The sequence below is a fragment of the Mus caroli genome, unplaced genomic scaffold, assembly GCF_978045245.1.
Source record: "Mus caroli unplaced genomic scaffold, Mus_caroli_1 scaffold_6, whole genome shotgun sequence".
NCBI classification, from domain to species: Eukaryota; Metazoa; Chordata; class Mammalia; order Rodentia; family Muridae; genus Mus; species Mus caroli.
This window is the reverse complement of record NW_028227261.1, coordinates 94,484,967-94,557,055: the sequence shown is the minus strand read 5'-3', so window position 1 is coordinate 94,557,055 and position 72,089 is coordinate 94,484,967. Positions and strand designations below refer to the sequence as shown.

The window sequence follows — 72,089 nt, the reverse complement described above, 5'->3', positions numbered from 1 at the left end:
ATTTTTAGGGTCACTTATATATACTATCATATCATCTGCAAATAGTGATATTTTGACTTCTTCCTTTCCAATTTGTATCCCCTTGATGTCCTTTTGCTGTTGAATTGCTCTGGCTAGAACTTCAAGTACTATATTGAATAGGTAGGGAGAAATTGGGCAGCCTTGTCTAGTCCCTGATTTTCTGGGGTTGCTTCGAGTTTCTCTCTATTTAGTTTGATGTTGGCTACTGGTTTTCTGTATATTGCTTTTATTATGTTTACGTATGGGCCTTGCATTCCTGATCTTTCCAAAACTTTTATCATGAAGTGGTATTGGATTTTGTCGAATGCTTTCTCAGCATATAACGAGATGTTCATGTGTTTTTTGTTTTTGAGTTTGTTTATATAGTAGATTATGTTGATGGATTTCCGTATATTAAACCATCCCTGCATTCCTAGGATGAAACCTACTTGGTCATGATGGATGATCGTTTTGATGTGTTCTTGGATTTGGTTTGCAAAGATTTTATTGAGTGTTTTTGCATCGATATTCATAAGGGAAATTGGTCTGAAGTTCTTTTCCTTTGTTGGATCTTTGTGTGGTTTAGGTATCAGAGTAATTGTGGCTTCATAGAATAAATTGGGTAGAGTAACTTCTGTTTCTATTTTGTGGAATAGTTTGAGAACAGTTGTAATTAGGTCTTCTTTGAAGGTCTGATAGAACTCTGCACTAAACCATTCTGGTCTCGGCTTTTTTTGGTTGGGAGACTATTGATGACTGATTCTATTTCTTTAGGGGTACTGGGACTGTCTAGATTGTTAATCTGATCCTGATTTAACTTTGGTACCTGGTATCTGTCTAGGAAGTTGTCCATTTCATCCAGGTTTTCTTCTTTTGTTGAGTATAGCCTTTTCTAGAAGGATCTGATGATGTTTTGGATTTCCTCACGTTCTGTTGTTATGTTTCCTTTTTCATTTTTGATTTTGTTAATTAGGATACTGTCCCTGTGCCCTCTAGTTAGTCTGGCTAAGGGTTTATCTATCTTGTTGATTTTCTTAAAGAACCAGCTCCTGGTTTGATTGATTCTTTGAATAGTTCTTTTTGTTTCCACTTGGTAGATTTTAGCCCTGAGTTTGATTATTTCCTGCTGTCTACTCCTCTTGGGTGAATTTGCTTCCTTTAGTTCTAGAGCTTCTAGGTGTGTTGTCAGGCTGTTAGTGTATGCTCTCTCTAGTTTCTTTTTGGAGGCGCTCAAGGTTATGAGTTTTCCTCTTAGGACTGCCTTCCTTGTGTCCCATAAGTTTGGGTATGTTGTGGCTTTATTTTCATTAAACTCTAAAAAGTCTTTAATTTCTTTCTTTATTTCATTCTTGACCAAGGAATCATTGAGTAGAGTGTTGTTCAGTTTCCACGTGAATGTTGGCTTTCCATTATTTATGTTGTTATTGAAGATTAGCCTTAGTCTGTGGTGATCAGATAGGATGAACGGGATAATTTCAATATTTTTGTATCTGTTGAGGCCTGTTTTGTGACCAATTATATGGTCAATTTTGGAGGAGGTACCATGTGGTGCTGAGAAGAAGGTATATCCTTTTGTTATAGGATAAAATGTTCTGTAGATATCAATTAAATCCATTTGTTTCATAACTTCTGTTAGTGTCCATGTTTCTCTGCTTAGTTTCTGTTTCCAGGATCTGTCCATTGGTGAGAGTGGGGTGTTGAAGTCTCCCACTACTGTTGTGTGAGGTGCAATGTGTGCTTTGAGCTTTACTAAAGTTTCTTTAATGAATGTGGCTACCCTTGTGTTTGTAGCATAGATATTCAGAATTGAGGGTTTATCTTGGTTGATTTTACCTTTGATGAGTATGAAGTGCCCCTTCTTGTCTTTTTTGATAACATTGGGTTGGAAATCAATTTTATTTGATATTAGAATAGCCATTTGGTCCAGCTTGTTTCTTGGGACCATTTGCTTGGAATATTGTTTTACAGCCTTTCACTCTGAGATAGTGTCTGCCCTTTTCCCGAGGTGGGTTTCCTGTTAGCAACAAAATGATGGGTCCTGTTTGTGTAGTTGCCGCAGACCCTCTGGGTCCCTTTGTCTGCTTAGATCGGGTGTCTAGTTGCAGATGGGCAAGGAGTCGGTGAATGACAGACAGAAGTAACACAAGAGGTTGTGTAGAATCTGAATGTAATTTTTCAAATTGAGCATCAAACTTTTTATACAGAAGAAAATAGGGAAGTTAGGTGACACATCAGCAAGGTACAAATGAGGTTACCGGATGCTTAATGACTCTTACAGTAAACAGAGGAATGTAAACACAAAGACTGGCAGGAACTGGGCAATAAAACAACTGAGACAAAGTCAGCTCTATCTCAGGTTAGCCATAGTCTTACAAGCCAGGTGTGAGATCTTTACACTCCTAGGGCAAGGGCTTTCACACTCAAGTCATGGTTCGAATTAGGAAGTTCCACTCTAGCTAACTATCTCATGAAAAATGCAGTACTCTAAAACCACACTCCGCTCTACTTCCTGAACCATTGCAAATTCCTGTGACTTGACTTTATTCTACATGATAGTGTAATACTAGAGGCAATTATGAATGTCGCTGAATAGGCAACATTCTTACTGAATTCCAAGCCCATGGTCAGCTCAAGGACTTTCTAGGACGTTGGAACACTGGCGAAGGCTTGGCTATGTCAGAATTCAGTCTTAAAAGTCACGTATATTAAAATAATACTAAAAGAGAGCATGTGGATCCATACACCAGACTAATGCGGGGATAGGGTATGAGTAAACGGGTTATGAGAATGCCAAAGTTTCAGGAGGTGAGTTTCCATGAAACTCTTTGCCTCATGAGTGCTCCCAGGTCTTTCGGCCTGCCAAGCAAACTTCACTGGAGTGTGAGTAGCATGTAGTCAGTCTATTAGTCTATGTCTTTTTATTGGGGAATTGAGTCCATTAATGTTAATAGAAATTGAAAAGTAATTGTTGCTTCCTGTTATTTTTGTTGTTAAAGTTGGGGTTCTGTTCTTGTGGCTGTCTTCTTTTAGGTTTGTTGAAGGATTACTTTCTTGCTTTTCCTAGGGTGTAGTTCCATCCTTGTGTTGGGGTTTTTCCTTTATTTATCCTTTGAAGGGCTGGATTCATGGAAAGATATTGTGTGAATTTAGTTTTATCATGGAATACTTTGGTTTCTCCATCTATGGTAATTGAGAGTTTTGCTGGGTATAGTAGCCTGGGCTGGCATTTGTGTTCTTTTACGGTCTGCATAGCATCTGTTCACGATCTTCTGGCTTTCATAGTCTCTGGTGAGAAGTGTGGTGTAATTCTAACAGGCCTGCCTTTATATGTTACTTGACTGTTTCCCCTTACTACTTTTAATATTCTATCTTTATTTAGTGCATTTGTTGGTCTGATTAATATGTGTCAGGAGGAATTTCTTTACCGGTTCAGTCTATTTGGAGTTCTGTAGGCTTCTTGTATGGTCATGGGCATCTCTTTCTTTAGGTTTGGGAAGTTTTCTTCTATAATTTTGTTGAAGATATTTGCTGGCCCTTTAAGTTGAAAATCTTCATTCTCATCTACTCCTATTATCTGTAGGTTTGGACTTCTCATTGTGTCTTGGATTTCCTGGATGTTTTGAGTTAGGACCTTTTTAATTTTCCATTTTCTTTGGTTGTTGTGCCCATATTCTCTATGAAATCTTCTGTACCTGAGATTCTTTCTTCCATCTCTTGTATTCTGTTGCTGATGCTCACATCAATGGTTTCAGATTTTTTTCCTAGGGTTTCTATCTCCAGTGTTGTCTCTCTTTGGGTTTTCTTTATTGTTTCTACTTCTCTTTTTAGGTCTTGGATGGCTTTGTTCAATTCCATTACCTGTTTGGTTGTATTTTCCTGTATTTCTTTAAGGACTTCTACCTTTTTAGCAGTGTTCTCCTGTATTTTCTTAAGTGAGTTATTAAAGTCCTTCTTGATGTCCTCTACCAGCATCATGAGATATGATTTTAAATCCGAGTCTTGCTTTTCGGGTGTTTTGGGGTATCCAGGACTGGCTGAGGTGGGAGTGCTGGGTTCTGATGATGATGAGTGGTCTTGGTTCCTGTTAGTAATATTCTTACCTTTGCCTTTCACCATCTGGTAATATCTGGAGTTAGTTGTTATAGTTGTTTCTGGTTGGTGCTTGTTCCTCCTGTGATTCTGTTAGCCTCTGTCAGTAGACCTGGGAGTCTAGCTCTCTCCTGAGTTTCAGTGGTCAGAGTACTCTCTGCAGGCAAGCTCTCCTATTGCAGGGAAGGTGCAGAGATATCTGACATTCAGACCTACCTCCTGGCTGAAGATGAAGGCCCGAAACAGGGCCTGTTCCAGAAGCTATGTAGCTTCTGCAGTGTGCACTCTCACTTGTGCAGACTGGTCTCTGAGGGACCGGGGACCCAAGATGGTTTCCTCACCTGCTCTGGCAGAGCACTCCCTGGAGGATACCTCTCCTCTGGCAGAGAAGTAGCCCAGATGTCTGGAGCCTGAAACGGGGTCTGTCCCAGAAACTGTGTTGCTTCTGCCTGTCCCAGAAGCTTTGTCACTTCTGTAGTCCTCACTTTCACCTGTGCAGACTAGTCTCTGAGGGACCCGGGACCCAAGATGGCTCCCCCACTTGCTCAGGCAGAGCCCTCCCAGACTTACACCTCTCCTCTGGCAGGAAAGGTGCCTGGAGGTCTGGGGACCGAAACGGGGGCTGTTCCAGAAGCTGTGTTGCTTCTGTAGTCTGCACTCTCACCTGTGTAGACTAGTCTCTCAAAATTGTTCCTTTTTTAGATACTGCTAATTCTCAAAATTTGCAACTGTTTATGCACATACAACTCAAGTTAAGAGAAAATACTGTTTCTTTAAAGGACTGTCCTTGGGGTGGACTCCAAGCTATACTGACTCTTGATGTCTGGCATTCCAATATGCTATTGAACACAGATAGTCTTTTCCTAAGAGGTCTTGATTCCTCTCTTCAATAGGTATCTGTCTTAAAAACATTTCAATATAATGATATTTAACTCAGGGGAACATGTAATCTGAGGTCAAGACCATGTGTACACACTAAAAATCCTCAGCAAGGTTAGCACCTTGGCAGTCACAGAGTTAGCATTCAGTCACTAAATGTTGAGTAAGGGAAAGCAGGATGACACAGGAGAGGGAGAGGCTGGAGAGATGACTTCTGGTTAAGAGCACTTGCCTGTTCTTTTAGAGGACCTGGGTTAAATACCCACCACTGACATAGTGGCTCACAGGAATCTATAATTGTAGTTCCAGGGGGTCTGACACCCTAGGTGTGCACTGCATGCATGTGGCACAGAGACATGCTCATAAGCAAAACACTCACACACATAAATAATCTATTAAAATAGGAAAGAATTAACCAGACCAACAGGAAGTGGGCAGAGGGCTATCTAGGGCGTGGAGAGTGTACACACACGCAAAGGTCATGGCAAATAGGAACATAAATAGTTCAGAGAGCCAAAGGAAACCTTGCAAGAACACATCAAGCACAGGAGTTATAAAGTGAGTGGAGGGTAGAAAGGGGTGTGTGTCAGTTTGCTGGGGCTGCCCTTAGGAAGTCATGCAGTATGGGTGACTTCAACAGCAAAAGTTGAACTTTCTCATTTCTAGCAGCTAAATAGAATTTTGAGAGCAAGGTGTTCAATTTGGCTTGCTTCTTCTGAGATCTTTTTCATTGGTTGAATCATAACGGAAGGCCCTTGGTCTTGTGAAGATAATATGACCCAGTTCAGGGGAATGCCCTGGCCAGCATGCAGAAGTGGGTGGGTTGGGGAGCAAGGCACGAAGAGGGTATAGGGGACTTTTGGGAAAGCATTTCAAATTTAAATGAAGAAAATATTTAATAAAAAAAAGCAGTAGGCTCTAATGTTCATGAGGGAATAGACTTGCTAGCAAGAGTAAGGGGAAACTATAGGGAGCTTCCTTCTTCCATATCTTTTATATAGGCTGCCAACATAAGGTGTGGCCCACTTTAAAGGTGTTTCTTCGATCCTCAACAAAATCTGGATTAAAAGTGGGTCTTTCCATCTTCAATTGACTTTTATTTCTCAAAGAGATCGATTTATTATCTTTTAAATGTGTACTGACCTGCTAAGGTTTTTGTCATTTCCAGATGTAGTTAACAACAAGAATAGTCATTACAAGCCCTCCCCATGTCATCTGACACAAAATCACATATCCCTTTGTTATGCTTATCGTCCAAATAGAAGAAATAGCCAGGTCATAATTATACCTGTATAACTATCCCATGGAGAATCTCAAAATCATTGTATATTTAGCAGAGTCATAATTGTGCACAACATGATATAAATATCCCTCCTACAACCATGAATGCATTATAAATTTTATAATGTCCACTCAAGGGACATTCCTTGATACCTCAAAATTTAAATATGACAATCACTGATATTCTTTTTATTGTTCTGATATTATATGACAATGAAAGAAAACATGAAAATCTGTACAAACTCATTCTCAACAAACTACAAGGTTGTGCATATCCAGTTGCCTTGAGCTATGTGCTGCCTACCCCCTACCACAGCTCCATTGTCCAGCCACTGCTCCACTGGCCTCCACCAGAAATGCTGTACCTGGAATATACAGGTAAGACCCTAATTCCTGCCCCCAAATCCCCTGCCCTCTATGTCACCTGGGGCACAACCAGCTGCTTTGAGACTTGTCCAGCTCAAGGCTTCCCATCAGAGGCCTACTGCACCAGGAATATCCAGGTTAGGCCCAATTTCCTGATACCTGTTAAACCTATAAAATCCAGGGACAACCAGGTGAGTATAAGAACATAACCAATAAGAGCCACTGAAATATGCCATCTTGAGAGCATAGCTATCTTAGTACAGCAACCCTGGTTATCCTAACACACCTAAAGAACAAGAAAATGACATTAAATACAATCTTGTAAAGATGATAGAGGCCTTTAAAGAAGAAATGAATAAATTCCTTAAAGAAATACAGGAAAATACAATCAAACAGGTAGAGGTCTTCATCACTCCACTCTCACCAATGGACAGGTCATTGAGATAGAAAGTAAGCAGAGAAATTGTGAAACTAACAAAAGTTATGAATCAAATGGACCTAACACAAATCTAGAGAAGATCTTACTCAAACACAAAAGAATATACCTTCTTCTTAGCATCTCATGGAATCTTTTCTAAAACTGACCACATAGTTGGTCACAAAGCAGTTGGTCTTGTTATCTCAACAGATAGAAGAACATTGAAATAACTCCTAGTACCCTATCAGACTATCATGCATTAAATCTAGAGTTCAACAATAGAAACAAAGTAAAGGCCACAAACTCATGGAAAGTGAACAATTCTCTACTCAATGATCCTTGAGTCAAGGAAGAAATAAAGAAAAGAATTCTCATACTACCAATTTAAAAGTACACCTGAAAGCTCCAGGGAAAAAGGAGAAGAAAGCTACCCAAGGGGAGTAGTTGGTAGGAGATTATCAAACAGGGCAGGAATCAATAAATTAGAAACAAAGAAAAGAATACAAAGAATCAAGGAAATCAAGAGCTGGTTCCTTGAAAAATTCAACAAAATAAACAAATCCTTAGCCTAACCACCTAAGAGGCAAAGAGACAGTATCTACTTAAACAAAATCAGAAATGAGAAGGGAGACATAACAATATACACTTTGGAAATGCAAAGAATCAATCATTTGGCCCAACCTACAAAGCCTGTACTCCATAAAATTGAAAAGTCTATCTGAAATGGATGACTTTCTAGATAGATACCACTTATCAAAGTTAAATCAAGATCAGGTAAAGTATTTAAATAACCCTATATTCCCTAAGGAAATAGAAGCAGTCATTAAAAGTCTCTCATCCCAAACAAAACAAGGCTCCAGAGCTCACCCTGTGCCACAGCTCTCCATACCCAAATTCTGCCACCAGAGAGCAGGTCTCCCAGGAGTGCTGACACACCTGTGAACACTGGTAAGACCACCAGTTTTGGTCAAATTCCTGGCCGAAGAAGGACCCACCCAGAACCATCAGGACAGAGGAACCAAGGAATGGTGGAGGACAGGGTCCTTCTGGTTTCTGTCTGCACCCCTAAGCTGACCCTGTACCACAGTTCTCCATATACCCAAATTCCTCCTGGAGAGAACTGGTCCCCCAGGAGTACTGACACACAGATTTGTAGTTGGGACAAGCAAGACCAGCTAACACCACAGATTACCAGATGTCTATTGGGCCTCCCCACTTTATAAGCACAGTCTCTTAGTAGACTCGAGGGCCTTGATCAGAGAAAAATTTATCTTGGCCTCATTCTTTTCTTGCTGTCTAGTCTTTTTCAGCCCCAGCCTGACTTTCAGGAGTACCTGGTTCATGTAAGCCACTGGCGGCTTAGAGTTACAGCTATAGGCAAGTTCAAGAATCTTAAAACAGAAACCAAAGCTACTTAGCAACATCAGAACCCAGCTCTCCCACCACAGCGAGTTCTAGATACACCAACACAACAAAAAAGTAAGATTAGGATTCATATAGGTTTTAGACTATGCTCTACTGTGCTTCACTAAGCTCAACTCTTTTATGTGCATTCTGGGGATCAAACTCAGGACCTCACACTGCACAGCAAGCTCTTGAGCAGTTGAGTTGTTGTCCCAGCTCTCGACCCTTTTTGATACAGCAGTTAGTCTAGCTGAATACTTTAATGTTTGAAATTGGGACCTTTCCTTCCTCCCTAAAAGTATGCTCCAAAGAGACTTGGAGAAATGACAACCCTCTTATTCTCTCTAATAGCTAAGTTTAAAATGTAAACACTTCCTTGGCTCTATTCCCTACCAAATACAGAGCCCCAAACCAACTATTGCATTTGTGGCTTAGGTTGTTGCTCCAAACAACCTAATATGGAGCATCCTCTCTTTGTCTTCAAATTTTAGTATCACCCCATGAAAGGCCACTAGGAGCATACATGAAGTAAAAAAAGGTTGGGTTTACTTGTACTACTGATGTTGTGAAGAAACACATGAGGGCTGCCTGGTGCATCTCAGAAAGAACCTGAGCTGGGGAGGTAGCTGACTTACTAAGGTGTTTTCCATGAAAGCCTGAGGACCTCTCTTTGGATCCCCAGCATCCACAGAAGATGCCTAGTGATGCAAGTCTTGTAATCCCAGCACTGGGGAAACAGGCAGGGAGATCCTGTGGTTTGCTTGCCAGTAGGTCTAGCCACATTCATAAGCTCTTGGTGAAGAGAAAGACTCTGTCTCAGAAAACTAGGGGGAGAATGAGAGAGGAAGACACTTGACATTATCATCTGGCTTCTACATATAAACATGCACAGGTGCATATGAACCTGCACACTCATGCACACACACACACACACACACACACACACACACACACACACACGACAATCTTTATAAAAGGAATGAAGAATGGAACCTGCTGTAGGATTTAGGGAGGTCTCAGGAAGCTCTAGGTTGGGTGCAATGGGGAAATGACTCCTCAATGATTAAATAGCCCAATAGATCCCATTTATAATAATTAGACACAAACATAAAGTTAACTCTGCAATTGGTAAAGAAGTAGCTGTCACTGATTTTAGCCAGAGGACAGACACCAATTTAGTTGGCAAAAATGATCTTGTGATGACAATCTCAGGATGATGGTGCCTAATGTTGATATTTTGTGAGGTGCTTCATTCCAGATAAGACATTCTGGCCAACCATGAGCATCAGGCCAGTTTGTTCAAGTGGGAACTGCTAGTTCTAGCAGTCAGGCAAGTCCTAAGGTGTCAGCAGCTGCTTTGATCTTTAGAATGGATATTCCTGTCCCTTCTGCACCCACAGGGAGTTGTGTTCTTTCTGTATGTCATGTAAGGTTGTACATCTGTCCTCAATATCACTCTGCTTCAGCCCTTGCTCCTCTGAGGATGCATGCTCATGTGGCATCCTTGGGCTTTTGTGACAGTTGTCCCCAACCCTCTATGCTCCTTTAGCTGTAATCTACTCCCAGATCACAAAGAATTGTACAGTTCTACTGCATTAACCCTCACTTCTTCCCTGTCTTCTTTCTTTACAAAGGGATTTCTCGGTCTGCGGTTTTGAATTTCTTCCTTGGCTTTCAATGTTTCTACTATTTACCATCTAATTTCCACAAAATTAGGTTGGATTAGGGTTAGAGTTAGGGGTAAGGGTTAGATTTAGGTTTAGGCTTAGGGTTAGTGTTAGAAGATTTTGTGTTGCCAAAAGAAATTTATGTCTGCAATTTACTAACTATGTGACCCTGAATCGGAACAAACAGGAAGTGGGGATCAGCCATAGAAAATAATAAATGAGGCAGAACCTGGATTCAGAGTCAAGGGTAAACTGAAAAGTATACTGTATTTCTCATTGTATCTTCTCTTCTTGCTAACTGTGGCTGAGGTCATGTCCCGGGAGTCATTGGAAAAGAGTCATTGGAAACATTTGAATGTTTATAGGAAAAGAGAAATTAATTCCATCCTCACTGAACCATATTAGATTATGATTGGGACTGTCTATATGTGCTTGCGTGTTTATATGTAAACACATATGTGTGGGTGTTCATATGTTTATGTGTACTGGTGCAGGTGTATATATTTACGTGTGTGTGTGTGTGTATGTGTGTGTGTGTGTGTGTGTGTGTAGGCCTGATATCAACCTTGCATGTTCTTTGCCAGAGTCTGTCCACTGTATTTGGAAACCAGGTGTGTTCTTTTCTTGAAACCCAGTAGGATAGGCTGGGCTGTCCGCTGACAAGCTGAGCCCTAGGGATCTGCCTGTCTCCATCTTCCCAGGGCTGCTATTAAAATCAGGAGACATTATGCTGTACTGTGCTCCACCAAGCTCAACTCCTTTATTGATCTGGGCATCAAACTCAGGACCTCACACTGCACAGCAAGCTCTTGACCAGTTGAGTTGTCATCCCAGCCCTGGGCCCTTTTTGATACAGCAGTCAGTCTAGCTGAGTACTTTGATATTTGAAACTGGGACCTTTCCTTCCTCCATAAAACTATTCTCCCAAGATACTTGGAGAGATAACAACCCTCTTATTCTTTCTTATTTCTTATTCTATCTTATAGCTCAGATTTAATGTAAACATTTCCTTGTTTCTCTCCCCAACTAAACCCACAGCTTCAAACCAAGTATTGCATTTATGATTTAGCTTGTTGGTCCCAAGTCATGGAGTAACCTTTTTTCATTTTCAAATTTTAGTATCACAACATGAAAGGCCACTAGGAGCATATTTGTAAGGAAACTAAGGTTGGGTTTACTAGTACTACTAATGTTGGAAAGAAACACCTGAGGGGGGCCTGGGACATCTCAAAAAGAACTTGAGCTGGGGAGGTAGCTGAGTTACTAAGGCATTTTCCATGAAAAACTGGGGATCTCTCATTGGATCCCCAGTATCCATAGAAGAAGCCAAATGATGCAAGTCCTGTAATCCCAGCACTGGGGAAGAGGGAGATCCTCGGGTTTGCTTGTCAGTAGGTCTAGCCACATTCATAAGCTCTTGGTGAAGAGAAAGACTCTGTCTCTGAAAACTAGGTGAAGAATGATAGAGGAATACACGACATCAACATCTGTCTTCTACATATATACTTGCACAGGTGCACATGCACCTTCACACACATGCATGCACAGACAAACACAAGACAATCCTTTTTTGTACTTTATTTTATATGTATTTTCTTTTTTGTTAATTAGATATTTTCTTTATTTACATTTCAAATGGTATCCCATTTCCTGGTTTCCCGTCTGAAAACCTTCTATCCCCTCCCCTCTCCTCTGCTCACCAACGCACACTCCTGTTTCTTGTTCTTGGCATTCCCCTACACTGGGGCACAGAGCCTTCCCAGGAACAAGGGCCTCTCCTCCCATTGGTGACCGATAAGACCATCCTCTGCTACAATGGGGGCTGGAGCTCCATGTGTACTCTTTGGTTGTTGGTTTAGTCCCTGGGAGCCCCGGGGATACAGGTTGATTCATATTGTTGTTCCTCCTGTGAGGTTGCAAACCCCTTCAGCTCCTTCACTCGTTTCTCTAACTCTTTGATTGGGAACCCTGTGCTCAGTCCAATGGTTACCTGAGAGCATATACTTCTGTATTTGTCAGGCACTGTTAGAGCCTCTGTCAGCAAGCACTTGTTGGCATCCACAGTATTGTCTGGTTTTGGTGACTGTATTTGTGATGGATGCTAGGAGGGGCAGTCTCTGAATGGCTTTTCCTTCAATCTCTGTTCTACACTTTGTCTCTGTAACTCCTCCTATGGGTATTTTGTTCCCCCTTCTAAGAAGGGCCAAAACATCCAAGCTTTTGTATTACTTCTTCTTGAGCTTCATGTGGTCTGTGAATTGTATCTTGGTTATTTTGACCTTCTGGGTAATATCCACTTATCAGTGAGTGCATACTATGTGTGTTCTTTTGTGATTGAATTATCTCTCTTAGGATGATATTTTCTAGTTCTAATCATCTTCCTAAGAATTTCATAAATTCATTGTTTTTAATAGCTGAGTAGTACTCCACTGTGTAAATGTACCATATTTTCTGTATCCATTCCTCAGTTGAGGGACATCTGGGTTGTTTTCAGCTTCTGGCTATTATAAATAAGGCTGTTATGAAAATAGTGGAATATGTGTCCTAGTTATATGTTGGAGCCTCTTTTGGGTATATGCCCAGTAGTGTTATATCTGAGTCCTCAGATAATACTATGTCCAGTTTTCTCAGAAACTTCCAGAGTGAGTTTCAGAGTGGTTGTACCAGTTTGAAATCCCACTAGCAATGGAGGAGTGTTCCTCTCTCTCTACATCCTCACCAGCATCTGCTGTCACCTGAATTTTGATCTTAGCTATTCTGTGTGGTGTGAGAATCTCAGGGTTGTTTTGATTGGCATTTCCCTGATGACTAAGGATGTTGAACTTTTCTTTAGGTGCTTCTCAGCCATTCAGTATTCCTCAGTTGAGAATTCTTTGTTTAGCTCTGTACCCTAGTTTTAATAGGGTTATTTGGTTCTCTGACATATAACTTCTTGAGCTCTGTCTATATATTGAAGCCCACTATCAGATGTAGAGTTGGTAAAGATTTTTTCCTAATCTATTGGTTGCTGTTTTGTCCTATTTACAGTGTCATTTGCCTTACAAAAGCTTTGCAATTGTATGAGGTCCCTTTCGTCAATTTCTGATCTTAAAGTATAAGCTATGGATGTTCTGTTCAAAAATTTTCCCATGTTCCCATGTGCTTGAGGATCTTCCCTACTTCTTTTCTATCAGTTTCAGTGTATCTAGTTTTATGTGGAGGTCCTTGATCCACTTGGACTTGAGCTTCGTAGAAGTAGATAAGAATACATTGATTTTCTTTCTTCTATATGCTAACTGCCAGTTGAGCCAGCACCATTTGTTGAAAATGCTGTCTTTTCCACTGATGGTCTAGCTCCTTTGTCAAAATCATGTGACCATAGGTGTTTGGGTTCATTTCTGGGTCTTCAATTCTATTCTTTTGATCTATCTTCCTGTCACTGTACCAATACCTTGCAGGTTTTTTTTTTTATTTTTTATTTTTTATTTTTTTATTTTTATCTCAATGGCTCTGTAGTGCAGCTTGAGGTCAGAGATGTTGATTCCCACATAAGTTCTCTTATTGTTGAGAATAGTTTTTGCCATCCTAGGTTTTTGTTATTATAGATGAATTTGCAAATTGCTTTTTCTAACTCTATGAAGAATTGAGTTGGAATTTTGATGGGTATGCATTGAATTTATAGATTGCTTTTGGCAAGATGTCCATTTTTACTATATTAATCCTGATCATGATCCAATTCATGATCATGGGAGAACTTTCCATCTTCTGAGATCTTTGATTTCTTTCTTCAGAGACTTGAAGTTCTTCTCATACAGATCTTTCACTTACTTAGTTAGAGTCACACCAAGTTATTTTATATTTTGTGACTATTATGAAAGTGTGTTGTTTCTCAACTTTCTTTCTCAGCCTGTTTATCCTTGGAATAGAGAAAGGCCACTGATTTGTTTGAGTTAATTTTATATCCAGCCACTTTGCTGAAGTTGTACATCAGGTTTAGAAGCTCTGTGGTGGAATTTTTGGGGTTAATTATTACACTCTCATATCATCTGCAAATAGTGATATTTTGACTTCTTCCTTTACAATTTGCATCACTTTGACCTCCTTTTGTTGTCTAATTGACCTGGCAAGGACTTCGAGTACTATATTGAATAGGTAAGGAGAGAGAGGGAAGCCTTGTCTCATCTCTGATTTCTGTAGGATTGCTTGAAGTCTCTCTCCATTTAGTTTAATGTTGTCTACCGGTTTGCTGTATATCCTTTTACTATGTTTAGGTATGGGCCTTGAATTCCTGATCTTTCCAAGACTTTTATCACGAAGGGGTGTTGGACTTTGTCAAATGCTTTCTCAACATCTATGTTTGATGATTTTGAATTGTTTTTGGATTAGTTTTTCAAGAATTTTATTGGGTAGTTTTTGTATCGATGTTCCTAAGGAACATTGGCCTGAATTTCTCTTTCTTTCTTTCTTTCTTTCTTTCTTTCTTTCTTTCTTTCTTTCTTTCTTTCTTTCTTTCTTTCTTTCTTCTTCCTTCCTTCCTTCCTTCCTTCCTTCCTTCCTTCCTTCCTTCCTTCCTTCCTTCCTTCCTTCCTTCTTTCTTTCTTTCTTTCTTTCTTTCTTTCTTTCTTTCTTTCTTTCTTTGTTCTTTGTGTGGTTTAAATATGAAAATAATTGTGGCTCTATGGAACAAATTGGGTAGTGTTCCTTCTGTTTCTATTTTTTGGACTACTTTAAGGAGTATTTGTATTAGGTCTTCTTTGAAGGTCTGATAGAACTCTGCACCAAATCCATCTTGTCCTGGGCTTTTTTAAGGTGGAAGACAATTAATGGCTGCTTCTATTTCTTTAGGGCATTGGACTGTATAAGATCCTGATTTAACTTTGGTACTTGGTATCTGTCTAGAAAATTGTTCATTTCATCCAGATTTGCCAGTTTTGTTGAGTATAGGTTTTTTTTTTTTTTTTTAAATAAGACATAATGGTTTTTTTGTTTGTTTGTTTTTTTGTTTTTTGTGGATTTCTTCAGTTTCAGTTGTTATGTCTCCCTTTTCATTTCTGATTTTGTTAATTAGGATACTGTCTCTGTGCCCTCTAGTTAGTCTGGCTAAGGGTTTACCTATCATGTTGTTTTCTCAAGGAACCAACTCTAGGTTTGGTTGACTCTTTGACTAGTTCTTTTTGTTTCTACTTGGTTGATTTTAACCCTGACTTTGATATTTCCTGCTGTCTACTCTCTTGGGTGTATTTGCTTCTTTTTGTTCTAGATCTTTCAGATGTACTGTAAAGCTGGACGTGTATGCTCTCTCCAGTTTCTTTTTGGAGGCACTCAGAGCTAAGAGTTTTCCTATTAGCACTGCTTTCATTGTGTCCCATAAGTTTGGTTATGTTGTGGCTTCATTTTCATTAAACCTAAAAACTCTCTAATTTCTTTCTTTGTTTCTTCCATGACCAAGTTATCATTGAATAGAGTGTTGTTCAGCTTCCATGTGTATGTATGCTTTCCATTGTTGATGTTGGTATTTAAGACCAGCCTTAGTCCGTGGTGATCTGTTAGGATGGATGGGATTATTTCAATATTCATGTCGCTGTTGAGGCTTGTTATTTGACCGATTATATGGTCAGTTTTGGAGAATGTACTGTGAGGTGCTGAGAAGAAGGTATATTTTTTAGCTTTAGGATAAAATGTTTAACAGATATATGTTAAATCAATTTGGTTTATACTTTCTGTTAGTTTCACTGTGTCTCTCTTTAATTTCTGTTTACAGGATCTGTCCATGATGAGAGTGGGGTATTAAAGTTTTCCACAATTATTGTGTGAGTTACAATGTGTGCTTTGAGCTTTAGTAAAGTTCCTTTTATGAATGTGGGTGGCCTTGCATTAGGAGCATAAAAGTTCAGAATTGGGACTTTTCTTGGTAGATTTATTTCCTTTGATGAATATGAAGTGTCCTTCCTTATCTTTTTTGATAACTTTAGGATGAAAGTCAATTTTATTTGATATTAGAATGGCTACTCCACCTTGTTTTTTTTTTGGGACAATTTGCTTGAAGAATTGTTTTCCAGCCTTTTACTCTGAGGTAGTGTCTGTGTGTGTCACTGATGTGGGTCTTCTGTATGGAGCAAAATGTTGGGTCCTTTTTAAATATCCAGTCTGGTAGTCTATGTCTTTTTATTGGGCAATTGAGTCCATGGATATTAAGAGGTATTAAGGAATAGTAATTGTTGCTTCATGTTATTTTTGTTGTTAGAGTTGGAATTATGTTAAGATGGCTATCTAATTTTTGGTTTGTTAAAAGATTACTGTTTTGACTTTTCTTGGGTTTAGTTTCACTCCTTTTGTTGCAGTTTTACATTTATTATCCTTTGAAGAGCTGGTTTCCTTAAATTTGTTTTTATCATGGAATATCTTGGTCTCTCTATCTAAGGTAATTGAGTGTTTTGCTAGGCATAGAAGCCTGGGCTGGCATTTGTGTTCTCTTAGGGTCTGTATGATATATTTCCAGGATCTTCTGGCTCTTAAACTCTCTGGTGAGAAGTCTGGTGAAATGCTGAATGGCCTGACTTCATGTGGTACTTGACCTTTTTTCCTTACTGCTTTTAATATTCTTTCTTTGCTTTGTGCATTAGGTGTTTTGATTATTAAGTGACAGGAGGAATTTCTTTTCTGGTCTAATCTATTTGGTGTTCTGTCTGCTTCCTGTGTGATGCTTCATGGGCATCTTTTTTTTTTTTTTTTTTTAGGTCAGGAATGTTTTTTTTTTTTTTCTAATTTTGTTGAAAATATTTACTGTCCCTTTAAGTTGGGAATTTTTGCTCTTTTTTATACCTATTATCCTTAGGTTTGGTCTTCTCATTGTGTTCTGGATTGCTTGGATGTTTTGAGTTAGGATGTTTTGCATTTTGCATTTTCTTTGACTGTTGTGTCAATGTTTTCTATGGTATCTTCTGTACCTGAGATTCTTCTATTTCTTGTATTCTTTTGTTGATGCTTGCATCTATGACTCCTGATCTCTTTCCTAGGATTTATATCTCTGAAGTTTTCTCCCATTGTGATTTCTTTATTGTTTCTACTTCCATTTTTAGATCCTGGATGGTTTTGTTCAATTCCTTCACCTGTTTGGTTGTGTTTTCCTTTAATTTTTTAAGGGATTTTTGTGTTTTCTCTTTAAAGCCTTCTCCCTTTTTAATCTGTTCTCCTGTATTTCTTTCAAGGAGATATTAATATCCTTCTTAAAATTCTCTATCAGCATCATGAGATGTGATTTTAAATCCAAAACTTGCTTTTCCAGTTGTTGGGGGTATCAAGGACTTGCTATGGTGGGATAACTGGATTCTGATGATGCCAAGTAGCTTTGGTTACTGTATGTAAGGTTCTTGCCCTTGCCTTTTGCCATCTGGTTACCTATGGTGTTAAATGGCCTTGCTGTCTCTGGCTTGAGCTTGTCCCTTCTGTGCATCTGTAAGCCTGTTCCTATACTCCTTGGAGAACAGCTCTCTCCTGGCTGAACTTGTGTACAGAGCCCTGTGAGACATCCCAAGCTCCGGGTGTAGATGGTGACTGAAGGGATCCTGTCCCAGCTGCTTCACTGTTTCTGTGCCCCGGGCACCCTTATTGGTCTTTCCCTGGAGTGTTAATGGAGAGAAAGTGTCTATTTCACCTCCCAGCCCTCGAGTGAAAGCAATTCTGGGAGAACAGTTCTTTCCTGTCCTGGCCTTTGCACAGCTGACAATCTTTATAAAAGGAATGAAGCAAGGAACTTCTATACGGTTCAGGGATGTCTCAATAAGCTCTAGATTGGGTGTAATTGGGAAATTACACTTCAGTGATTAAATAACCCATTATATACTATTTATAACAAGTAGACAGAAACATAAAGCTAACTCTGCAATAGGAAAAGAAGTACCTGTCACTGATTTTAGCCAGAGGACAGATACCATTTTAGATGGCAAAATGATCTTGTGTTTCCAATCTCAGGATGATGGTGCCTAATGTTGATATTTTGTGAGGTTATTTATTCCTGATAAGACATTTGGGCCAACCATGAGCATCAAGCCAGCTTTTGCAAGTGGAAACTCCTAGATCTAGCAGTCAGGCCAGTCCTTAGGTGTCAGCATCTGCTTTGATCTTTAGAATGGTTGGTCCTGTCACTTCTGCAGTTACAGGTACTTGTGTTCTTTCTGTATGTCATGTAAGGTTGGGCATCTGTCTTCAAATTCACCCTGCTTCAGCCCTTGTTCCTCTGAGGGTACATGCTCATGTGGCATCCTTGTGCCTTTGTGACAGTTTTCCCCAATCCTCTATGTCCCCTTAGCTGTAATCTATTCCCAGATCACAAAGAATTGTACAGTTCTACTGTGTCAACCGTCACTTCTCTGTCTTCTTACTTTACAAAGGGATTGCTTGGTCTGAGATTTTGATTTCCTTCCTTGACTTTGAATGTTTTCACTATTTCAAATCTTATTTCTACAAAGTGTTTGATGTTGAAAGCGAGGGGATTTAGCTTGAACTCATCCTGCAGTATTGATATGGAATAACCAAAATTTTTTGTACCTTTCTCTGGGTTGTGTTCTTTTGAGGTATGGTAGCATTGTCAAGCCTTTTTTTTTTTTTTGTCTTCTACAGAGTCTTGGATTGGAACTGCTTCTTAACTATATAAGGATTCCCATTGATAGCTTATTTTGTGAACATTTTTTTTTTGTCGATTAATTTTTTGTCAAGACTAAAAATGAAAAGCTGGGCATGGTAGTCCATGGATGTAGTTTAAGCAGCTTAGGAGGCTTTGGTCAGAGAATGATTTGGACCCACAAATCAGGGCAATTGTGGGGAGGGAGGTATTTCATCATAATTGCTTAGGTTTCTCAATAGTGTTTTGCCATCTTTTAGCAAACTACAGGAAGAACTCCTTTCATGTGTCCTGAGTTGAATCAATTTAATCTATTGATCTAGGGTCCAGAGTATTCTATGGGAAGCTAGAAACTTTTTTCTTTTTATCCAATGTTACTCTAATTACCAAACCTCCCCCCTCACTATGTCCTGAAAGATATTGAGTAGGCATAGCCTTAGAAATATGTGTCTCTCCTTTGCTGTGTTGAAAGAGAAACTATGGATGTAGGAATGGTGCAGCAAGTGTCATGCTCCCGTGGTCCTCATAAAGCACTAAAGCAGGAGAGCTAAAGAGCAGGCAGTACTCATCAGGGCTTGGGATTGCTGCAGGGGAGCCAAAATCCAGAAACTCAGGTTACATTTGGGGACATAAGGAAGGATCTTGGTTATAGGACCCAGGAGGTCCCCTCATTCACTCACTATCAGCCCCACATTTTTTCTGGACACAGAGACATATGTTTAAGTGCAAGGGTAATCATTTATTGGACAGGAAGAGGAAGAAATTCATGGAGAATTGTCATGGGTGTGTCAAAGAGAAATTTAAAGAAAGTCTTTGATTCTTGATGACGTATCCTAGGTAACATGTGGATAGACTGGGATTGGATTCTCTGTGAGACAGGATGGAATGCAGATCACAGAACTTATACTGGGGATGCTATATGGATAGGAAGGGATGATGGTGGAGTCCTTGTGAGAAGTCTCCACTCAACCCTGTAAACCAGGAAGAAAGAATACAGAAACTCATTGAACACTTCTTGGATTGACTTCGGGACAGAGAGACATTCTATTATATAGAAAAAAGGGGATGAAGAAATGGATCTTCCCTTGCAATCTAACTGGAATTATTTGCCAGAACACAGGGATGAAAATCAGAATAAATGACCGTAATGGAAGATCTGAGGCTTGTTTCTACAACCTTTGTCATAAGAAGCTCTGAAGAATGTTAGGTAAATTGTAGAATAATGATAAAAGCCTTGGCTACTTTTAAAGACTTCACACATTACATGAGTGAAGTCTTGTACTATGTGAGAAAGGAAGGCTATAGCAATTTGCTCTCCAACCTCGTCGAGAAGTAGTGATCAGGGACCTCCTCTCCCAGGTAAGAAGCCAAGGTTGTACAGAGTTCAGATTAAGATGTTATTATCTCGAGTGGGATGGGGGGGGTCCACATACACTAAAGAGCAGTTATACCACAACCTGCCATTCTGTCTGTTAATGATATTGAACCCATCGCTGAGCCATTTTTACACATCCATACATCAACTATGTAAAACTCAAATCCTTGTTTTCTTGCCTAAGTCTTGGGTCACTTTACTTCCAAGCTCAAAGTAGGACTAGATCACAAATCCAGACAATTCAAAGCCAATTTTCAAGCTTTCCTCAAAGAGTCCTTGTCGAATTATTTTTTAATGTAATCAGGGTGCACAACACTAATACTTTGAAAAGGGCCTCTCCATGACCACCAACCCCCTCCTTGCTCTCATTGGATATTGCCTACCTGAAGGCTCAGGCCATTCTTCATTCTCGGGCCTGGAGGCAGCGCTCTGTAGTGTGAGAACAAGAACATGTTCAGGTACCAGTTCCACTTTATTTCCCCAAGAGAAAGGATAGGACTCTCCAGCATTCAAAAATGACTGGTAGCAAACTAGGTTTGTTTCCTCTATGACAAAATATTCAGGATGAGAAAAATAACTGAATCCTGACTTACTGGCATTGGATAGGTCAATGATATTTTCTCTAAGGATTCCATGCTCCTCACATAGTTGTGCAAACCTTTCCTTGATGTCTGAACTCAAATCTGGTTCTCGGCCTGTGAGAAGAGCAATAGTGAGTGTAGCAGCTATATTGTGTGCACTGACCACAGCCTGAGTGAGGGGACAGGGACTTCCCCATAAGGATGGGAATCTGTTTGCCAACACAATTGACAGACATTGGTATGATCTATCCTGGATTTGGCATCCATATACTATCCTTCTGTCACACTGAGAGATTTCAGAGTGCTTCCACTACTATGCTCGACGGATGATCGGGAGAGCATCAATCTTCAGGATGTGACAAAGAGGCAGCCCCAAGCTGGGTAGACCATATTAAAGCTAGAGGTTCTTCATTCTTTTCCCACCCGAGGATCAGTTTCTGTGTGAAAATACTTTACCATAGAGCCCCATCAGCTGGAAGGTTTCCCCATTCTTTTTGTTAATGAGATGAGTCATAATAAAGTTATCATAGTCTGTCTTAAGTATAGTAAATGTATTGAATCCATCATCTGTGGAAGAAATGGAACAGAGCTCAGAAACTTTTTGTTCTGCAGGAAATTTTGGATACCCTTTTCTTGTTCTACCCCAACATAAAATCAATAAAACACATATCCTGGAAGAGATGGGTGAAGTGTCTGAGCCTTTCTGTCTTTAGTTTTCTGAACTTCAAGAAGTAACTCCTAGAAAAGGGACTCTGAGAGGTCCACACCACTAGTGAAACATCCACTGCTACACCCTGAGCGATGTACACCAGTGCTAGCCTCCAGGCAGTATCAGATAGATTCCATCTCCCCCTACTTATCCTACTTTCCTGCCACAGGGTGTTAGCTATAAGATGGCACCAGTTTTACTAGTAGGTGCAAGTTCCTGAGTTCAAACTCCATGAAAACACACACAACAACAACAACACACACACATACACTCTCTCTCTCACACACAGACACACACACTAAATGTATTAAGGTTTACTAATCATCTTGTGGATAGATATATAGATATTTTATGTACTCACACGTCACAGAATATTCACCAGCCTTTTCTGTTTTGTCAGCAACCATAGATATTTCGGAGCACTCTTCATCTCTTCTGTAAAACAGAGTGATCTGGTGCGTAAGGGATTTTGATCTGGATGGATTCTGGACCCTGTACTCTGTACATATCTCCAGTTTCTGATTCTATTTAACTTTTTCTGTTTTTGTAAAATTAGCAAAAGGCTTTCATTTACATTAATTCCTTTATATTTCATGCTTTAGCAATCACAAATTTGCCTAGTATTTTAAAAAAAAGAAATTGACAATTACTTCTCATCCTTATTACAACTGCAACTACCTCCAAGTTTCACCAGTGCCGGGCTTCAGCCAGAGGTGTAGATTATCAGCCAGATTTCCACCATCTGCCTCAAATTAGCGCTCTGTAATGTTGCCTGATGTGGTTCCCAGTATCACACAGGAGAATTATTATTATCTCCTTTACTGCAGGAAAACAGAAGTACAACGGGGTGGATTTATTTGGCTAACAACTAGAAAGAAAAATTTGATTCATGGTCACATAATCTCAACTTGTGATATACTGTGTCATTAATGTGGTTTCAGAAGTGTCTCTGACCTTTCCTTAATGAACTCTTAGTGAATTAATTCCTGTCACCAACTCTTGTCTCTGACTTTTGAAAAATCCCTGGTTATGAGATCTTGGTTCAGTGTCAGATGGAGCATTCTGGTTTAGGATACAGACTTAGTATGTGTGTACATATGTACATACTGAGAGGCATCTCTTCTCCCAGTCCCGAGTGTTTGTAGGCATGAGGCCATACCAGGTTTCATTTCCTCTTTCTCAGCTAACAGCATCTCACTTACACAATATGGAATTTTAAAGCTAAGGAATTCTCCAAGACGTGGATGTGCTCCAGAAAAAGTCTAAAGTTGCCATTATCTTCTATCTTTTCTCTTTTGTCAGAGGCCAGGATAACAGTATACCATTCCCCATTAATCTGTAATAGATAAGCAAATGGTTAAGGAAGAAGGAGCAGTGATACTACATGCACATGTTTCCACTTGAACTCCAGCCTATGGGTTAGGGCCTGAGCATACACAGGGGTAGATCTCATGCCAGTTGTCACAATACTTAGCATACTGCCCCTGATTCTCAGTGAGACTAGAGGTCCCCCAACATTGTCAGTTATGAATAACTGGTCTTACTTCAAGGTTTGGATCCATTCATTTGTCTAAGAGATTGGGACACTATACCCATCCCCTCAAAGGACCTACTTGGCTTTAAGAGTTCACCAAAACACATTCTGAGTCAGAAGCTACTATTCACTGATCATACCTTTTCTACATTAAAGCTTCTTCCCATAGAACTAGCTTCTTCTGCATGGTAACAGACTAGGGTCAGTCCCAAACATAGAAGCAGCAGCATCTTCATTTTGGTAGGGAATAGGATTGTCTGTCAGGACCACGTCTTTCTTGTGATCGTGGCTACACTCCACTCCCCAGCCCCTTTGCTTGTCCTTATATACTCTCTGGGTTCAGCAGGGTTTTTTTTTTTTTTTTTGTTTGTTTGTTTGTTTGTTTGTTTTCTCTTCCCGTATGGGTCTCCTCTACCTCTGTCAGGCTTTGTGGAATTTTCTCATTTATTGGTGAGAGGCCAAGAATTGTTCCTTGCCCTTTGCAAACTTGGCAATTTCATCACCTATGGATTGATTTAGTAACCTTACGTTTCTCAAAACATATTCCCAATAAAACAGTGGGTGTTCAAGAGAACTGCCAACTAGAACCAGATGCAACTTTGTATCTGGTTTGTAATCAGAAAGCCAGTTTTGGAGGGAGTACAGACTGAACTGGAAGGACAAGTATGCATAGAATCTTTGCTTTAAGATAAGTATGGAAGAACTTGAGTTACCCAATATTTGCAAAAGATTCATTTATATTTCATGTGTATGAGCACTGGTTTTTCATGTGTACCTGAGTATCATGTACAGGCCTGGTGCAGTGGAGGTCAGAAGAAGGAGTCAGATTCTTTGAAACTTGTTTTTACTGAGAACCCAGGTTCAATTACCAGCACTCCCATGGCATCCCAAAACACACTCTAACTTCAGTAACAGGAAATCACATACTTTCGACCCTTGTGGCCTCTTCTACACATGTGGTGCATACAAACTCATTCAGTCACATGCACATAAAATAGGAAATCTTAATTAAAAAATTATCAAGAAAAGTCTTCCAAGGCTAAGCTGATAGCTGCCTGAAAGGCTTCAACCTTTGTACAGAAAGCACTGACCTCAGAATCCAAAGTGTTGTCAGTAGCCAGGTTGCATCAACTGTTTACCTTTGAGAACATTGGACTTCAACTGACAAGACATAATCTCATCATTAATGAAAAATACAAGTATTGTTCAAAGTCATATTTGCTGATGGAGGTCCAAGAAGAAACCATGCTAAAAATCATGTTTCCAAAGACATACATTTACAAAGGGAACATATTTTTTATCAGTCGACATTTCATTTACCCTGGAACTAGAAACATAAACTAGTGTTTGATGTGAGGAAATAAAGACTTCAAGAAGAAGGCAAGTACACAATATGCTTTGTTTTAACTTTGCTTCAGCTTTATATGGTATGTACTATTTTATTCTTCGTACCATAGTATTAGTTAAGACTCACAAAGATGTTGTAACTGTATAATGTCATTTAGTCAATCAATGTGAGAACTTAGATTTATTCCAAGACTCTCTAACTCAGGAGCCTTTGTTCTTATTGACTGTACTACACAGGTCATGATATTTTTTACCACGAATGGGGAATGGTTAAACAGGAGAAGGAGGAAGAAACAGTGCTGGAGAGTTCCAAACAAGTCAGACTGGCAGGTAGTAGCAAAGAAAGTGCATATGTGTTTCTTTAAATTATGGAGGAGTTGGTGTGGACCGAGAATGAATGAGGTATGACAACTGACTTTCTCTAGGTCTACAAGTGTTTGGAGGAAACTCTTCTCGGGGATTATCACATTTTTCCTTCCTCTTCCTCCTCCTCCTCCTCCCCCTCCTCATGGACCTCCTCCTTCTCCTCTTCCCACCCTCTTCTTTTTGGTTGATTATGGTGTCTGCACACATGTGCACATGCTTGTGCCTTTGCTAGTATATGCAGAATTCAGCACAGGACACCAGTCGTCTCCCTTTATGTCTTTTTACTTCATCCCCTTGAGACAGGGTCTCCCTCTGAATCTGGCAATTAGTGTATTTCGGATAGGCTGGCTGTCCACTAAGTCCCAGCAATCCTCCAGTCTCAGCCATCTACCCAGTTCTGTGGTTAAAAGCAGCCATAACCAGCTTTTTAATGTGAGCTGAGCTGGACTTGAGCTTACACTGAGGTTCCGAATGGTCTTAGATCTGTGGCAATCCTCCTGCTCCAGCTTCTTGAACTCTGGGATTATGGATTGTAGCACCTCATCTGGCTATGGACTATTGCTTTTGGAGTAATGAACTAGAAGTTGCTTCTACAGCAGAAAGCAACAATGAGTTCCTCCCACTCCCGACTTCAGCTCAGGCACCTTCCCTGTCACTAAGCATGTTAACACTCCTTAGCGTGTGTAGACTGTTTATGTGACTGAAAACCTGAAGTAGTCAAGAAATGACTAGACAAAGTTTGTAGGTAAGGGGTTTAAGGACTTTACGTGAAACCAAATTACATCCTAGTTGTAACTAGCTAGCATTTCTGAAACTAATAGGAAAATGATTTAATCACTTTGACCTTTGTCTCACCCTCAAGTAATTGAACAAATAACTCTTTCAGAAAGCTTGTGGACACATACAAGCCACTTATATGATGCCAGGGTATATTTGGGGCCAAGAAGAACATCAATAAAAACAGGCTTATTTGATTCATGTCCCAGAGAGGAAATATTCTGTTGTCTCTCTAGCAGCCAGAGTGAAAGTACATACAGCTGACCCTGGCTCAACATCAGTTCTGAAATACCTGCTGTGTCAGTGTCAGAGTGATCCCCACCAACCCCCAGCCTTGGGCTGGCTGAACAAGTCTCCAATACTGGAGTCTCGTGTCTTGATTTAATACAATTATACCATCCTGTCAGACAACTGAGAACTGCTCACCCTCAGAGCTGCTGAAGAGCCTACTTTGCAACTCAATCCAAATGAAACAAGCAACAGAACTCAGCTGAAACAAAGGGATGGGACTTTGGGTTTTCCCATATATATTCAGTGCCATACATTAAAGATAGAGCCTTAATTAGAGAACTTTGTCTTGGCTTGTTATTTCTCTTGCTGTCCTTCCCATCTGTCACGTACTTTGGTTGAGTCAGTTCGACATAGCGAAAGCTGGGAAGCTGACCGATGAAGCAATGGGTTTCAAAGGGAACTCTCTTCCTGAGTGTCCTGACAGTGGTGACCAAAAAGCTGTATTGAGTGCACAGAGGAAAAAGAAATCAGAGAGCAGTCACTCACAAGCAAAATAAAGAAACTCTTCCTATCTCCGCCATGGGCTACAGCAAGGAGAGCCGACCTGGTGTCAACTTGGGGACAACAAAAAAGGGCTGACTCGTGAGGCGGAAGGAGTGCTACAAAGTATTGGACAAGATTTCATCAGAGACTGTTTTTGGCCATTCAGGCCTACTCCCCTATAACTGTAAAAAATTGTGTACCTTACCTGTATGCTTATTGTTAAATAATTTTAAGAGTTAAGATCACCAATCTTGGCAAGTCTTTTCATATGCATTGTAATTCTTGTCATTTTAACTAATTGTGTAAATCCTAATGTAAGTAAGGAATCTACTGTTATGATTTTGTTACAAAGATCTGCTTATGTTTTGCTGCCTATAGAGTTGAGAAACGATCCTTGGTTTGAGAATTCAGGGTTACAAGCTTTAAAAAGACTCAACGAACTTATTAGACCTAAGAGATTTGTAGCAGCTTTGATTCTAGGAATTACTGCTTTAATTGCCATCCTAACTACCTTTACAATATCCACCACAGCTTTAGTTCAGCAACTGCATACTGCTCATTTTGTTAATGACATGCATAAGAATATTTCTGTGGCATTGTCATAAAAAATTGGAAGCAAAAGTTAACGCCCTGGAAGAGGTAGTACTGGCAATAGGGCAAGATATTGCTAATATCAAGACCAGGTTAGCTACTAAATGTCATGCTTCTTTCCAGTACATTTGTGTCACTCCCCTACCTTATAATACAACTACTGAGTGGCTTAAGACAAAAACACATTTACAGGGGATTTGGATAGATACTGATATTTCTCATGACTTAGAGCAATTAAAGGTAAAAATTTCAGAATTTAGTAAAAGCCATCTGGACACTTAGAACATTGATGAATTGGCCAGAGATTTGAAAATTATTATGTTTGGCATTACTATATTAACAATCGTTGTGTTTCCACTCATCTTTAGAGTGCTCCTGAGATCTGTAGCTACGACGAAGCGGGGCATCCTAGAACTTCGGCTAATTAATAAAAATAAAAAGGGAGAAAATGTCACGTACTTTGGTTGAGTCAGTTTGACATAGCGAAAGCTGGGAAGCTGACCGATGAAGCAATGGGTTTCAAAGGGAACTCTCTTCCTGAGGTCTGACATTCTTCTCCCCTAATTTTTATAAATCATAATATCAATCCTCCACTCACCGCTAGTCTGTTGTATGGATTCACGTGCACTCTATTAAGCATTACCTTATAGTAAATGCCTTTTAAGATTGTATTCTAACATAGCTAAAGCCTTTCCCAGTGTTCTAAGATCCCAGATAACAGCAAGGAGCTTAACCTATTCAGTAACTAATTAAGCACTGCTATAAAACAATAAAAGCACTAGCCATTAGCTCAGTTATCTGCAGAAAGAGACTAAAAGTCTCACTGAGATAGAAATATTTACTACAAACTACATTTCATACCAGAGCAAGTTGATATACTATCCTGATAATGGGAATTCTCCAAACTAGATAAAATTTAACAAGGCCTAGAGAATTTCGGGGTCAGTGACACTACATTACTCTTGAAGCCTGTCAAGAGTTAACCCCCCTAGAGCAATTAACAAAGTGTAAAACTCTTGCCTGGCCAGGGCTGAAGCAGGCGCTAATCTCTAAGTAAACATAGTCCTTTTGAAGTCACTCCTCTTGCATCTGGAGGGATACTTATCTCTAACCTAAACATTTATCTGGTTCCTGCAGATTCTTTTTGTAGTCACTCCTCTTGCACCTGGGAAACTTCAATGTACCATATCTGTTATGTTTTACAATTTATGATATTTGCTGTAATATAATTAGTCTAAGCTCGACCAGAAAATTACATTCAGATTCAACACCTCTCTTGTGTGCTTGATTCTGTCTGTCGCCATCTGACTCTTTGCCCATCTGCTCGAGAGACTCGTTCTTACGCAGGCACAGGAAAAAGAAGGTCTGTGGCACCCATCCACCCCCAGTTTCCCTTTCAGGAACCCAGTAACCTGTGTCTGCTGTTGGCTACAGGTGGCATTGGATTCAGAGACCTGAATACGGAAAAACGACTGAGGGACACTGTCATGGTGGGGCTCTACAAAAAAAGGAAGATGGTATCCTGCATGGAAAGCAACATACAGCATTAATGTTAGTGCTATAAGTTTTATCTTTTGAAGGCTGTTGATTGCAAGGGTGCAAAAAGGATATAGGCTAGACTGAGTAAGATTGGACCCAACACTGATATCAGTTAGGGGTTGACAGTGGAAAATGGGTCTGGAAAATTCTAAAAAGGCCTTTCTCCACAGTCAAGAACTGCATCAGAGAAGAGGAGTAGGGCTAAAAATAATAAAATAAAATAAAATAAATTGAAAAAACTATACACACAAAAAGAGAAATGCTAGATATACAAATGACGAGAGAGAGAGAGAGAGAGAGAGAGAGAGAGAGAGAGAGAGAGAGAGAGAGAGAGAGAGAGAGAAGGAAAATGGATTTTAGAACTCTCCCAGGGACAGAAGGACATCAGGAAATGACCTACAGGAGACATCCTTAGTTCTGGTTACACCAAGTTTTCTATCCTCTCTGTATTTTCTGTGTTTCTTGCAACAATCAGTCCACATGTCAACTCATGACTGCTTTTGTTTCGTTGTCTGAATGACTGTTGTTCTTTTGGGTTTTGTTTGTTTTTTCAAGACAGGGTTTTCTTGTATAGTCCTGGCTGTCCTGGAACTCACTTTGTAGACCAGACTGGCCTTGAACTTAGAAATCTGCCTGCCTCTGCCTCCCGAATGTATGACTGTTGTTCTTTGTTTCATGTTGGAAAGAAAAAAATGGTTTAAACTTTATCTGCTGGCTCTCCATCTTTGATTCAGTTTCAGTTTGCACAGTGGTGGCTGATTTAAGTTGCCCTGCACCCTTAGCCAGGAGTCAAGCATAGCAGGTGAAGTCCTGCTGGAAAGCTGTTTTTTTAGAGGGGCCAGCTGCTTCTTAGTTCTAAGGCAAAGAAGCTGATAGGTTTTTTTTTCCCCAGAAAAATCTCTGCAATTATGATTATTTGGTTCAGCAAATGACAAAGTGCTTTTTCTCTTGAAATTATAACAAGAAAAGTAAAAATTCTTTGATTGGTACAAATGTATAAGATTCAAGTAGTTGTTTTATTTGGTTTCTGATTGGTCTTAATGGCATAAATATACTCTGCATGTCTTGGTCATAGAGTATTGGCTTATAAGTTATTGGGTATGATTTAAAAAGTGTAACACTGGTAACAAGAAAGTTAGCTTAAACCTGGTAACTCAGGGTTGTAGTCATTTTAAACAACATGTGGCATGAACCAGCCCAGGAAATCAGGCCTCTTAAGATACTTCTAAATCGGGATAATATTTTATGTAACTCTTATCCAAGAAACTAGACTTATAAGAGATAAGATTTAAAACACTGTCTCTTCAAATAAGTATTAAAAGTTGAAATGTCATGCATTCATATATAAGAATTGTTAGCCAAACTTTGTAACATGAAAGTAATCCTTTTGGTATTGATTTTAAAGAGAATGGATTGCTTCTAATTGGGTTTTGCTTTCCAAAATTTATGGTTATGCTCTAATATTGAAAAGAAACTTAAAAATTATGGTTATAATTGCCAGTGTTCTATTGGCTGCACTTTGCAGTTTGATTGCAAGCTCAGGATTCCTAACACACCCATATTTTGTAATTAGGGTTTGCAAGAGTAATAAAAGTTAAAAACAGCTGTGGCCAGTATGAACCTGCTGCTCCTTTTACACAGCTTTATTGGATATAGTGGTAGAAGCAAAATTTAAGCCGCCAAGATTGGAAAGGAGATCTAAGTGATAATTTATTCCTGATTAACATTTTCATGATTTTGTGGATATGTTACTAAAAACAGCTAGCAGGATTTTTTGAGAGTCTCAATTCAAGCAGGGGTTCCTTTTTTTTCTTTCTTCTCACAATTGTCTTCTGAGAATGCTAATGCAGCTCTCTGTGGATATTCAGCCACATGAAACAAAGACAGACTTATCTGGATATATTTGTCCTTGTGCAGAAAATTGGAGCCTTATATAATCAGTGTTTGCTCATTGTTGCTGCCTCGCAACAATATTACAGTACTTACAAGCAATGTTTTCACAGCACTAAGGTTATAAGGAATATTTTAAGTATAAATCATCGTAGGAAAGACTGCCCAAAACTTTGAAGCACAAACAGACAGTAGAATTGCCCCTCTGGAATCTTTTTGCTGCAGGAGGGGTAGTCATTGGACCTCTGGAAAAAGGCTCAGATTAAGAAATATTTTCATTTGAGTTAATGAAAAGCTCAGAGCAACCTTAGGAAGGCTTGTGTGGTCTTCCTTCCTTCCTTCCTTCCTTCCTTCCTTCCTTCCTTCCTTCCTTCCTTCCTTCCTTCCTTCTTTCTTTCTTTCTTTCTTTCTTTCTTTCTTTCTTTCTTTCTTTCTTTCTTTCTTTCTTTCTTTCTTTCTTTCTTTCTTTCTTTCCAAACGCTGCCCAGGGAAGTTGTTGGGGCGACACCTCTCCTTGCTTTTAGGGAATGATTTTTCAGCCTAAACGGCATCATTACAGGCCTATCCAGGGGTTGTTCAAAATAAAGTTTAAACTTAAGATTTATAAAAGGTCAATGAGGCTGTGGAACTACTAGGGGTATTACAGTGTGCATTGCCTACTCCATATAGAATTATTATGGTTTTGGACATTTGTGTTTTCCTTGCAACCTGATAATTTTAAAGGGTTTGCTTCTAGTGAGCTTGTGATCATTGGAAAGTTTTGCCTCTAGGTATGTCTAATAGCCTTACATTATGTAAATTAAAAAATAATAATTTTTTTGTCTCTGCTTCAATACAAGAAGCAAGGACTTTAAATCTTTCAGTGTATATTGTTTATTATATGGAGAGTATTTTATTAACTATTCCCTGTTAAGGGAAATTTACTATAAACCTTTGCTCTTACACAATGAGCTTGAAAAATTTTGGAGTAGTTGTCACTCCAGAAAAGATTCAAAAGGCAATATCTTTTTCAATATTTGGGCTCTCAGTTATATCCTAGAAAACTATGGTAGAGAAAATTCAAGAAACAAAAGATGATTTGCTTCCTTCAAATTATTTTCAAAATGTTCCAGGAGATGTTAATTGGCTAAGACATCACCTTAAGCTCACCACAGGAGGACTTAAGCCTCTGTTGGATGTTACCAAGGGAGATGCAAATTAACTGGTGATTAAAAAAAAAGCTATTCAGAAAATAGAGGAAGCTTCTGTAATCAATTGTTATCAACTGTAATCAATGGTAGTCGAATGATAACTGCTTATTTTAGTTATTGTTACTCAATGAGCCCACAGCAATTCTTTGGTAAAGGAAGTATTAATGGAAATCATCTTTCTTCATCTCCAAGTAATGTTTTAACATTCTGTTATGAAGCTGTCATGGTGTTAATAAAATATTGTAGGATAGAATCATGAAGGTAGTTTAGAAAAAAAATATCTTAAAAACCTGACAAGACATCTATAACTTGTTTCAAATAGCAATTAAATTGTTTTTGCAGAATATTGATATCTGGCCTATTGCATAGTATACTTTTGGGTAAATTGATAATCTTTATCCAAAGACAAGTTAAAATTTACTTCTATGCATGCTTTTGTATTTCCTGTAAATTGATGTATGCATCCCATAAAGAAAACACCTACTGTATTTATAAACCGTCCTTCTATGGGAGAGAAGTATATGTGATTGGATCACATGTTTATTCTTTTGAGGTTCCTCCTGCTTCAGGACAGATAATTGAACGTGTGCTGTAGCCTGTGTTTTGAAATGTTGAAAAAAAAAAAACCCTAGCTTTAATTTGTATACTGATACCATATATATATATATATATATATATATATGTGTGTGTGTGTGTGTGTGTGTGTGTGTGTGTGTGTATGTATATATATGTATATATATATGTATATATATATATATATATATATATATATAGGCTAATAGTTGCTTGAAAGAGTTTCTTTTTTAGATACTGCTAATTCTCAAATTTTGCAACTGTTTCTGCACATACATCTCAAGGGAAAATATTGCTCCTTTAAAGGACTCATTGCACCTTTAAGAACTCATTGTGGACTGGCCGGAACAGACCCCTTAAGGCAATGTCACAGCAGATTTTTATCCCAGGAAGATTATAGACCTTAAACAAGAACAGTTGGCCATATAATCTCGTTTTTTACATCCTCAAAATAGTAATGGCTTGATATAATAATTTGGTATTTTTAAAGAATGTGCATGTCAAATTGTAAAGACTTGTTCTCAGAAACCTCAGTTTTTATCTGTTCCACCGAATGGTGTTAAAATCTCAAGGACTTATACCTAATCAATTATTGCAAACTGATACTCATATTTCTGATCTTAGAAAAATAAAATATTTACATGTGACTATTGACACCTTTTCAGGCTTTATGGTTGCAATTGCTTTAACAAGAGAAGCAAATATTAATGTAATTAGTCATTGCCTACATAAACTTTTTTATGCTTGGTGTTCCAAATCAGATTAAAACAGAAAATGGAACTGGCTATTACATTCAAGCATTTGAGTTGTTTTGTTAACAATTTAATATTAATCTTGATACTGGGATTTTATATAATTCTCAAAGACAAGGCATTGTTGAACTTTCAAACAATATGTTCTTAAAAAACAAAAAAAAGGGGGAATTGTGGCTGGGTGTGGTGGCACATGCCCTTAATCCCAGCATTCAGGAGGCAGAGGCAGGCAGATTTCTGAGTTCGAGTTCAGCCTGGACTACAAAGTGAGTTTCAGGACAGCCAGGGCTAAACAGAGAAACCCTGTCTCAACAAACAAACAAACAAAAAAGAGAGGGGGCAATTATATCCCTGTGCACATTATTTAAATCATGCATTTTATTTTTAAAATTTTATATTTTGGATGCCAAGGAACTCTTTGCTGAGTGTCTACAGCATCCTACAGCTAGGCATACTTATGCCTAGGTGAGATGGAAAGATCTACTTATAGGCATATGGCATGATCCTGAACAGATATTTAATATGAGCAAGAGGGCATGTTTGTGTTTATTCTGCCGAATGCTTCATGATCATGCTTGCTGCCAGAGTGATTGGTGTGACATGAGGACACAAAAGAATAATGTTGACCTGTGAGCTTGCTGAGTGCCCTGACAATGTAACAGGAACGCCGTAGTGGGTGTATGTTCTTGACCAACCTTTGCTTGAGTATGTTCCAGAATACACAAGCTGCCTGCCTTCAAGTTTTTACACCTGGTGGGACAAAGAACATAGAGACTGTGGAAATTGACTTAGAAAAATTAATCAAAATGAGGAGTTATAATGATTTTTCTCTTTCCTTTAATGTGACCAGTTATTCTGATGCAATGAAAGACTGGCCTAGAAATAAGTCCAATTTTGGATATTCTAATTATGAAGATAGCTAAAAAAAAATCTTTATCATCCAGCTTACCTCACTCTTACAACTATTTACCTGAGGAGTAAGAGGTTTTTTTTTTTTTCTTTCTGTTGCTTCTCAAAGCCACCTCCTCCACACTAGGAGGCCAGATCCTGGGAAGGATCTTTGCTAATTTGAACTGAATTGAGTGCCTGGGACATCCCCGCAGACAACTTTAATTCTGTTCCTTTTAACTTTTGACTTTGTATTTTAAGCATGTCGGTTACTTCCATACAGTCTCACCTCAGCAAAGCTCAGATATGGCAGTTATTCATCACTATGAAGAGATGCATTGAGCACATATTGTGGCTTTGGTCTGAATGGGGAAATGGGGTGCTATGAGGTTTAGAAGCCAAAGGCAGGCCACTGATGATTCTATGACTCTTACCAACCTAAGACAGAGGCATGTGCCAAAAGGACATGTTTATTCATTATAAACACTGAAAAGTCATGCTTGTGTAAATAAACACAAATTGCACATGTACTCCAGGGAGGATCAAAAGGAGTCTAGACATTCAGAATCAAGGCAGGCACAGCCACCAGCCACCATTTTTCCCAGACAGGGCCATGGAGCATAAGTAAATTTTATGCCCCAGTTCAGCTAATTTTTAATCAATTAAAATGGAGGAACTGGACCCCCTTCCCCCAGTCTTAAGCTGGCTGAACAAGTCTATGCCACTGGAGCCAGGCACCTGGCTCTGCTACATTTACATGTTCCTGCTAGAGAACTGAGATCTGCTTGACCACTGAACAGCTGAAGAGCCTACTTTGCAACTCAATCCAGCTGAAACAAACAACAGAACTTAGCCAAAACCAAGGGACAGGTTTTTGGGTTTTCCCATATGTATTCAGGGACTTACATTAAAGACTGAGTCTTTTTTTTTAATATATTTTTTATTACATATTTTCCTCAATTACATTTCCAATGCTATCCCAAAGTCCCCCATACCCTCTCCCCTTCCCTACGCACCCATTCCCATTTTTTTGGCCCTGGTGTTCCCCTGTACTGGGCTGGAGAGATGGCTCAGCCGTTAAAGACTGAGTCTTGATCCGAGAACTTTGTCTTGGCTCATTATTTCTCTTGCCATCCTTCCCATCCATCCACAGCTTTCCTTTCAGGAACCCAGGAACCTGTGGCCACTTGTGGCTATGTCAGAAGATGCTTGGAGTAACTGGAATCTACCTGCTTAGCTCCCCAAACCTAGCATGGTCCCCTGGTAACCAGAGGTAGAGACAGAATTAGGGGGCAAACAGATTATTGGCCAGTAACTCATGAAGGATGAAGAGATCTAGAGGGCAGCAGAATCAACAAAGGGAAGTGGTCCTGTGTTAGTCAGAAATGCTATGACACAGTTTTGTTCATTCATGGGGGCAGGGGCAGTTCACCCCAAATTGGCCAGCATCTTAGCTCAAAGACCAGAGAGTTGCTGAAGAGGTTAACAGCTGGGATTGCTAGCTGTTCACACCCCTCATAACCAAGCAGTCTTTTCTTCAAGGTTGGGGGTGGACTCCAAGCTATACTGACTCTTGATTCTGGTATTCCAATCTGCTATTGAACACAGATAGTCTTTTCGTAAGAGGTCGTGTGTCCTCTCCCCAATAGGTATCTGTCATAGGAACATTGCAATACAAAGTTATTTAACTCAGGGGAATCTGTCATCTGAGGCCAAGAACAATGTTTACACGAATGGTCAGCACATGGCAGGCACAGAGTTAGCAATCAGTCAGGAAACATTGAACAAGGGAAAGCAGGATGACAACGGAGAGGGAGAGGATGGAGAGATGACTCCTGGTTAAGAGCACTTGCCTGTTCTTTCAGAGGACCTGAAAGTGTCCTCTGTGTCAGTGTCAACCACTGACATGGTAGCTCACAGGAATCCATAACTGTAGTATCAGGGGGTCTGACACCCTAGGTGTGCCCTGCAGGCATGTGATGCACAGACATATGTGGAAGCAAAACACTCACAAACATAAAATAATCTATTAAAATATGAAAGCAGTAACCAGACCACCAGGAAGTGGGCAGAGGGCTATCTAGGGCATGGAGAGTGTCCACACATGCAAAGGTCATGACAAATAGGAGCACAAGTAGTTCAGAGAGCCAAAGGAAACCTTGCAGGAGCACAGCGAGCATAGAGGCTATGAAGTGAGTCAAGGCTAGAAAGAGGTTGTGTCAGTTTGCCGGGTCTGACCTTAGGAAGTCATGCAGTATGGGCGACTTCAACAGCAAGAATTGAACTCTTTCATTTCTGGCAGCTAGAACTCTGAGAGCAAGGTGTTCAATGGGGCTAGACCCCTATCTCCGAACTTAGATTCTTCTACTGAAGTTATTTTATATAGTCTGAGCTCTTTCTCCATAGGAAACTGTTCTTGGTCCTTTTGTGTTAGACAGTTTGTCTCAGCTTATGTGGCATCACACATTTTTCCTATTCCAGTTCCTTTCTAAATGCCTTCATTACTTTTACCCAGTCCAAATCAAATGTAAATGCCTCTGTGGGTTTGTGTTAGGTGGGGTTCTCTAGAGGAATAAAACCTACAGCATGTATGTGATTTGTTTGTTAGAATGGCTTACAGACTGTGTAGTTCAGCTAATCTACTAACAGAAATTCTAAGAATTCATTAATTGTTCATTCCTCAAGGTTGGTTGTCTTAGCTTTTTTTCAGCCACCTCCATGCACAGCCAGGGACACACAGACAAGTAGACAGACAGACAGGCCTGTGTAGCCAGGCCTGGAGCACAAGGAGCCACATCCATGCACAGCCAGGGACACACAGACAGACAGACAGACAGACCCTGAGACCTTAAATACAGTTAAAGCTCCTAGGATGCTTTGCTGGCTCTGTGTGTGTGTGTGTGTGTGTGTGTGTGTGTGTGTGTGTGTCTGTGTGTCTGTGTGCAGAGGCAGAGTCAGGGAGATGTCTGAGTTCCAGCACAGCCTGGGGCACACAGTGAGCTCCAGGACAGACAGACAGATAGACAGTACTGTGTAGCCAGGCTTGGAGTTCAAGGAGCCACAGCCATGCACAACCAGGGCCATAAAGACAGCCAGCCAGATAGCCAGACAGCCAGGCCCGTTTAGCCAGGCCTGGAGCACAAGTAGCCATTTCCATGCACAACCAGGGCCACACAGACAGACAGATAGACACTGAGACCTGAAATAAAGACATTTAAAGCTCCCAAGATGCTTTGCTGGCTCTGTGTGTTTGTGTGTGTGTGTGTGTGTATGTGTGTGTCTGTGTGTCTGTGTGCAGAGGCAAAGGCAGAGCCAGAAGCAGGGGGATGTCTGAGTTCAAGCCTAGCCTGGATCAAGTGCACAGTGAGCTCCAGGATAGACAGACAGACAGACAGGCCTGTGTAGCCAGGCCTGGAGCTCAAGAAGCCACAGCCATGCACAGCCAGGGTCAGACAGACAGACAGACAGACAGGCCTGTGTAGCCAGGCCTGGAGCACAAGGAGCCACCTCCATGCACATCCAGGGCCACACAGATAGACAGATAGACCCTGAGATCTGAAATAAAGACATTTAAAGCTCCCAAGATGCTTTGCTGGCTCTGTGTGTTTGTGTATGTGTGTGTGTGTGTGTGTGTGTGTCTGTCTGTGTGTCTGTCTGTGTGTCTGTGTGCAGAGGCAGAGGCAGAGGCAGAGGCAGAGGCAGAGGCAGAGGCAGAGGCAGAGGCAGAGGCAGAGGCAGAGGCAGAGGCAGAGGCAGAGGCAGAGGCAGAGGCAGAGGCAGAGGCAGAGGCAGAGGCAGAGGCAGAGGCAGAGGCAGAGGCAGAGGCAGAGGCAGAGGCAGAGGCAGAGGCAGAGGCAGAGGCAGGGGGATGTCTGAGTTCAGGGCCAGCATGGTGAGCACAGTGAGGGTCACAGGAAGTGTTTATGGGGGTGGGGGGGCCGGTTCATGGCTCTAGTGTGTTGTGTGAAACAGCTACACGAATCTTATAAATTTATACCAATTAAAGAATTTTTACTTTTCTAGGTATAATTTCAAGAGAAAAAGCAATTTGTCATTTGCTGAACCCACTAATCATAATTGCAGAGGTTTTTTTTTAGGAAAAAAAACCTATCAGCTTCTTTGCCTTAGAACTAAGAAGCTGCTGGTGAAAGAACCTAGTGGGGAAACCCCCACTCAACTCCCGATTCGGCGTGCACCCAAGAATCACGAATAGAACACAATGCCTTGATGTAACAACACGAGGTATTTTAATGGCGGAGCTCCGGGTCGAAACGTATCTCACACAGGAGACAGTGGATTCGACCATGAGGCTTGGAACCTAGGGGTTTTTATAGAAAAGGAGTGGGGCTGGGGGAGGAATTGGCGTGGTTTCACATGTTTGGTCCATTTAAACATCAGCAGCCTGAGGTCAGAGGGGTGGGAGATAGGGAGGCGATGGGCCTGCCCGGGCATGTCCTGGTCTGTTCTGCTATGTTCTCAGCCCCAGCTTTCAAAGCTCACAAACAACTGTTTGGGCTATTTGACATACATTACATGAATCACAGGTCTCAAGTTTTATTTCCTTTCATTCCCCTCTTCTTCTGTTTAGACTAATTCTAATCATAGAATTTTAGAGATTGGTGTCCCCTAACTCTTCATCTACCTGAACTATAGGTTGATATTGCCTTTGAAGAACCATGAGTTTTACTGTATCAATTCTACTCTGGATGAAAGCCATTCCTCTATTTATTATACAGGGGCCGAAAACTAAAGCTAAGCATATCATAAGGATTGGTCCAGCTACAGCGGAAATCAAAGAAGTTATCCAAGATGGTCATGATTCAAACCACGACTCAAACCACCCCCGTTGAGCATCCCGTTCCCGTTTCCTTCGCTCTAATCTTTCTCTCAGTTTCTGCATAGAGTCTCTAACTATTCCTGTATGATCTGCATAGAAGCAGCACTCTTCTTTAAGGGCAGCACATAGTCCTCCTTCCTTTAGGAACAACAAATCAAGACCTCTCCTGTTCTGCAAAACTACCTCAGACAGGGAGGTCAAAGATTTTTCTAAAGCGTCAATGGACTTCTCTATTGCCGCTAGGTCTTCATTGACAGCATCCCTCAAAGACTGAATTCCCTGTCTTCCTTCTATCAAAGCTGACACTCCTGTCCCCACTCCTACTGCCATACCTATTCCCATGAATGCAGCCAGGGTTAAAGTAATTGGTTCTCTTTTCGACTGCCGGCCAGCATAGCTTTCTTGTAAACTGGATGCAGGGTGATAATATACGCGGGGTAACAGCTGGATCATGACACAAAAATCATGAGATGAATTAAAAACCTTAGTTGATACACAGGGAGTAAGTCCTGTATTGCAAGCCCATCATCCAACCGGGGAAGGTACAAGATAGTAATTAGCTTCCGTTCTGGACACAGACTGAATTTGTCCGCATAGGTGTTTGTGAGTGGAAGGTGGAGTGCCTATACAGAAACCTGGACTCCTCACGGATACTTCAGTCAGGGTCAGTTTTTGTCCTGTTCCCTAAGAGCAGGAAGTATGGCTGCTGGTTCTGTTGAAATCTCCATTGAAGGCAATTCCTTCATAATAAGGCGGACCCGAGGACAGGCATAGCCAGCAGTCCTCAGTAGCCCTTGGATCAGTTCTATTAAGGGCATAAAAGACTCCTCTCAGTAGGTTAAACATCCTCTGTCTTGTTGAAGGAATCTCAGGGGTAATAGTTAGAGGTACCTGAGGAGTGGGAGGTTGGGTGATAGCAGCCATATTAAGGGGGTCCGCAATCACTGGAGTAGGCTGAGTAATAGTATGGGTGAGGGGTGTGGATTTGGTTGGGGGGCCTAAAGGATTGTAGGGGGTCTCTATTTTTAATCTGATAGTGAACAGTAATCCCTCATCATATCTTTCCTTGTAAATCCTAAGACCCCAGGTATACCCTTTTGTCCATCCCAGAGCTCTTTTCCCTGGTTCAGTAAAGGTGACACGGAGCGGATGGCACCAGTCAGTACACTCATCTAGGTCAAATCCTCCAGGTATATAAGATGCTAGGGAACAGTTGGCTGTTACTCTAATATAGTCCCAGCTTGAGGAGGGCTTCCAGTGGGCTGTACCTGAAGTCTCGCAACCCCAGCTCTTGCAAAAGAAGTTAGCCTTACCTCCACATGTTGGATTAAGGGATTGACTTCGGTGGGGCCCGGGACAGACATAGAAGGGATGGGTTCGAAGCATACTTCTATCCTTTTGGTTAGAGCAACCACCCCATGGGTCTCTCAAATGTTTTTCTATGTACGGAGGGGGTGTTAAAGGTGCCCTCTGAATGTCAGAGTACCCCTCCAAGTCCCATCCAGGAGGGGCTCCTATAGCCAACTTACAGATGTCAGGGAAAAGATCAGGCCACCAAGTCCACAGAGGGTGTACCTCGGCGATTGTCCATACAGCCCTACCCCCCTCATTGAGTACCTCCCACGTTTTTTGAACAGGACTGTGGGGGTTGAAGTCCTTTGGGATCGCTCCTACGAAGCAGGCGCAACTTAAAAGGGTTAGTAGTCTTCTCCAAAGTCTACTCATCATGGCTGACTCCAGGGGGTGCTCTCTTGACATGGGATGTGTGGACCCAAGTGGGGATTCCTTCCACTTTGACCGTGGTGGGCGTTGTCAGTAGCACCAAGTAGGGTCCCTTCCACCTCGGTTCTAGGTTTCCCGCTCGGTGTCTCCTCACCAGGACTGCGTCTCCTACTTCAAACTGGTGCTGCACCTGTGTGTCACCAGCAACATAGGTTTCTTTTAGCTGTTCCCAGACCTCTTTTCTTACTATTTCGAGAGCTTTTAATCGAGCCAAAAGACTAGAAGAAGGAGAGAAAGACACATCCGGGAGATTCCTATCCCCTACAGTCATAAAAATGGGTGGGGGCGCCCCATACATTAATTCAAATGGAGTTAGGCCAAGGGGTCCAGGTGTATTCCGAACCCTGAACAAGGCATAAGGGAGAACGGCTGTCCAATCGCTTCTGCCGGATTCTAAGGCTATTTTAGTCAGAGTCTCCTTTAGTGTTCTGTTCATCCTCTCTACCTGTTCTGAACTCTGGGGTCTGTATGCACAATGTAATTTCCAATTTTTCCCCAGTTGTCTGGCCAATCCCTGACTTACCTGGGAGACGAAGGCAGTCCGTTGTCTGACCCCATTACCTTAGGTATCCCAAAGCAGGGAAGGATTTCTTCAAGTATCTTCTTGACTACTACATTAGCTGTTTCTTTCTTGGTGGGGAATGCTTCGACCCATCCCAAGAAGGTGTCTATAAAAACTAGGAGATATTTATTTCCATACCTAGCTGGTTTCACCTCAGTGAAGTCAGTTTCCCAGTAGGCTCCAGGCCTGTCTTCTCGCAGTCGTTTTCCTTCCTGGAGCCTGCTAGACCCAGTGTTGGTAAGTGCACAAGCACGGCAGTTTTTTACTATCTCCTCCACAATTCTCTTTAATCCAGGAATGTAATAGGGGGACTTACTAACCAATTTTAGTATTTTTTTAGTTCCTAAATGAGTCAGATTGTGTATGTTAGCTAAGTAATCTCTCCCCTCTTCTTCTGTGAGGGTTCTTTTATTTATTTCCTCAGCAGCGGGCTGTTGGGTTCTCACCACCAGAGTCATTGGCCCTTGGGCTGCTTTTTTAGCTTCTTGGTCTGCCATTTGATTTCCCTTTTCAATGGGCCCAGTTCCCTTCTGGTGTCCTGGGAAATGGATAATTGCCACCCTACGGGGCAGATGAACAGCTTCTAATAAGCTGAGAATTTCTTCTTTATTTTTGATATCTTTGCTGGCAGACGTCAGCAGTCCACGGTGTCGGTATATTGCTCCGTGAACATGAGCCGTGGCAAAAGCGTACTGGCTGTCGGTATAGACATTAAGAGTCCTTCCTTCTGCCAGCCTTAAGGCTTGAATTAGTGCGATTAGTTCCGCTTTTTGAGCTGATGTACCCTCCGGCAGGCTGCTGGCCCATATGACAGACTTTCCATCCACTACTGCTGCCCCAGCCCTCCGCTTACCTTCTACCACAAAGCTGCTTCCGTCTGTGAACCAAGTCATCGCCCCTGGCCAAGGTTGGTCTGTGAGGTCTGGCCGGATTCCAGTCTCTTCTGTCAGTATTTCTTCACATTTATGTGCAGGGGCCTCATCAGCCTCAGGTAGTAAGGAGGCAGGATTGAGAATGGCTGGGAGTGCGAAACTTACTCGCTCTGTCAGCAATAGGCTCTGGTAATGCGTCATTTGGGCATTGGTCATCCAGTGGTCTGGTGGTTGCCTGACAATGCTCTCAAGAGAGTGTGGGGCCACTATGGTAACATTCTGGCCCATAGTCAGTTTGTCAGCATCTCTTACTAGCACACCTGTGGCTGCTATCGCTCGCAGGCAGGAGGGCCATCCACTGGCCACAGAGTCCAGTTTCTTTGATAAGTAGGCTACAGGGCACTTCCATGGTCCCAAAACCTGGGTAAGGACTCCCCTTGCCACTCCATTTCTTTCATCAATGTATAGGGTGAAAGGTTTGTTTAAATCTGGCAGGGCCAATGCCGGAGCCTGCAGCAGTGCCTTTTTGAGAGTTTCAAAGGCTAGCTGATGTTCCCTGGTCCAGGTGAATTCCCCTTTCTCTTTGGTTAGTGGATACAAGGGAGCTGCCAGTGAGGCAAATCCGGGAATCCAGAGTCTGCAAAACCCGGCAGTCCCCAGGAACTCTCTTACCTGGCGAGCAGTGGTTGGGGCCGGGATCTGCATAACAGCTTGTTTTCTGGCTTCTGTGAGCCACCGTTGTCCATCTCTCAGTACATATCCTATGTAGGTCACTTCTATCTGGCATAACTGAGCCTTTTTAGCAGAGGCCCGATACCCCAGCTTACCTAACTCACCCAGGAGGTTATGGGTCCCAATTTCACAGTTTCTGCAGCTAGGAACAGGTCATCTACATATTGCAGAAGAGTCACCTGTGGGTTATTGGCTCAGAAAAGAGCAAGATCTCAGTGTAGGGCTTCATTGAACAAAGTGGGCGAGTTCTTGAATCCCTGAGGCAGCCTCGTCCATGTGAGCTGTCCGGCTTGTCCACTCTCGGAGTCTCGCCATTTGAAAGCGAACAAGGGCTGGCTGTTGGGGTGTAACCTCAAACAGAAAAAAGCGTCTTTGAGATCCAGGACTGTGTACCATGTCCGACCAGGTGGCAAGGTGCTGAGGAGGTTATAAGGATTTGGCACCGTGGGGTGTATGTCCTGAACTCTCTTATTGACTTCTCTAAGGTCCTGGACTGGATGGTAGTCACTGGTCCCTGGTTTTTTTTTTACTGGAAGTAGAGGAGTGTTCCAAGGGGATTTGCATGGGACCAAAATCCCTTGTTGGAGCAGTTTGTTGATTTGGGGGCGTATACCCTCTTGAGCTTCTCTGCTCATGGGATATTGTCGGACCCCTATGGGGTGGCCCTGGACTTAAGTTCAATCACCACGGGGGGGGGGGACCAGTTTTGCCATCTCCACTCCTCCTGTCTCTGCCCACGCCTGAAGGTATCGATTCAACCAGTCCTGTAATCCCTCATGGGGCTTTACTTTATTTTGGTAAAGTCGATATTCCTCTCCTAGTTGTAAAGACAGCTCTAGAGTCTGGGGCACTTTTATTCCCCAGAAAACCTCCGGTCGATGAGAGGTGAAAGTTATTTGTGCTTTTAACTTGGTTAGTAAGTCTCTCCCCAATAAAGGCATAGGACACTCTGGAATGACTAGAAACGAATGAGTTACTCGATTTCGCCCTATGTCTACTACTTGGGATGTGGTCCATGGATACGATTTTTGTCCTGTGGCCCCGATCACCAAGGTTTTTTCATTTTTCTTCACTTTTCCTAGAGGTGTTTTGAGTACTGAAAATTCGGCTCCTGTGTCGACTAGAAAGTCCACAGGGGTCCCCTCCACTTCTAAGGTTGCCCTAGGCTCGGGGAGGGGGTCCGAGCCCCGTTCCCCCTAGACTTCATCTTCTCCAAGAGAAAGCACCTTTACCTCTTGTTTTTTTTTTCGGACAGTCGCTCTTCCAGTGGCCTATTTCCTTGCAATATGCGCATTGGTTCCTCTCCAGGCACTGCCCGCCTTCTCGGGGTCTCCTTGGTCCCTGCTGTCTTTTGTCTCCCAGGTTCCCTGACTGTCTACCTCTTCTTCCGTTATCTCTTTCTCCTACTGCGGCCAGGATCCTAGTCAAAACCTTTTCTTGCCTCCTGTCTCTCCTATCCTCATCCTCTCTTTTCTCTCTTTTCTCTCTCTCTAACTTTTCATCTTCTGTTTCTCTCCTATGATACACTTTCTCTGCCTCTCTAACTACATCCCTTATGGTGTAATCCTGCAAGCCCTCAATATGCTGTAACTTCTTCCTAATGTCAGGAGCCGACTGGCCAATGAAGGCCATAATCACTGAGGCCCTTTGACCCTCAGACGTGGGGTTGAATGGGATATATCTCCTATAAGCCTCCATGAGCCTGTTGAGGAAGACTGAGGGGGGCTCAGTCGCTCCCTGCATAACCTCTCTTACCTTGGCCAGATTCGTGGGCTGCCGGGCAGCACCTCTGAGACCCGCCACTAGGACCCGGCGATAATTGGACAGTCGTTCCCTACCTGGTGCCGTATTATAATCCCATCGGGGCCGGGTTAGCAGGAATCCTTCATCTATTTCAGCTGGAGTTTGGACAGGGCGCCCAGCCTTGTCTCGGACGTTTTTCTGAGCCTCGAGGAGAATTCTCTCTCTCCTCGGTTGTGAATAGAGTCTGCAGAAGCTGCTGGCAGTCATCCCAGGTCGGCTGGTGTGAATACATTAATGATTCAACCAACCCAGTGAGTCCTGCAGGGTTCTCTGAAAAAGGGGGGTGATTAGCTTTCCAGTTATAGAGGTCAGAAGAGGAAAAAGGCCAATACTGTAGGGGCTGTAGACTGTTTGGATCGGCAGGGGGAGCCCCAATATCCCTGAGGGGGAGCGCCACGTTTGAATCCGCAGGCCCCTCAGGGGTGACTCCTCGCCGGCTCCTTGTTCCTGTGGAGGGACCCCCTCCTCCGGCCAGGGCCTGAGGCAGGGGTCCCGAGGGAGCTGAAGGTTGGGGCTGGGGAGCATATGGTGGGGGTTGAGGGGTGTCAGGCCACTCAGGGGGTTCTTCAATCTCTGGATAGATCTTGGGGGGTTTCGTCACTGGTGTGCTGCGATCATCATCTCCCCTGAGCGGTGGTTTCGGTTTCTCTTTCTCACCATTTTCTCGGATGGCTAGAATCTTGGTGCCAGGGCGGAGAGGCGGGAGGAATGGGCGAACCCACGGGGGTGGGTAGCGTGCCAAGTGTTCCCATACCGTGATGTACGGTTGCTGCTCTGGATACGATCCGGGCCCCTCCTGAAAAACAATGGCCTTCACAGCCCTTATGGTGGGTAAGGAAAAAGTTCCTTCTGCTGGCCAACCTACTCCAAAAACAGGCCATTCCTAGGAACAGAAAGTCATCCATGGCTTTTTCTTCACTGTTACTGACAAATTTCGTCCTCTAGCCCTAACGTCCGTCCAATGGTCCTTAGTCAAAGATAAAGGAGTAGACACGGTCTGTCCCATAGTGAAGAATAAGAATAAACACAACACAATGACAGAGACGGAAAACAGTAAGACATCCAAACACACTCGTCTACGTCTGGACTTATACAACCAGCCAAACGCTACCTCTGACGGAGTGGGATTCCGTGTCCACTCCTCTGGCAGGAAGAGCACTCACTCTTCTTCACTCTGCCAGGCAACAGCCAGGTCCTCCTGACTGTTCCGTACCCTGGGCACTCCAGGGTCTCCCTCGGAACGTCTTCCAGGGGTGCAGCCTGTGGGGAAATAGACCGTTGTCTTCCCACAGGCACTAGGGTCCTTACGGTCCTCAGTGGCAGCTGCCAGAATACAGAATACCAGAACTGGTAACACAAGTGGGGCTCAAACCCACAATCTCAGAACTGAAAAACTAAGACACAAATTCAGCAGTGCCACACTTAGACACTTAGACAACAGACAACATAACAAGACTCACACAAACAAATGCACCTCCAAGGGGTCCTTCGGGGTTCTTGGGTGTCACGCAGATCTCGGTGGGACCTCCAAATGAAAGAACCTAGTGGGGAAACCCCCCCTCAACTCCCAATTCGGCGTGCACCCAAGAATCATGAATAGAACACAACGCCTTGATGTAACAACACGAGGTATTTTAATGGCGGAGCTCCGGGTCGAAACGTATCTCACACAGGAGACAGTGGATTCGACCATGAGGCTTGGAAGCTAGGGGTTTTTATAGAAAAGGAGTGGGGCTGGGGGAGGAATTGGCGTGGTTTCACATGTTTGGTCCATTTAAACATCAGCAGCCTGAGGTCAGAGGGGTGGGAGATAGGGAGGCGATGGGCCTGCCCGGGCATGTCCTGGTCTGTTCTGCTATGTTCTCAGCCCCAGGTTTCAAAGCTCACAAACAACTCTTTGGGCTATTTGACATACATTACATGAATCACAGGTCTCAAGTTTTATTTCCTTTCACTGGCCCCTCTAAAAAACAGCTTTCCAGCAGGGCCTCTCCTGCTGCACTTGACTCCTGGCTAAGGGTGCTGGGCAACTTAAATCAGCCTCCTCTGTGCAACTGAGACTGAATCAAGGATGTATAGCCAGCAGATAAAGTTTTAACCATGTTTTTCTTTTCAACATGAAACACAGAACAACAGTCATTCAGACAACGAAACAAAAACAGACATGAGGTGACATGTGGACAGATTGGTGCACCAAAACCAGACAATACAGAGAGGGTAGAAAACTTGATGTAACTAGAACTAAGGATGTCTACTGTAGGGACCAGAAAGCAGAAGCAGGACATCTCTTGATGTCCTTCTATCCCTGGGAGAGCTTAAAATCCATTTTCCTTCTCTCTCTCTCTCTCTCTCTCTCTCTCTCTCTCTCTCTCTCTCTCTCTCTCTCTCTCTCTCTCATGTCATTTGTATATCTTACATCTCCCTCTTGTGTGTATTTTGTATTTATTTTATTTTATTTGTTTTATAAGGTTTTATTTTATTTTATTTTATTTTATTTTATTATTTTAAGCCCTACTCCTCTTCCCTGATGTAGTTTTTGACTATGGACAAATGTCTGTTTCAACATTTCCAGTCACATTTTCCACTGTCAACCCCTAACTGATATCAGTGTTGTGACAACTCTTACTCAGTCTAGCCTGTATCCTTTTTGCAACCTTGCAGTCAACAGCCTTCAAAAGATAAAACTTATAGCGCTAACATTAGTGCTGTATGTTGCTTACCATGCAGAATACCATCTTCCATTTTCTGTGCAACCCCAGCAAGACTGTGTCCCTCAATCAGTCGTTCCGTATTTAGGTCCCCTTGTTCAGGTGCCAACTGTACTGACAGCAGCCACAGGTTACTGGGTGCCTGAAAGGAAAACTTGTGGTGGATTGGAAGTTCAGCAAGAGAAATCACAAGCCAAGACAAAGTTCTCTGATCAAGGATCAATCTTTAATGTAGGGCACTGAATATATATGTGAAAACCCAAGCACCTATCCCTTTGTTTAGGCTGGGTTCTGTTGCTTGTTTCAGTTAGATTGAGTTGCAAAGTAGGCTCTTCAGCAGCTCAGCTGGTGGGCGGGTCTCAGTTCTCTGGCAGGAAGCTATAATTGTAGCAAAGCAAGACATGTAGCTCCAGTGTTAGAGACTTGTTCAGCCAGCTCAAGGCTGGGGGGTGGGGGTGGGGGTCACACTCTGACACTGACACAGCAGGTAATTCAGAACTGATGTTGAGCCAGGGTCAGCAGTATGAACTCTCACTCTGGCTGCTAGAGAGACTACAGAATATTACCTCTCTGGGACAGGAATCAAATAAGCCTGCTTTCATAGATGTTCTTCTTGGCCCCAAATATACCCTGGCATCATATAAGTGGCTTGAATCTGTCCATAGGCTTCCTGAATGAGCTATTTGTTCAATTAGTTGAGGGTGAGACACAGGTCAAAGTGATTAAATTATTTTCCTATTAGTCAGTTTCAGAAATGCTAGCTAGTTACAACTGGGATGCATGTTGGTTACACGTAAAGTCCTTAAACTCCTTACCCACACATTTTGTCTAGTCATTTCTTGACTACTTCAGGTTTTCAGTCAAGAGTGTTAACATGCTTAGTGACAGGGAAGGTGCCTGAGCTGAAGTCGGGAGTGGGGGGAACTCATTGTTGCTTTCTGCTGTAGAAGCAACTTCTAGTTCATTACTCCAAAAGCAATAGTCCAAAGCCAGATGAGGTGCTACAACCCATAATCTCAGAGTTCAGGAGGGTGGAGCAGGAGGATTACCACAGATCTAAGACCATTCAAACCTCAGTGCAAGCTCAAGCCCACCTCAGCTCACATTAAAAAGCTGGTCATGGCTGCTTTTAACCCCAGCACTAGGTAGATGGCAGAGACTGGAGGATTGCTGGGACCTAGTGGCCAGGCAGCCTATCTGAAACACACTAATTCCCAGATTCAGGGAGAGACCCTGTCTCAAGGGGATGAAGTAAAAAGAGATAGAGGGATTTATTGGTTTCCTGTTCTGACTTCTGCATATACTAGCAAAGGCATAAGCATGTGAACATTTGTGCAGATACCATAATCAACAACAACAAAAAAGAATGAGGGGAAGAAGAGAAGGAGGAGGAGGAAAAGGTAAGGAAAAGGAGGAGGAGAAGTAAGAGGAGGGAAGATCGTGATATTCCCTTAGTAGAGCATCCACCAAACACTTGTAGACCAAGAGAGAGACAGTTGTCATGCCTCATTCAGTCTTGGACCACACCAACTCCTCCATATTTTAAAGAAACCCAGGTGCAGTTTCTTTGCTAGTATCGGCCAGTCCAAAATGTCTGAAGCTCTACAGCAATGTTTATTCTTCTTTCTCCTATTTAACCATCCCCCTTTCATGGTAAAAACATCCAGACCTGTATAGTGGCGTCAATAAGAACAAAGGCTCCTGAGTTAGAGTCTTGTGTTTAAATCTAAGTTTTCACATTGACTGACTATATGACCTTACAGTTACTTAATCTTTCTGAGTCTTAACTAATACTATGGTAAGAAGAATAAAATAGTACATACCATATAAAGCTGATGTAAAGTTGAAATGAAGCGTATCGATTACTTGCCTCCTTCTTGAACTCTTTATATCCCCACATCAAACACTAGTTTATGTTTCTAGTTCCAGGTTAAATGAAATGTCTACTGATACAAAATATGTTCCTATTGTAAGTGTATGTCTTTGGAAATATGATTTTTGGCATGATTTCTACTTGGACCTCCATCAGCAAATATGACTTTGAACAATACTTGTATTTTTCATTAATGATGAGATTGTGTCTTGTCAGTTGAAGTCTAGTGTTCTCAAAGGTAAATAGTTGATGCAACCTGGCTACTGACACCACTTTGGATTCTGAGGTCAGTGCTATCTGTACAAAGGTTGAAGCCTTTCAGGCAGCTATCAGCTTAGCCTTGGAAGACTTTTATTGATAAATGTTTTTTAAGTTAACATTTACTATTTTTATGTGTATGTGCCTGAATGAGTTTATATGCACCACTTGTGTACAGGAGGCAACAGGGATCAAAAGAAAGTGTATGGTTTCCTGTTACTGAAGATAGAGTCAGTTTTAGGATGCCAGGTTAGTGCGGTAATTGAACCTCAGAAAAAACAAGTTTCAAAGAATCTGATTCCTTCTTCTGACCTCCACTGCACCAGGCCTGTGCATGGTACTCAGGTACACATGCAAAACCAGTGCTCATACACATGAAATATAAATGAATCTTTTGCAAAAATTGAGTAACTCAACTTCTTCCATATTCACCTTAAAGCAAATATTCTATGCATACTTGACCTTCCAGTTCATTCCCCATCCCCTCCAAAACTGTCTTTCTGATTCTAAGCCAGATCCAAAGGTGCATCTAGTTCCAGATCGCAGTTCCCTTGAACACCCACTGTTTCCTTGGGAATATGTTTTGAGAAATGTAAGACTACTAAATTGATCCATAGGTGATGAAATTGCCAAGTTTGAAAAGGGCAGGAATAATCCTTGGCCTCTGATCAATAAATGAGAAAACATTCCACAATGCCTGACAGAGGTAGAGTAGACCCATACAGGAAGAAAAAAAAACTCACTGAACCCAGAGAGTTTATAAGGAAAAGCAAAGGAGCTGGGGAGTAGAGTGTAGGCAACATCACCAGAAAGACATGGTCCTGACAAAGATAATTCTATTCCAGACCAAAATGAAGCTGCTGCTGCTGCTGCTGTGTTTGGGACTAACCCTAGTCTGTGTCCATGCAGAAGAAGGTAGTTCTAAGGGAAGGAACTTTAATGTAGAAAAGTTATGATCAGTGAACTGTATGTATGATCAGAATGTGTTTTGGGGGACTCTTGAATCCAAGTGGGTCCTTTGAGGGAATGGGTATAGTGCCACAATCTATTAGACAAATGAATGGCTCCAGACCTTGAAGTAAGACCAGCTACTCAGATCTAACAATGTTTGGGGACCTGTGTTCTCACGGAGAGGTAGGTACAATATGCTAAGTATTGTGACAACTGGCATGAGATCTACCCCTGTGTATGCTCAGGCCCTAACCCATTGGCTGGAATTCAAGTGGAAACATGCATGTGGTATCCCTGCTACTTCTCCCTTAACAATTTGCTTGTCTACTACAGATTAATGGGGAATGCTATACTATTATCCTGGCCTCTGACAAAAGAGAAAAGATAGAAGAACATGGCAGCATGAGACATTTTGTGGAGCACATCCATGTCTTGGAGAATTCCTTAGCTTTTAAACTCCATACTGTGTAAGTGAGATGCTCCTAGCTGAGAAACATGAAAGAAAAACCTGGTATGGTCTCTTGCCTGCAAATACTTGGAATTGGGTGAAGAGATGCCTCTTACTATGCACATGTGTACACACATACTGAGTCTGTATCAAAATCTAGAATGCTTCATGTGACACTGATCCAAGATCTCATAACAGGTTGTTTTTCAAAAGTCAGAGACAAGAGTTGGTGACAGGAATTAATTCACTATGAGTTCTATAAGGGAAGATCGGAGACATTTCTGAAGCCACATTAATGAGACAGTATACCACAAGTTAAGATTATGTGATTATAATTAAGTTTTTATTACTAGTTGTTAGCCAAAGAAATCCACCCCTTCCTACTTGCGTTTTTCTGCAGTAAAGACAATAATAATAATAATTCTCCTCTGTGGATCTGAGAGCCACATCATGCAACATTACAGAGTGCTCATTTGAGGCAGGTGGTGGAAATCTGGCTGATAATCTACACCGCTGGCTGAAGGCCGGCACTGGTGAAACTTGGAAGTAGTTACAGTTGTTCTAAGGATGAGAAATGATTGTCGTTTTCTAGTTTTAAAATAATAGGCAAGTTGTGATTTCTAAAGCATCAGATATAAAGGAAATAATGTAAATATAAACTTTTAGCTAATTTTACAAAAATTAAATGGAATCAGAAACTGGAGATATGTATAGTGTAGTGGGGCAAGAAGCCATCCAGATCAAAATACCTTACTCACCAGCTCACTCTGTTTTACAGTATAGATGAAGAGTGCTCCGAAATATTTTTGGTTGCTGACAAAACAGAAAAGGCTGGTAATATTCTGTGACATGTGCGTATATAAAATGGCTATATATCTATCTACAAAATGATTAGTAAACCTTTAGTGTGTGTGTGTGTGTGTGTGTGTGTGTGTGTGTGTTGCTTTAGTCTGAACCTACTAGTCAAATGAGCAAGATCTAATAGCTAACACCCTGTGGTTGGCAAGTGGGATAAGTAGGGGGATATGAAACCTATTTGATACTGCCTGGTGGCTAGCACTGTTGCACATTGCTCAGGGTGTAGCTGCAGGTAATTCGATACAACAAACTTATGAAAGATAGAAACATGTTGCTGGAAGCTGCTGAGGGAGGTAGGTAAGCCTAGGAGAGGATGAGAGAGTGGTGCTCCTGTGGCTGACTGTTCACTAGTGGTCTGGATCTCTCAGAGTCCCTTTTCTTAGAAGTTACTTCTTGAAGTTCAGAAAGGTAAAGACAGAAAGGCTCAGACACTTCGCCAATCTCTTCCAGGATATGGATTTTAATGAATTTGTGTTTGGGGTAGAACAAGAAAAGGGTATCCATCATTTCCTGCAGAACAAACAATTTCTAAGCCATGTCCCCTTTCCTCCACAGATGATGGATTCAATACATTTACTATACTTAAGACAAACTATGATCATTATATTATGTTTCATCTCAATTAAGAAATGAATGGGGAAACCTTCCAGATGATGTCACTCTATGGTAATGTATTTTCACACAGACACTGATCTTGGAGTGGGAAAAGAAGAAAAAACCTCTAGCTTTAATATGGTCTTCCCAGCTTGGTCCTGCATCTTTCTCGCATCCTTAAGATTGATGGTCACCTCCATCATCCCTCGAGCATAGTGATGGAAGCACTCTGAAATCTCTCAGTGTGACAGAAGGATATTCTATGGATGCTAAATCCAGGATAGACCATACCAATGCCTTATTCACCACCAATGTTGCCAACCATTTCCACATCTTTATGGGGAAGTCCCTGTCCCCTCTCTCAGGCTGTGGTCAATGCACACAATACAGCTGCTACACTCACTATTGCTCTTCTCACAGGCTGAGAACCAGATTTGAGTTCAGACATCAAGGAAGAGTTTGCAAAACTATGTGAGGAGCATGGAATCGTTAGAGAAAATATCATTGACCTATACAATACCAGTAAGTCAGGTTTCATTTATTTTTCTCATCGTGAATATTTTATCCTAGAGGAACAATCTCAGTTTTCTACCAGTCATTTTTGAAAGCTGGAAAGTCCTATCCTTTCTCTTGGGGAAATATAGTGGGCCTGGTACTTGAATATGTTCTTGTTCTCACACTACAGATTGCTGCCTCCTGGCCCAAGAACATAGAATGGCCTGAGCCTCCAGGTGGGCAATATCCAACGGGAGCAAAGAGGGGGTTGGTGGTTATGGAGAGGCCCTTCCAAAAGTATTATCACTGTGCGCTCAAATTACAATAAAAATATTTTGATAAGGAAACTTTGAGGAAAGCTTGAAAATTGGCTTGGAATTGCCTGGATTTGTGATCTAGTCCTACTTTGAGCTTTGAAGTAAAGTGACTCAAGCACTTAGGCAAGAAAAGAAGGATTTGAGTTTTGCATAGTTGATGTATGCTTGTGTGAAACAGCAATGGGTTCAATATCATTAAAAGACAGAGTAGCCCGATATGATATAGTTGCTCTTCAGTGTCTGTGGTCCCACTCCATCCCACACTAGATAATAACATCTTAATCTGATCTCTGTACAACCTTGGCTTCTTACCTGGGAGTGAATGTACCTAATCACCACTTCTCAACCAGTCTGGAGAGCAGACTCCTCTGGCCCTCCCTTCTCATCTAGTCCAAGACTTCACTCATATAATGTGTGAAGTCTTTAAATGTAGCAAAGGCTTTTATCATTATTCCGCAATTTACCTAACCTTCTTCAGAGCTTCTTATGACAAAGGTTGTAGAAATAAGCCTCAGATTCCATTATGGTCATTTGTTCTGACTTTCATCTCTGTGTTCTGGCAAATAATTCCAGTTAGATTGCAAGGGACGATCCATTTCTTCATCCCCCTTTTCCAATATAATAGTATCTCTCTCTGTCCAGAAGTCAATCTAAGAAGTATTTAATGAGTTCCTGTATTCTTTTTTCCTGGCTTACACAGGGTTGAGTGGAGACTTCTCACCAGGACTCCAGCATCATCCTTTCCTATTCATACAGCATCCCGTGACAAGTTCTGTGATCTGCTTTCCATCCTGTCTCACAGAGAAGTGCAATCCCGGTCTCTCCAGCATGTTACTAGGATAACTCATCAAGAATCAAAGACTTTCTTTAAATTTCTCTTTGATACACCCATGACAATTCTCCTTGAATTTTTCTTCTTCCTGATCAATAAATGATTACACTTGCATTAAAATATATGTCTCTGTGTCCAGAAAAAATGTGGGGCTGACAATGAGTGAATATGGGGACCTCCTGAGTTCTGATCCTTCCTTCTGGCCCAGAATGCATCCTGAGTTTCATGATTTTGCCTCCCCTGCAACAATCCCAAGCCCTGATGAGTACTGCCTGCTTTTTAGCTCTCCTGCTTTAGTGCTGTCTGAGCATCATGGAAGCATGACACTTCCTGCATGATTCTTCCATCCATAGTCTCTTTTCCAACAGAGCTTAGGAGAGACACAGATTTCTAAGGCTATGCCTGCTCAGTATGTTTCATGATATGGCGAGTGTGTGTGCTACAGTGGGAGAGGTTTGGTAATTACAGTCCCATTGGATACAGAGAAAAAGGTGTCTAGCTTCCCATAGCATACTCTGGCCCCTTGATCAAGAGATTAAATTGGTTCAACTAAGGACACATGAAAGGAGTTCTTGCTGTAGTTTGCTAAAAGATGGCAAAACACTATTGAGAAACCTAAGCTTTTATGATGAAATACCTCCCTCCCCGCAACTGACCTGATGGTTGGGTCCAAGTCATTCTCTGACTAAAGCCTCCTAAGTGGCTTCAACTACATCCATAGACTACCATGCCCAGATTTCATTTTTAGTCTTGGCAAAAATTTAAGAGACAAAAAAAGATGTTCACAACCTAAGCTATCATTGGGAATCCTTATATAGTTAAGTAACAGTTCCAATACAGGACTCTGTTGAAGACACAAAAGGCTTGACAATGCTACCATACCTCAAAAGACAACAACCCAGAGAAAGATACAGAAAATATTTGGTTATACACAGGTCAACATGGCAGCTTGAGGTCACCCTAAATCCTCTCCCTTTCAACACCCAACTCTTTGTAGAAATGAGATGTGAAATAGTGAAAACATTAAAATCAAGGAAGGAATTTGAAACCTCACACAGAGCAATCCTATTGTAAAGGAAGAAGACAGGGACGATGTGAGGGTTGATACAGTAGAACATTACAATGCTTTGTGAACTGGGAGTAAATTACAGCTAAGGGAGCATAGAGGGTTGGGGACAACTGTTACAAAGACCCAAGGATGCCACATTAGCATGCACCCTCAGAGGAACAAGGGCTGAAGCAGAGTGATTATTTGATGAAAGATCCCCACCCTTACATGACATCCACCAAGAAGACAAATATCTGTACCTGCAGAAGTGACAGGACCAACCATTTTAAAGATCAAAGCAGCTGCTGACACCTTAGGACTGGCCTGACAGCTAGATCTAGGAGTTTCCACTTCCAAAAGCTGGTTTGATGCTCAGGGATGACCCGAATGTCTTATCAGGAATAAATAAACTCACAAAATATCAACATTAGGCACCATCGTCTTGAGATTGCAAACACAGGTTCATTTTGCCATCTAAAATGGTATCTGTCTTCTGGCTAAAATCAGTGACAGGCACTTCTTTACAAATTGCAGAGTTAGCTCTATGTTTATGTCCACTTATTATAAATAGGATATAATGGGCTATTTAATCACTGAGGTGTAATTCTCAAAATGCACCCAACTTAGAGCTTCCTGAGATATCCCTGAATCCTACAGGAGTTCCTTGCTTCATTCCTTTTATAAAGAGTGCCAGTTGTGCACAGGCCCAGACAGCAAAGAGCTGTTCTCTCAGGAGTGCTTTTACTCCTGGGCTGGGAGGTGAGAAGAGAGAATCTCAGGTACAGAGATACCATAGAAAACGACACTATAGTCAATGAAAATGCAAAATGCAGCTGGGCGTGGTGGCGCACGCCTTTAATCCCAGCACTCGGGAGGCAGAGGCAGGCGGATTTCTGAGTTCGAGGCCAGCCTGGTCTACAAAGTGAGTGCCAGGACAGCCAGGGCTACACAGAGAAACCCTGTCTCGAAAAACCAAAAAAAAAAAAAAGAAAATGCAAAATGCAAAAGATCCTAACTCAAAACATCCAGGAAATCCAAGACACAATGAAAAGACCAAAACTAAGTATAATAAGAATAGAGGAGAGCAAAAATTACCAACTTAAAGGGCCAGAAAATATTTTCAAGAAAATTATAAAAGAAGAGTTCCCTGAACCAAAACAATAAAAAGATGCCCATGAATACAAAGGAAGCAGACAGAACACCAAATAGATTAGGCCAGAGAAGAAATTTCTCCTGTAACATAATAATAAAAACACCAAATGCACAAAACAAAGAAAGAATATTAGAACAGTAAGGGAAAAAGATCAAGTACCACGTAAAGGCAGACCTATCAGAATTACACCAGAGTATCAGAATTACACCAGACTTCTCACCAGATAGTATAAAAGCCAGATAATCCTGGGAAGGCATCATACAGACCCTAAGAGAACACAAATGCCAACCCAGGATACTATGCCCAGCAAAACTCTCAATTACCACAGATAGAGAGACCAAGATATTCCATGATAAAAATAAATTTACACAATATCTTTCAACAAATCCAGCTCTTCAAAGGATAAATAAATGGAAAACTAAAACAAAAAAGTAAACTAAACCCTAGAAAAGTCAAGAAAGTAATCTTTTAACAAACCAGAAAGAAGATAGCCATCTTAACATAATTCTACCTCTAACAACAACAAAACAGGAAGCAACAATCACTATTACTTAATAATTCTTAATATCAATGGACTAAATTCCTCAATAAAGAGACATGGACTAACAGACTGGATACTTATAAAGGACCCAACATTTTGCTGCATAGAGAAAACCCACATCAGTGACAAACACAGACACTACCTCAGAGTAAAAGGCTGGAAAACAATTCTCCAAGCAAATGGTCCCAAAAAGAAAAAGCTGGATTAGCCATTCTAATATCAAATAAAATTGACTTTCATCCTAAAGGTTATCAAAAAATATAAAGGAGGACACTTCATATTCATCAAAGAAAAAAAATCTGCCAAGAAATGTCTCAATTCTGAACATCTATGCTCCTAATGCAAGGCCACCCACATTCATAAAAGAAACTTTACTAAAGCTCAAAGTACACATTGCAACTCACACAATAAGAGTGGGAAACTTTAACACCCTACTCTCATCAATGGACAGATCTTGGAAACAGATACTATACAGTGAAAGTAATAGAAGTTATAAACCAAATTGATTTAACATATATCTGTTAAACATTTTATTCCAAAGGTAAAGAATACACCTCCTTCTCAGCACCTCACAGTACCTTCTCCATAACTGACCATATAATGCATCAAATAACAGGCCTCAACAGCTACAAGAAGATTGAAATAATCCCTTCCATCCTATCAGATCACAATGGACTAAGGCTGGTCTTAAATACCAAGAAAAACAATGGAAAGCATACATACACATGGAAGCTGAACAGCATTCTACTCAATGATAACTTGGTCATGGAAGAAACAAAGAAAGAAATTAGAGAGTTTTTAGAGTTTAAAAAAAATGAAGCCACAACATAACCAAGCTTATGGGACACAATGAAAGCAGTGCTAATAGGAAAACTCATAGCTCTGAGTGCCATCAAAAAGAAACTGGAGAGAGCATACACTTCCAGCTTGACAATACACCTAAATATCTAGAACAAAAAGAAGCAAATACACCCAAGAGAGTAGACAGCAGGAAATATCAAAGTCAGGGTTAAAATCAACCAAGTAGAAACAAAAAGAACTATTCAAGAAGTCAACCAAACCTAGAGTTGGTTCCTTGAGAAAAACAACATGATAGATAAACCCTTAGCCAGACTAACTAGAGGGTACAGAGACAGTACCCTAATTAACAAAACTAGAAATCAAAAGGGAGACGTAACAACTGAAACTGAAGTAATCCAAAAAAAAAAAAATCCTCAAATCCTACTTTAAAAAAAAAAACCCTATACTCAACAAAACTGGCAAATCTTGGTCAAATGGACAATTTTCTAGACAGATACCAGGTACCAAAATTAAATCAGGATCAAGTAAATTATCTAAACAGTCCCATATGCCCTAAAGAAATAGAAGCAGTCATTAATTGTCTCCAAACAAAAAAAAGCCCAAGACCAGACGGGTTTGGTGGAGAGTTCTATCAGACCTTCAAAGAAAACCTGATATCAATATTCCTTAAAGTATTCCAAAAAATAGAAACTGAAGGAACACTACTCAATTTGTTCCATGGAGCCACAATTACCTTGATATTTAAACCACACAATGATCCAACAAAGTGAGGGAAATTCAGGCCAATGTTCCTTATGAATATCGATGCAAAAAATACTTAATAAAATTCTCAAAAACCTAATCCAAGAACACATGAAAATTATCAACAATCAGGATCAACTATGCTTCATCCCAGGGCTGCAGGGATGGTTCACTATACGGAAATCTATGACGTATTCTACTATATAAACAAACCCAATGGAAAAAAATACACATGATCATTTCATTAGATGCTGAGAAAGCATTTGACAAAGTCCAACACCCCCTCATGATAAAAGTCTTGGAAAGATCAGGAATTCAAGGCCCATACCTAAACATATTAAAATAGTATACAGCAAACCAGTAGCCAAAATTTAATAAATGGAGAGAGACTTGATGCGATCCCACTGAACTCAGAGAGGAGAAAAGTCTCCCCTCTCTCTCCCTACCTATTCAATATAGTGTTCCAAATTCCTAGCCAGGGAAATTAGAGAACAAAAGGAGGTCAAAGGGATGCAAATTGGAAAGGAAGATGTCAATATATCAGTATTTACAGATAATAAGATAGTATGCTTAAGTGACCCCCCCCCCCACAAATCCCCACAAGAGTTCTCCTATAGCTGATAACTTCAGCGAAGGATAAACAAACTGAGAAAGAAAGTAGAAAAACAACACCCTTCACAATAGTCACAAAATATAAAATACCTTGGTGTGACTCTAACTAAGCAAGTGAAAGACCTGTATGACAAGAACTTCAAGTCTCTGAAGAAAGAAATCAAAGATCTCTGAAGACGGAAAGATCTCCCATACTAATGAATTGGCAGGATTAATATAGTAAAAATGGCCATCTTGCAAAAAGCAATCTACAGATTCATTGCAATCCCATTCAAATTCCAACTCAATTCTTCATAGAGTTAGAAACAGCAAGTTTCAAATTCATCTGTAACAACCTGATTGAACTTCTATGGGAATGAACATCTCTGACCTCAAGGTTTACTACAGAGCAATTGTGATTAAAACTGCATAGTATTCGTACAGTGACATGCAGGTAATTGAATGGAATAGAATTTAAGACCCAGAAATGAATCCACACATCTATGGTCACTTGACTAGACAAAGGAGGTAAACCATCCAGTGGAAAAGACAGCATTTTCAACAAATGGTGCTGGTACAACCGGCAGTTAACATGTAGAAGAATGCAAATCAATCTATTCTTATCTACTTCTACAAGGCTCAAGTCCAAGTGGACCCAGGACTTCCACAAAAACTAGATACACTGAAACTAATAGAAAAGAAGTGGGGAAGAGCTTCAAGCACATGGTCACTTGGGAAAATTTCCTGAACAGTATACCAGTAGCTTATGCTTTAAGATCAAATATTGACAAATAGACCTCATACACTTGCAAAGTTTTTGCAAGGCAAATGACACTGTCAATCAGACAAAACAGCAACCAATAGACTGGGAAAAGATCTTTACCAACCCTACATCTGATAGAGGGCTAATATTCAATATATACACAGAACTCAAGAAGTTAGATGCCAGAGAACCAAATAACCCTATTAAAAATGGAGTACAGAGCTAAACAAAGAATTCTCAAGTGAGGAATTCCTAATGTCTGAGGAGCAACTAAAGAAATGTTCAACATCTTTAGTCATCAGGGAAATGCAAATCAAAACAACCCTGAGATTCTCACACCACTCAGAATAGCAAAGATCAAAATTTCAGGTGCTGGCAGATGCTGGTGAGGATGTAGAGAATGAGCAACACTCCCCCATTGCTGGTTTGATTGCAAGCTGGTACAACCACTCTGGAACTCACTCTGGAAGTTTCTCAGAAAACTGGACATAGTAGTACCTGAGGACCCAGCTAAACCACTACTGGGCATCTACCCAAAAGATTCTCCAACATAAAACAAGGACACATGTTCCACTACATTCAGAACAGTCTTTTTTTATAATAGCCAGAAGCTGGAAAGAACCCAGATGTTCCTCAACAGATGAATGGATACAGAAAATATGGCACATTAACACAGTGGAGTACTACTCAGCTATTAAAAACAATGAATTTTTGTAATTCTTAGGAAAATGGTTGGAACTAGAAAATATCATCCTAAGTGAGGTAATTCAACCACAATAGGACACACATAGTATGCACTCACTGATAAGTGGATATTAGCCCAGAAGCTCAAAATACCCAAGAAACAATTCACAGACCACATGAAGCTCAAGAAGAAGTAAGACTAAAGTGTGGATACTTTGGCCCTTCTTAGAAGGGGGAACAAAATACCCATAGGAAGAGTTAAGAGACAAAGTGTAGAACAGAGATTGAAGGAAAGGCCATTCAGAGACTGCCTCTCCCGGCATCCATCCCAAATACAGTCACCAAAACCAGACACTACTGTGGATGCCAACAAGTGCTTGCTGACAGAGGCTCTAACAGTGCCTGACAGATACAGAATTAGGTGCTCTCAGTCAACCATTGGACTGAGCACAGTGTCCCAAATGGAGGAGTTAGAGGAAGGCCTGAAGGAGCTGAAGGGATTTGCAACCTCACAGGAGGAACAACAATATGAAACAACCTGTACCCCCAGATTTCCCAGGATCTAGACCACCAACCAAAGAGTACACATGGAGGGACCCATGGTTCCAGCCCATATGTAGCAGAGGATGGTCTTGTCAGTCACCAATGGAAGGACAGGCCCTTGGTACTCTGAAGGCTCTTTGCCCCAGTGTAGGAGAATGTCAGGGACCGGGAGCAGGAGTGTGTGGTTTGGTGAGCAGGCGAGAAGGGGAGAGGATAGGGAGATTTCAGAGGGGAAACCAGGAAATGGGATACCATTTGAAATATAAACAAAGTAAATATCTAATAAAAAAGAATAGACATATAAAATGAAGTACAAAAATAGATTGTCATATGCTTGTGTGTGTGTGCACGCCAGTGTATGCAGATACATGTGCACTGTGCGTGTGTATACATAAAAGCCAGATGTTGATGTCAAGTGTCTTCCTGTCTCATTCTCCACCTGGTTTTCTGAGACAAAGTCTTTCTCTTCACCAAGAGCTTATGAATGTGGCTAGACCTACTGGCAAGCAAACCTCAGGATATCTCTGTTCCCCAGTGCTAGGATTACAGCACTTCTATTACTAGGCTTCTTCTGTGGATGCTGTGGATCCAAAGAGAGGTCCTCAGGCTTTCATGGAAAATACCTTAGCAAGTCAGCTACCTCCCCAGCTCAGGTTCTTTCTGAGAGGTCCCAGGCTTCCCTCAGGTAGTACTGGTTCCATCATTAGTAGTACTATTAAACCCAACCTTATTCAACTCACATATATGCTCCTAGTGGCCTTCCATGGAGTGATACTAAAATTTGAAGATAAACAACGATTACTCTATGACTTGGGAGCAACAACCTAAACCACAAATGCAATACTTGGTTTCAGGCTGTGTGTTTAGTAGGGGAGAGAAACAAGGCAGTATTTACATTAAATCTGAGCTATCAGAGAGAATAAGAGGGTTATCATTTCTCCAAGTTTCTTGGGAGCATAGTTTTAGAGTGGAAGGAAAAGTCCTAGTTTCAAACATTAAAGTATTCAGCTAGACTGGCTGCTGTATCAAAAAGGGCCCAGGGCTAGGACGACAACTCAACTGGTCAAGAGCTTGCTATGCAGTGTGAGGTCCTGCGTTTGATCCTCAGATCAATAAAGGAGTTGAGCTTGGTGGAGCACAGTAGAGCTTAGTGTCTCATGATTTTAATAGCAGCACTGGGCAGATGGAGACAGGTGAACCCTAGGGCTCAGCCTGCCAGCTGGTCAGCCCAGCCTCTAGCTCATCCTATAGGGTTCCAGGCAAAGGACACACCTGGTTTCCAAATACAGTGGACAGACTCTGGCAAAGAACATAGAAAGTTCATATCAGGTCTCCCCTCCCACAGTCCCAATCATAATCTAATATGGCTCAGTGAGGATGAAATTAATTTCTTTTTTCCTATACACATTCAAACCCTGGTTCTCTTTCCAATGATCCCTGGGACATGACCTCAACCACAGTGAACAGCATGAGAAGATACAACGAGAGATACAATGTTCTTTTCAGTTCACCCTTGGCTCTCAATCCAGGTTCTGCCTCATTTATTATCTCATTCATTATCTTCCATAGCTGATCCCCAGTTCCTGTTTGCTCTGATTCAGGGTCACATGCTTAGTAAAGGGCAGACATGAATTTCTTTTGTCAACACAAATTCTTCTAACACTAACCCAAAGCCTAAACCTAAATCTAACCCTTACCCCTAACTCTAACCCTAACCCAACCTAACTTTGTGGAAATTAGATGGGAAATAGTGAAAACATTCAAAGCCAAAGAAGAAATTTGAAACCCCAGACAGAGCAATCCCTTTGTAAAGGAAGAAGACAGGGAAGAAGTGAGGGTTGATGCAGTAGAACTGTACAATTCTTTGTGATCTGGGAGTAGATTACAGCTAAGGGAGCATAGAGGATTGGTGACAACTGTCACAAAGACCCAAGGGTGCCACATGAGCATGCATCATCAGAGGAGCAAGGGCTGAAGCAGAGTGATATTGAGGACAGATACCCAACCTTATATGACATACAGAAAGAACACAACTGCCTGTGGGTTCTGAAGTGACAGGAACACCCATTCTAAATATAAAAGCAGCTGCTGACACCTTAGGGCTGGCCTGACTGCTAGAACTAGCAATTCCCACTTAAATAGACTGTCCTGACCCTCATGTTTGGCTAGAATGTGTTATCTGGAATGAATGACCTCACAAAATATCAACATTAGACACATTCTGAGATTGTCATCACAAGATCATTTTGCCATCTAAAATGGTTTCTGTCCTCTGGTTAAAACCAGTGACAGCTACTTCTTTCCCAATTGCAGAGTTAGCTTTATGTTTGAGTCCACTTATTTGAAATGGGTTCCATTGGGCTATTTAATCATTGAGGGGTCATTTCCCCATTGCACCCAACCTAGAGCTTCCTGAGACCTACCTAAATCCTATAGCAAGTTACTTTCTTCATTCCTTTTATAAGATTGTCTTCTACACATGTGTTTGTGTGTGTACATGCATGTGTGTGTAGGTTCTTGTTCACCTGTGCATGTGTATATGTAGAAGCCAGATGTTGATGTCAAGTGTCTTCCTATCTCAATCTCCACGTAATTTCTGAGACAGAGTCTTTCTCTTCACCAAGAGTTTATGAATGTGGCTAGACCTTCTAGCAAGCAAACCCCAGGATCTCACTGCCTCTGTTTCCCCAGTGCTGGAATTACAGGACTTGCATCACTAGGCCTCTTTTGTGGATGCTGTGTATCCAAAGAGAGATCCTCAGTCTTTCATGGAAAATATCTTAGTAAGTCCTTTACCTCCCCAGCTCAGCTTCTTTCTGAGATGCCCCAGATTTCCCTGACAGGGTTCTTCCCAACTTCAGTATTACTAGTAAACCCAATCTTATTTTACTTACAAATATGCCCCTAGTGGCCTTTCATGGGATGATACTAAAATCTGAAGACAAACAGAGGATGCTCCATGACATGGGATCAACAAAAGAAGCCACCAATGCAGTGCTTGGTTTGGGGCTGTTTATTTGGTAGGGGATAGAACCAAGGAAATATTTACATTTTAATCTGAGCTAAGAGAGAGATAAGAATGTTGTTATTTCTCTAAGTCTTTTGGGACCCTATTTTTAGGGAGGAAGAAAAGGTCCCAGTTTCAAACATTAAAGTACTCAGCTAGAGTGACTGCTGTATCAAAAAGGGCCCAAGGCTGGGAGTACAACTCAACTGGTCAAGAGCTTGCTATGCAGTGTGAGGTACTGAGTTTGGTCTCCAGAATCCACATAAAAGAGTTGATCTTGGTGAAGCACAGTAGAGCATAGTCTAAATCCTATATAAATCCTAATCTTGCTCTTTTGGCGTGTTTTGGTATCTAGATCTTGCTGTGGCAGGATAACTGGGTTCTGATGTTGCCAACTAGCTTTGTTTTCTGTTTTAAGGTGTTGCACTTGCCATTAGCCATCTGGTTATCTCTGGAGTTAGCTGTTTTTGCTGTCTTTGACTGTTGCTTGTCCCTCCTGCAAGTCTGTGTGTCAGTACTCCTGTGAGACCAGTTCTCTCAGGGAGGAATTTGGGTATGGAAAACTGTGGTACAGGTTCAGCTTCTGGGTGCAGACCGAAACTAGAAGGATCCTGTCCTCCACTGTACTTTGTTTCCTGTGTCCTGATGGCTCTGGGTAGGTCCTTCTTGGCCCAGGAATTTGAGCAAAACTGGTGGTCTTACCTGTGTTCACAGGTGTGTCAGCACTCCTGGGAGACCACCTGTCCCCTGGCAGGATTTTGGTATGGAGAGGTATGGCACAGATTTACCTGCTTCTTTGAAAAATTCTTTAGAGCATTGTTTTGTTTTGGATGGGAGACTTTAATAACTGCTTCTATTTCCTAGGGCTTATAGGGTTATTTAAATACTTTACCTGATCTTGATTTAACGTTGATAAGTGGTATCTATCTAGAAAGTCATCCATTTCAGTTAGATTTTTCAATTTTATGGAGAACAGGCTTTGTAGGTCAGGCTGAAGGATTCTTTGAATTTCTTCAGTGTATGTTGTTATGTCTCCCTTCTCATTTCTGATTTTGTTAATGTGGATACTGTCTCTTTGCCTCTTAGGTGGTTAGGCTAAGGATTTGTTTATCTTGTTGAATTTTTCAAAGAAGCAGGTCTTGGTTTCCTTGATTCTTTGTATTCTTTTCTTTGTTTCTAACTTATTGATTTCATAATAAGTTTGATAATCTCCTACCAACTACTCCCCTTGTGTATGCTTGCTTCTCCCTTTTCCATGGAACTTTCTGGTGTACTTTTAAATTGCTAGTATGAGAATTCTGAGCCCAACAGAGGCTGATAAAGGCTCCAGAGTGCTCTCCATGCTGCAGGAGCTCGGGATCACCTCAGGAACATGGGTGAGTGGAATGCAACATCAGCTCCAAAGAATCAGTGAGGGTCATCTGCAGGCAGGAACAGGAGCAAAGCAATCCCGCCAGACCAGAGGCTGGGATCCATTCAGGTTGGGGCCAGCCCCACCATCTTTGGTGTGAACCAGGCCAAGGGCATCTAGGGCACCAGAGGACTCTGCACACCACAGGACCCCTAGCACACCTAGGACCTCCTGATCACCTGAGAGAACGTGGGTGATAGAAGCAACAGAGCTTCTTGGTCAGGATCGCCTCAGGCCTTCATCCTCAGCCAGGAGACAGAGCTGAGACACAGACCTCTGAGCACATTCCTTACCAGAGGACAATAGGCCTACAGAGAGGGTTCTGTCCCCAGAACTCAGGAGGAGGATCAGAGCTCCAGACTGCTGGACACCTGCCCTGCAAGAGGAGAGCTTGCCTGCAGAGAGTGCTCTGACCACTGGAACTCAGGTGAGAGTTGGATTCCCAGGAGTGCTGGCAGAGGCTAACAGAATCACAGGAGGATCAAGCTCCAACCAGAGATAGCTTGATCAGTAACACCAGAGATTTCCAGATTGTGAAAGGCAAACGTAAAAATCTTACTAACAGAAACCAAGGACACTGGGCATCATCAGAACCCAGTATGCCCACCACAACGAGTCCTGGATAGCCCAGCACACCCAAAGTTTTTTCCCAACAAAAAGGTTGAAAACTGAGTTCTTTTTTTTTTTTACAATGGAGGAAGCAATTTTTTAATATACAATCTGATCTTTGGATACATTGTGCAATACAGATGTGTTAGTAAATGATAAATTACTGACAGACAAACATATTACAATGTGTTGTCAATTTAGCGGAACACTGGTCATATATTTGCTCAAAAATCACTTTGAGTGATTTATTGAGATGTTTTCTTTTTTTTTTTATGTATTTTCCTCAATTACATTTCCAATGCTATCCCAAAAGTCCCCCATTCCCCCACCCCCACTTCCCTACCCACCCATTCCCATTCTTTTGGCCCTGGCATTTCCCTGTATTGGGGCATATAAAGTTTGCAAGTCCAATGGGCCTCTCTTTCCAGTGATGGCTGACTAGGCCATCTTTCGATACATATGCAGCTAGAGACAAGAGCTCCGGGGTACTGGTAAGTTCATCATGTTGTTCCCCCTATAGGGTTGCAGATCCCTTTAACTCTTTGGGCACTTTCTCTAGCTTCTCCATTGGGAGCCCTGTGATCCATCCAATAGCTGACTGTGAGCATCCACTTATGTGTTTGCTAGGACCCGGCATAGACTCACAAGAGACAGCTATATCTGGGTCCTTTCAGCAAAATCTTGCTAGTGTATGCAATGGTGTCAGAGTTTGGAAGCTGATTATGGGATGGATCCCTGGATATGGCAGTCTCTAGATGGTCCATCCTTTCTTCACAGCTCCAAACTTTGTCTCTGTATATCCTTCCATGGGTGTTTTGTTCCCAATTCTAAGAAGGGGCACAATGTCCACATTTTGGTCTTCATTCTTCTTGAGTTTCATGCGTTTAGCAAATTGTATCTTATATCTTGGGTATCCTAAGTTTTGGGCTAATATCCACTTATCAGTGAATACATATTGTGTGAGTTCCTTTGTGATTGTGTTACCTCACTCAAGATGATGCCCTCTAGGTCCATTCATTTGGCTAGGAATTTCATAAATTCATTCTTTTTAATAGCTGAGTAGTACTCCATTGTGTAAATGAACCATAATTTCTGTATCCATTCCTCTGTTGAGGGGCATCTGGGTTCTTTCCAGCTTCTGGCTATTATAAATAAGGCTGCTATGAACATAGTGGAGCATGTGTCCTTCTTACCGGTTGGGACATCTTCTGGATATATGCCCAGGAGAGGTATTGCTGGATCCTCCGGTAGTACTATGTCCAATTTTCTGAGGAACCGCCAGACTGATTTCCAGAGTGGTTGTACAAGCTTGCAATCCCACCAACAATGGAGGAGTGTACCTCTTTCTCCACATCCTCGCCAGCATCTGCTGTCACCTGAATTTTTGATCTTGGCCATTCTGACTGGTGTGAGGTGGAATCTCAGGGTTGTTTTGATTTGCATTTCCCTGATGATTAAGGATGTTGAACATTTTTTCAGGTGCTTCTCTGCCATTCGGTATTCCTCAGGTGAGAATTCTTTGTTCAGTTCTGAGCCCCATTTTTTAATGGGGTTATTTGACTTTCTGGAGTCCACCTTCTTGAGTTCTTTATACATATTGGATATTAGTCCCTTATCTGATTTAGGATAGGTAAAGATTCTTTCCCAATATGTTGGTGGTTTTTTTGTCTTATATATGGTGTCTTTTGCCTTTCAGAAGCTTTGCAGTTTCATGAGGTCCCACTTGTCAATTCTCGATCTTACAGCACAAGCCATTGCTGTTCTATTCAAGAATTTTCCCCCTTGCCCATATCTTCAAGGCTTTTCCCCACTTTCTCCTCTATAAGTTTCAGTGTCTCTGGTTTTATGTGAAGTTCCTTGATCCACTTAGACTTGACCTTAGTACAAGGAGATAGGAATGGATCGTTTCGCATTCTTCTACATGTTAACAACCAGTTGTGCCAGCACCATTTGTTGAAAATGCTGTCTTTCTTCCACTGGATGGTTTTAGCTCCCTTGTCGAAGATCAAGTGACCATAGGTGTGTGGGTTCATTTCTGGGTCTTCAATTCTATTCCATTGGTCTACTTGTCTGTCACTATACCAGTACCATGCAGTTTTTATCACAGTTGCTTTGTAGTAAAGCTTTAGGTCCGGCATGGTGATTCCACCAGAGGTTCTTTTATGCTTGAGAAGAGTTTTTGCTATCCAAGGTTCTTTGTTGCTCCAGATGAATTTGCAGATTGCACTTTCTAATTCGTTGAAGAATTGAGTTGGAATTTTGATGGGGATTTCATTGAATCTGTAGATTGCTTTTGGCAAGATAGCCATTTTTACAATGTTGATCCTGCCAATCCATGAGCATGGGAGATCTTTCCATCTTCTGAGATCTTCTATAATTTCTTTCTTCAGAGACTTGAAGTTTTTATTATACAGATCTTTCACTTCCTTAGTTAGAGTCGTGCTAAGATATTTTATATTATTTGTGACTATTGAGAAGGGTGTTGTTTCCCTAATTTCTTTCTCAGCCTGTTTATTCTTTGTGTAGAGAAAGGCCATTGATTTGTTTGAGTTAATTTTATATCCAGCTACTTCACTGAAGCTGTTTATCAGGTTTAGGAGTTCTCTGGTGGAATTTTTAGGGTCACTTATATATACTATCATATCATTTGCAAAAAGTGATATTTTGACTTCATCTTTTCCAATTTGTATCCCTTTGATCTCCTTTTGTTGTCGAATTGCTCTGGCTAGGACTTCAAGTACAATGTTGAATAGGTATGGAGAAAGTGGGCAGCCTTGTCTAGTCCCTGATTTTAGAGGGATTGCTTCCAGCTTCTCACCATTTACTTTGATGTTGGCTACTGGTTTGCTGTAGATTGCTTTTATCATGTTTAGGTATGGGCCTTGAATTCCTGATCTTTCCAAGACTTTTATCATGAATGGGTGTTGGATCTTGTCAAATGCTTTTTCCGCATCTAACGAGATGATCATGTGGTTTTTGTCTTTAAGTTTGTTTATATACTGGATTACGTTGATGGATTTCCATATATTGAACCATCCTTGCATCCCCGGGATTAAACCTACTTGGTCAGGATGGATGATTGTTTTGATGTGTTCTTGGATTCGGTTAGCAAGAACTTTATTGAAGATTTTTGCATCGATATTCATAAGGGAAATTGGTCTGAAGTTCTCTATCTTTGTTGGGTCTTTTTGTGGTTTAGGTATCAGAGTAATTATGGCTTCATAAAATGAGTTGGGTAGAGTACCTTCCGTTTCTATTTTGTGAAGAACTGGAATTAGGTCTTCTTTGAAGGTCTGATAGAACTCTGCACTAAACCCATCTGGTCCTGGGCTTTTTTTGGTTGGGAAACTATTAATGACCGCTTCTATTTCTTTGGGGGATATAGGGCTGTTTAGATCATTAACCTGATCTTGATTCAACTTTGGTCCCTGGTATCTGTCTAGAAACTTCTTCATTTCATCCAGGTTCTCCAGTTTTGTTGAGTATAGCCTTTTGTAGAAGGATCTGATGGTGTTTTGGATGTCTTCAGGATCTGTTGTTATGTCTCCTATTTCATTTCTGATTTTGTTAATTAGAATGCTTTCCCGGTGTCTTCTAGTGAGTCTGGCTGATTCTTTGAATAGTTCTTCTTGTTTCCACTTGGTTGATTTCACCCCTGAGTTTGATTATTTCCTGCTGTCTACTCCTCTTGGGTGAATTTGCTTCCTTTTGTTCTAGTGCTTTTAGGTGTGTTGTCAAGCTGCTAATGTGTGCTCTCTCTAGTTTCTTTTTGGAGGCACTGAGAGCTATGAGTTTTCCTCTTAGAAATGCTTTCAATGCATCCCATAAGTTTGGGTATGTTGTGGCTTCATTTTCATTGAACTCTAAAAAGTCCTTAATTTCTTTCTTTATTCCTTCCTTGACCAAGTTATCATTGAGAAGAGTTGTTTAGTTTCCACATGTGTGTTGGCTTTCTATTATCTATTTTGTTATTGAAGATCAGTCTTAGTCCATGCTGATCTGATAGGGTAGATATCTGTCAGATCCATTTGTTTCATAACCTCTGTTAGTTTCACTGTGTCCCTGTTTAGTTTCTCTTTCCATGATCTGTCCATTGGTGAAAGTGGTGTGTTGAAGTCTCCCACTATTATTGTGTGAGGTGCAATGTGTGCTTTGAGCCTTACTAAAGTATCTTTAATGAATGAGGCTGCCCTTGTATTTGGAGCATAGATATGCAGAATTGAGAGTTCCTCTTGGAGGATTTTACCTTTGATGAGAATGAAGTGCCCTTCCTTGTCTTTTTTGATGACTTTGGGTTGGAAGTCAATCTTATCAGATATTATAATGGCTACTCCAGCTTGTTTCTTCCTACCATTTGCTTGGAAAATTGTTTTCCAGCCTTTCATTCTGAGGTAGTGTCTATCTTTTTCTCTGAGATGAGTTTCCTGTAAGCAGCAAAATGTTGGGTCTTGTTTGTGTAGCCAGTTTGTTAGTCTATGTCTTTTTATTGGGGAGTTGAATCCATTGATATTAAGAGATATCAAGGAAAAGTAATTGTTCCTTCCTGTTATTTTTGATGTTGAAGTTGGCATTCTGTTCTTGTGGCTGTCTTCTTTTAGGTTTGTTGAGGGATTACCTTTTTGTTTTTTCTAGGGCATGGTTCCCGTCCTTGTATTGGTTTTTTTCTGTTATTATCCTTTGAAGGGCTGGATTCGTGGAAAGAAAATGTGTGAATTTGGTTTTGTCTTGGAATACTTTGGTTTCTCCATCTATGGTAATTGAGAGTTTGGCTGGGTATAGTAGCCTGGGCTGGAATTTGTGTTCTTTTAGTGTCTGTATAACATCTGTCCAGGCCCTTCTGGCTTTCATATTCTCTGGTGAAAAATCTGGTGTAATTCTGATAGGCTTGCCTTTATATGTTACTTGGCCTTTTTCTCTTACTGCTTTCAGTATTCTATCTTTATTTAGTGCATTTGTTGTTCTGATTATTATGTGTCGGGAGGTATTTCTTTTCTGGTCCAGTCTATTTGGAGTTCTGTAGGCTTCTTGTATGATCATGGGCATCTCTTTCTTTAGATTTGGGAAGTTTTCTTCTATAATTTTGTTGAAGATGTTTGCTGGTCCTTTGAGTTGAAAATCTTCATTCTCATCCACTCCTATTATCCGTAGGTTTGGTCTTCTAATTGTGTCCTGGATTTCCTGGATGTTTTGAGTTAGGATCTTTTTGCATTTTCCATTTTCTTTGATTGTTGTGCCGATGTTCTCTATGGAATCTTCTGCACCTGAGATTCTCTCTTCCATCTCTTGTATTCTGTTGCTGATGCTCGCATCTATGGTTCCAGATTTCTTTCCTAGGTTTTCTATCTCCAGTGTTGCCTCATTTTGGGTTATCTTTATTGTGTCTACTTCCCTTTTTAGGTCTAGTATGGTTTTGTTCATTTCCATCACCTGTTTGGATGTGTTTTCCTGTTTTTCTTTAAGGACTTCTACCTGTTTGGTTTCTTTTCCTGTTTTTCTTTAAGGACTTCTACCTGTTTGATTGTGTTATCCTATTTTTCTTTAAGGACTTGTAACTCTTTATCAATGTTCTCCTGTAATTCTTTAAGTGAGTTATTAAAGTCCTTCTTGATGTCCTCTACCATCATCATGAGATATGCTTTTAAATCCAGGTCTAGCTTTTCGGGTGTGTTGGGGTGCCCTGGACTGGGCGAAGTGGGAGTGCTGGGTTCTGATGATGGTGAGTGGTCTTGGTTTCTGTTAGTAAGATTCTTACGTTTACCTTTCACCATCTGGTAATCTCTGGAGTTAGTTGTTATAGTTGTCTCTGTTTAGAGATTGTTCTTCTGGTGATTCTGATTACTGCCTATCAGCAGACCTGGGAGACAGGCTCTCTCCTCTGAGTTTCAGTGGTTAGAGCACTCTGTGCTGGCAAGCTCTCCTCTTACAGGGAAGGTGCACAGATATCTGGTGTTTGGACCTCCTCCTGGCCGAAGAAGAAGGCCCAAAACAGGACCTTTCCCAGATGCTGTGTTGCTTTGGCAGGTCACAGAAGCTCTCAGCTTCCGTGGTGCACACTCTCACCTGTGCAGACTAAGTTCCTAAGTTCGGTGGAGTTCTGGAACCAAGATGGCGCTCCCTGCTCCTGAGGCAGAGGGCTCCCGTGCAGGGCGGAGCACTGTCCTCAGGCTGGGAGGGTGCCGGATGTCTGCGGCCCCAAAAGGGTGCTGCCTCAGTGGCTCTGTGGCTCCCACCTGTCCCAGAAGCTGTCTGCCTCTGTGGTGCACACTCTCACCTGTGCAGACTAAGTTCCTAAGTTCGGTGGAGTCCCGGAACCAAGATGGCACTCCCTGCTCCTGAGGCAGCGGCCTCCTGTGCAGGGCCGACCACTCTCCTCCTCAACATCCTTAATCATCAGGGAAATGCAAATCAAAACAACCCTGAGATTCCACCTCACACCATTCAGAATGGCTAGGTTCAAAAATTCAGGTGAAAGCAGAAGCTGTCGAGGGTGTGGAGAAAGAGGAACACTCCTCCATTGTTGGTGGGATTGCAAGCTTGTACAACCACTCTGAAAATATGTCTGGCGGTTCTTCAGAAAACTGGACATAGTAGTACTGGTAGATCCAGCTATACCTCTCCTGTTCATATACCCAGAAGATGTTCCAACTGGTAATAAGGACATATGCTCCACTATGTTCATAGCAGCC

The 72,089-nt window shown here is 41.4% G+C and overlaps 1 protein-coding gene and 1 pseudogene across 1 annotated transcript; one reads left to right on the top strand and one right to left on the bottom strand.

Annotated features, from left to right (window-relative positions):
* Positions 1–20,481: 20,481 nt before the first annotated feature.
* On the bottom strand, positions 20,482–23,138 carry LOC110287862 (major urinary protein 6). Its single transcript, XM_021154370.2, has 6 exons — positions 23,043–23,138; positions 22,571–22,704; positions 21,730–21,803; positions 21,116–21,226; positions 20,672–20,773; positions 20,482–20,507 (listed from the first exon to the last, which is right to left on the bottom strand). The coding sequence occupies exons 1-6, from the start codon at positions 23,136–23,138 to the stop codon at positions 20,482–20,484; spliced, it is 543 nt and encodes a 180-aa protein (XP_021010029.1).
* Positions 23,139–49,867: 26,729 nt separating this feature from the next.
* On the top strand, positions 49,868–53,614 carry LOC110288137 (major urinary protein 20-like; annotated as a pseudogene).
* Positions 53,615–72,089: the final 18,475 nt, after the last annotated feature.

What these genes read in the sequence shown, in the direction of transcription:
- LOC110287862 (XM_021154370.2), bottom strand. Translation starts at nt 23,138, where the DNA reads ATGAAGATGCTGCTGCTTCTATGTTTGGGACTGACCCTAGTCTGTTAC. An exon ending in GAAGCTTTAATGTAGAAAAG is followed by an intron (nt 22,705 to 23,042) that starts GTATGATCAGTG and finishes TATCTATTACAG; the next exon opens with ATTAATGGGGAATGGTATAC. An exon ending in TGGTGAATATTCTGTGACGT is followed by an intron (nt 21,227 to 21,729) that starts GTGAGTACATAA and finishes TTTCTTCCACAG; the next exon opens with ATGATGGATTCAATACATTT.